Here is a 72,089-nt window from a genome sequence, read left to right on the forward strand (position 1 = left end):
CTTATATCATCTGCAGCGCCTACAAATAGGACCCTCTCGTCAGGGAAAAAAGTACGGAGTGGTTGATAATCATCATCCCTTGGATTTTCCGCCAAATGATCAGCTATAGCTTGTCCCTTGACCGCCTTTTGTGAGGTGAAAACAATGTCGAACTCTGATAGAATTATCTGCCATTTGGTCAATCTTCCAGTCAGCATCGGCTTCTCCAAAAGATACTTCAAAGGATCAGACCGGGAAATAAGATACGTGGTATGACTCAACAGATAGTGTCTCAACTTCTGGGCTGCCCAGGCCAATGCACAGCAGCTTTTCTCAATGAATGAATAATTAGCCTCGTACTGCGTGAACTTCTTGCTTAGATAGTAAATGGCTTGTTCTTTCCTTCCAGAGTCATCGTGCTGACCTAGAACACACCCTACTGCTCCTTCAAGCACGGATAAATACATAATCAAAGGTCGGCCCGGTTTGGGTGGCACTAAGACTGGTGGATGCAACAAATAATCTTTAATCTTGTCAAAAGCCCGTTGGCACTCCTCATTCCAATACAACGGCACGTTCTTCCTCAATAATTTGAACAACGGCTTGCATGTGGCAGTTAGTTGGCCAATGAACCTCCCGATAAAATTGATCTTCCCTAAAAAGCTTTTCACGTCCTTCTGAGTTTTTGGCACTGGCATGTCTCGAATCGCTTTGATCTTTGCTGGATCTATCTCTATGCCTCTCTTACTGACAATAAATCCCAACATCTTACCCGCAGGTGCTCCGAAGGCGCATTTTGCAGGATTTAACTTCAAATTGTACTTCCGTAACCTCTCGAATAATTTCTTCAGATCAACCAAGTGGTCCTCTGCCCTTTTAGACTTGATTATAATATCATCCACGTAGACCTCCATCTCCCGGTGGATCATATCATGAAATAGGGTTGTCATGGTCCTCTGATATGTTGCTCCGGCATTCTTTAAACCGAAAGGCATCACTCGGTAGCAAAATGTGCCCCAAGGGGTAATGAAAGCAGTCTTCTCCCTATCCTCTTCTGCCATCAAGATTTGGTGGTAGCCAGCAAAACAATCGCAAAAGGTTTCAATCTCATGTCCGGCAATATTGTCTAAGAGAATGTGAATATTTGGTAGAGGGAAATCATCTTTAGGACTGGCTTTATTAAGGTCTCTATAGTCAATACAAACTCGCACCTCTCCACTCTTTTTTGGAACAGGGACTGGATTTGAAAGCCAAATTGGGTAATGGGAAACAATGATAATGTTGTTTTGAGTTGTTTTTCAATTTGCTCTTTTATTTTGAGGCTTATATCTGGTTTGAATTTTCTGGGTTTTTGTTTTACGGGTGGAAAAGAAGGGTCTGTGGGTAACCTATGCACCACCACATCAGTTGAAATGCCAGTCATATCATCATAGGACCACGCAAATACATCCTGGAACATGGTCAAGAATTCAAGCATCTCCTTTCTCTGCCTTTCATTCAAATGAATACTAATTTGCACCTCCTTAACCTCATCCTCAGTGCCAATGTTAACCTTTTCTGTTTCTTCCAGGTTCGGTTTTGGTTTTTCCTCATATTGTTCAAGGTCCTTTGCAAAAGAATCGAATACCTCCTCATTATCACTCTCGCTTTGGAGTTCGGATTCACAGACCTCCAAGTCATGAGTGATATAGAGATTGCCATTATCGTATTCCAGAACTGTGATATCCAAAGGGTCAAATAATTTTATTTTTGGCCATCTGAAAGAATTAACGAATGTGGGATAATAAGCAAATAAGCATACAACAAACAAATGAACAAACAATATGAATTTAAACACAACACAACATAACAAGAACAAACTTGTGCATTTTCATAAAGACCTTTGATTTGAAAGCAAATTGAAATGAAAACTTAACAATATTTACATGCGCAAATGTTAGTCAAAAAGTAAAATTATTTTCATTGGCTATTTACAGATGCAAAAGTATTTTCATGAATTCACATGAATGATAAACCCCTTTCATTTTACCGAAACTCCTTTCGAACGGGCAGGGACTCGGCTGTCCAATTGGAAATTGATCCTTCAGGGATGTCAGGAAATTCAGCCTCATCTGGAAAACCATCTTCAAATGTTGCCCCAACGAACAGTTGGGCCAAACTAGCTTCAATTTCATCAACTGGGTTGATTTCTGACATGATCACCTCGGCTGGTCGTGGGAAAGTATAATACAGGGGTGGAATGTCAAGAGCCCTTTGCCTTCCTTCTTTTTCCGCTTTCTTGCGCTCCTTCATTTCTCTGATATCCTTAGCAGTCGGTCGGAAGCCTAAACCAAACGAATCCTTTTTCTCAATAATCTCCACTGGCTTCAAAATTCCTTGCAGATCTCGTCCCAGTCCTTTGTCAAATTCATAGCCTCCACGGATCATTTCCTTAGCCATCATTACACTTGCTTTTGAGAGAGCTTGTTCCTCCGTTGTGATCCAACTTACGGAGACTATATCGGATGTGCTATGAGGGGACATGGTGGCACTTCGACTTCCCTCCTCTTTAGATCCAGAATCGGTGATTACCAGGCAGTCCTCTTCGGCAAAGATAGTGATTAGCTTGTCATTTACTACGAATTTCAGCAATTGATGCAACGAAGATGGCACAGCCCCAGACTTGTGAATCCATGGCCTTCCAAGTAAAATATTGTAAATGCTCGGGAAGTGCATTACTTGGCAAGTTATTTGAAATTGGGCGGGCCCCATCTCGATTACTAAATCTGCCTCTCCTATCGGCTCCCTTTGAGCTCCATCAAACCCTCGAACGATAGTCCCTGAAGGTCTCAGCTTAATGTCTTGCAATCCTAGCTTCTCCAAGGTACTCCAAGGACAGATATTAAGCGCGGACCCGTTGTCAATTAGCACCTTCGGCAGCATTTTCCCGTTGCACCTCACTGTTATGTACAACGCCCTATTATGTCCAATGCCCTCTGTCGGCAATTCATCGTCAGAAAAAGCAATTTGTTTGTTGAATAATACGCTCCCAACCACGTTTGAAAAATTATCAACAGAAATGTCCCTCGGAATTTGAGCTTTAGTTAATACGTCGATCAACGCATCCCTATGCACGTCTGAAGAGAAAAGTAAATCCAACATGGTTATCTGGGCAGGTGACTTGCTTAGCTTTTCGATTATGTTGTATTCACTTCTCTGGAGTCGTTTAAGGAAATCCACGGCTTCTTTCTCGGTGATTGCTGGCTTAATGGGCGGCTCGGAATTAGCTTGAATCGGAATAGTAGTTTCAAATGGACTTACAGTCTTCCCCGATCTGGTAACCACTGACACCTCTTTCTTTGCAGTTGAATTTTCCCCAATCTGTATGGTAGGTTCTTCGTAATTCCACGGTACTTGTTGCAGACTCAAAACGGGCTCCTGCTCAGGGAATTCGATGAATACCGGCTTCAAAGCTTCACTTTCTGCTGGCGTAAGATCCAAGACAAAAGGTTTGTTATCTTCTCCGAATGGTAATTCTATGACGAATGGTTGGTCTGTGACCCCAAATACTTCAGCTTCCCTCGCCAATTTTTTGACTTGTTCTTCGTACTCCGCATCGTCCAGAATGACCCCAACGTGCTCTGGCAAGGGGTTTTGATTTACGTTCGGCCCTTGTGGCTACCTTTTTCTGATCACTATTTCTCCAGATTCGACCATATCCTGAACTTTATGTTTAAGAGCTTTGCAATCCAAGGTTGAATGTCCAGGTGCCCCTGAATGATAAGCGCAAACAGCTTGCGGGTTATACCAGACGGGCATGCCATACGGATAGGTAGGAGGGGGTACTGTGCCAATTTTTCCGGAGGCCCTTAACTGGTCATATAATTGGTCTAAAGGCCTGCCTAAATTGGTAAAAGTACGGCTAGGGGGTCTGTTGTAGGGTTCAGTGGGTTGAGGATAGTTGTAAGCAGGTCTATTTGGAGGAGGAAATCTTGGGTTAAATGGAGGTCGAGGTCGGTTTTGGGGTGGATTTGGTTGAGAAATTTGAAAAGGGGCTGAAGGTGGGTTAGTATAGTTTGGGCGAGGTCGAGGGTGGTGGATGTTGGTAGTATATACATGTAGTAATGGTAAGGTTGCTGGTAGGTTGGGTTGGGTTGGTATCGAGGTCGGGGTGAAGGGTTCTGGTTCCAAACAAAGGTCGCATCTCCTTCTTTCTTTTTGAATTGTGGTTTCTTTTCACTGCTTCCTCGCCCTTGCAAAGCTTCTACTTGCGATTTCAGGGCAGATACATTAACAATTTTCCCAGCTCTCACAAAGTCGTCAAATTCTTCAAGCTTATTCACAATTGCCGCAAATGAACATCCGGTCATACGAAAATTTTTTTCAAAATATGGAGGATCATGGGCTTTTATGAAAGTACGAATGATTTCTTCCTCAGTCATCGGAGGCTCCACCTTGGCAGCTATTTTCCTCCACCTCTTAGCATAAGTCTTGTGATCCTCGGAGGGTTTCCTTTTTGTTCCTTCCAACGTGGTTCTGGTCGGTGCAAGCTCGCAGTTATATTCATATTGTCTGATAAAGGCATTGGACAGATCGAGCCAGGTCTTCAGGTCTTCAAGCTTCAGGTTAGAATACCAGTCCAGCGCATCCCCTTCCAAACTCTCGGGGAACAACCTTAAAGGCAAATTCTCATCGTCCACGGGCTTTCCCAATTTGTTGGCAAATAGTCGGAGATGTGTCTTGGGATTACCCGTCCCATCATATTTGTTAAATTTAGGGGTTTTGAACCCCTCAGGCAACTGCACGTTCGGAAAAAGGCACAATTCATCATAATCCAGGACTCCCTGCTTATGCAACCCCTGGCTCTTCCTTATAAATTCATCGAAACGATCTAAATGTTTGAGCAACTTCATATCAATTGGAGCAGAAGATTCCCCCATTTCAGGCTTATTTTGGAAAGCGTGCTCCGGTATCACGGGTTCTTCGGTGGTTTGATAAAAAGCTGGTGGGTTCTGATGCATGTTTGGGTCGCTTTGAGGCTGAAACCCTTGCCCATAAGGAGGATAGAACGGAGGATTTTGAGTATAAGCATATTGCGGGTTGACAATTCCCTCAAACGTGGTTTGCATTGAAGGAATAACAAATGGTAACGTGGTTTGGCTGGGAGGAATAACAAATGGTTCGGATTGTGGTTGTGTAGCGGGCACAGGCTCAGGTTGCACTCCGCTACTAACGAGTTCGTCGATTAACCTTTTTTGAGCGGCCATTTCGGATGCCATTTCCCCAAATTTTGCGAGTAACTCTGTCAACTGAACCCCAGGACTTGCGGCCTCCGGCTGGGTAGTTGCAACGGCCTTATCGGACGATTCTGGTTGAGTACTCATGTCTACACGATTCCTTTGGGCTTTACTTCGGGATCGCGTAATAATGGGGCTTTTTCGAAAAGCTATTTTGAAATTTACCTGAGAATGCAAAACACTGCTTTAGATAAACCAATCGTTACTGAATTTCTGCAATTTATTCAAAAGAGAAAAAGAAAAAATAAAAAGACATGAGTTAGTAACTATTTGAACAATTCGGATGCATGTCCTATTTGGGGGGCCCTTTTTGTGCCAAGGGTAGGCCTAGCATGATGCAACACCTTTGAAATGGGACCCGTAATACAAACCTGTTTTCGACAATAATCCAAAATGAGAGCAAAAGAAAAATCATTTTCATTGATAAACCTGCCAATATTTACATCATGTCACGAAGACGATTCCGTACAAGATTGCCAAAACTTCTGAACCTATCTAGTACAGAGTCCTTTGTTTCCCTAGCATATGGAATTCTAACACATTCAGTTTGGTCATATAATTCTGCACATTTCCGTTTCAGCTCTTGACGCCTTCCTCGTTCATTTTCATACAATTGCTTGCTTTGCTCGGCCATCCCTTTGTATGCTTCGACAGACTTACTTAACTGCAGAATTTCCTTATCCTTTGCTTCGATAATGGCTTTCAACTTTTTCACCTCCTCAAATGGCTCATCTTGAATTTCTTGCGCAACGGATCCTCCTACCCAGTTTTCGTATTGTGAAGTCGTCAAACCCTTTTGCTTGAGCTCCGGGATGTATCTAAAACTCACGTCATCAGATAGCGTCACCCAGGCGTCAATAATCCGATCTTTCATAGGGATTTGATTTGGGCATGTGACGCCCCGAAAAAAAAAGAGTTTGAGAACCCGTAAAAACCCTAATCTTTTCCGAGGGTTTTATTTCCTTTAATAGCATGTTTTCTGCATTTCCTGGCTTAGGAAATTTTCCTGAGGAATTTTTATGAGTAATTATAGTTTTTAGATGGTTTTTCTAGTATTGGAGAGTTTTTGGAAAATTAAGAGTGTATAATGGACGTGGGACCCACTAGTGCGAAAAGTTCGAAAAAATTCGGCCAATAAGGTTAAGTTTCGGATACTGTGTAAAATTTATCGGGTGTTAAGAGATAAGTAGAGAGTGAGATTTGATTGAGGTGAGAGGAAAAAGAAGTGATAAGATTGCATTAATGAGGTGACAAGTGTCACCCTATTATTAGTTTTACTTTAAGATTTACTATTCCAATTTTTTACTCTTTTTGACCAAAGGTTAAATATCTTAAAAATTGCCCAAAAATCACCATTTCTTACCTTTGGATGGCCGGCCCTCTCTAGCAAGAAGAAAGACAAAACTCTTCAACATCTTGGCAAATTCCTAGCTCAAATCATCCAAACTACTTGCCTAAATTAGTTTTTACTCCATAAAATTCCTTCCTTGGGTGCTAGTAGGTAGTTTAGTGAAGTTTGTTTGAAGAGCTAAGGTGTCCAACATCTCTATCTCTCTTGGTTACTAGGTGAGTGGTGTGTGAATTCCCTCTTGCACTTAATGAAGCTTAAGTTATGCTTATTAGTGATTAAAGTGCTGAAATTTCTGGTTTTCATCTCGGTTTGAAGTGATTTGGTGAAGTTTTTATTTTATTGATGATTTTTCTGGTTTAATTGGATTATGATGGTGTGGTTGTTTATGATGATTGGCAATGGCCTATAATGACACTAATAGGTGTGAATTGTTGATATTTGCAATCAATTTTGGGTTTGGAATGAATTGTGAAAAGTTAGGGTTCATAAACCCCTAATTCTGTCCGGTTTTAGATCATAGGGTTAGAGGCCGAATTGGACTTTGCTCAAAACATGAAAGTTGTAGGTATTGATGAGTTTGAAGTGTCTGCAAAATTTCAGGTTATTTAGATTAGTGTAGAGTGAGATATGTCAATTTTACTATTGCTGATCTGGGTTGCTCAGAATGTGAAACTGCGCTTGTAATTGTTTGTTTTGACTGGAATTGGTTTGGATTTTGTTGTTGGTGTCTTCTGAGGAAATGTATCTGGATGTCTTAGCTAACATATGCCTTTGGAATTTCAGCATTTGGACCTGTATAGACTGAGTTGGACTCATTACAGTATTGTGTGATTTGTGAACCTGTTTTAGTGGTTCTGGTTTGGTATTTTTGGCATATTTAACCTAGTTGTGCTAGGATTTGGATTGAGTAGCCTTCTACATTGTTGTAGCCCTGTTTCATAGCTTCGAAACGGTGGGTCTTACACCCCCATCCGATAATCATAGTGAAATTGACACCATTACCGCAAAATGACGTCAAAACTATTTTTCTGGTTTTGAGCTTGCTTTCATTTCGGTTGTTTCCTAGCTAAGTTTTGTACTTGTACTACTTTGAGCCTAGTGAACGGCTTTTGGGAAACGAGATGACTTTTGTGTGAAATGTTGGGACTGATTTGAGGATATAATGAAGCCTTAATGGCTGGAAAAGTAAGAATTTTAGGGGAGGTGCTGCCCGATTTTAGGGGAAGTGCTATCCGAAGTTTTAAAGGACTTGTTTGCATTGAGTTTGTGATCTAAGACTTGGATTTGAGCAAGGCAATGTTATGTGATGGATGATTTCTGAGCCGTGGAGGTGAGTGACCCCAAACTATTGTTAAAGCTTCTTATGAACCGTTTCTTGCACTATTTACTTGATTGCATATCATGAGTGCTTGCATGTGGCCCATGACATGTTTTGGTTTAAATGAGTGCTTGGAATTCGTGTGCTGAACACCAACGTCTCCACCTCTGTGTACTGTTCATCTGGAGCAAATGGCTTCCCCACTGACTGTTTACTGTTAAATGTTTGTTAGCTATTTCGGTTGGGTTCTGATGGGTCGGTTACTATTCATGGCCGGCTCCGGATTTCATTTCATTTTATCTTGGGTTGTTTTACTATTTTGATTTGTTTACGCGAGTTTGTAATTTCCGGATTGAAGCGGATAGCTCTAATCTGATCCGTAGTCCTGGCGAGAGTTGGGCAGGCAGTCCGCTAACCCCTTTGGTTCGCCTTAGGGGAAAGTGGGGCTGTCACAGGTGGTATCAGAGCTTAGGTTTCAGATCTCTGTAGTGTATCCTAGGCTTGAAGTTTAGGATGCCGGACTGTGGGCTTGGCTTGAAATATTAGTGATTCTTGCGGGATATCTCGACCTGATTAGTACAAGTGGAATGTCGAGGACGACATTCTTTTAAGGAGAGGAGATTGTGACGCCCCGAAAAAAAAAGAGTTTGAGAACCCGTAAAAACCCTAATCTTTTCCGAGGGTTTTATTTCCTTTAATAGCATGTTTTCTGCATTTCCTGGCTTAGGAAATTTTCCTGAGGAATTTTTATGAGTAATTATAGTTTTTAGATGGTTTTTCTAGTATTGGAGAGTTTTTGGAAAATTAAGAGTGTATAATGGACGTGGGACCCACTAGTGCGAAAAGTTCGAAAAAATTCGGCCAATAAGGTTAAGTTTCGGATACTGTGTAAAATTTATCGGGTGTTAAGAGATAAGTAGAGAGTGAGATTTGATTGAGGTGAGAGGAAAAAGAAGTGATAAGATTGCATTAATGAGGTGACAAGTGTCACCCTATTATTAGTTTTACTTTAAGATTTACTATTCCAATTTTTGACTTTTTTTGACCAAAGGTTAAATATCTTAAAAATTGCCCAAAAATCACCATTTCTTACCTTTGGATGGCCGGCCCTCTCTAGCAAGAAGAAAGACAAAACTCTTCAACATCTTGGCAAATTCCTAGCTCAAATCATCCAAACTACTTGCCTAAATTAGTTTTTACTCCATAAAATTCCTTCCTTGGGTGCTAGTAGGTAGTTTAGTGAAGTTTGTTTGAAGAGCTAAGGTGTCCAACATCTCTATCTCTCTTGGTTACTAGGTGAGTGGTGTGTGAATTCCCTCTTGCACTTAATGAAGCTTAAGTTATGCTTATTAGTGATTAAAGTGCTGAAATTTCTGGTTTTCATCTCGGTTTGAAGTGATTTGGTGAAATTTTTATTTTATTGATGATTTTTCTGGTTTAATTGGATTATGATGGTGTGGTTGTTTATGATTATTGGCAATGGCCTATAATGACACTAGTAGGTGTGAATTGTTGATATTTGCAATCAATTTTGGGTTTGGAATGAATTGTGAAAAGTTAGGGTTCATAAACCCCTAATTCTGTCCGGTTTTAGATCATAGGGTTAGAGGCCGAATTGGACTTTGCTCAAAACATGAAAGTTGTAGGTATTGATGAGTTTGAAGTGTCTGCAAAATTTCAGGTTATTTGGATTAGTGTAGAGTGAGATATGTCAATTTTACTATTACTGATCTGGGTTGCTCAGAATGTGAAACTGCGCTTGTAATCGTTTGTTTTGACTGGAATTGGTTTGGATTTTGTTGTTGGTGTCTTCTGAGGAAATGTATCTGGATGTCTTAGCTAACATATGCCTTTGGAATTTCAGCATTTGGACCTGTATAGTCTGAGTTGGACTCATTACAGCATTGTGTGATTTGTGAACCTGTTTTAGTGGTTCTGGTTTGGTATTTTTGGCATATTTAACCTAGTTGTGCTAGGATTTGGATTGAGTGGCCTTCTACATTGTTGTAGCCCTGTTTCATAGCTTCGAAACGGTGGGTCTTACACCCCCATCCGATAATCATAGTGAAATTGACACCATTACCGCAAAATGACGTCAAAACTATTTTTCTGGTTTTGAGCTTAACCTTCATTTCCGGACTTTTTCCTAGCTTGACTTGTACTAGTACTACTTGGAGCTTGCTGAATGGATATTAGATGAACTTAGTTGTGTGACTTTGGGACTGGCTGAAGAAATAATGAAGCCATGATGGCTGGGAAAGTAAGCAAATTTAGGGGAAGTGCTATCCGAAGTTTTAAAAGACTTGTTTGCATTGAGTTTGTGATCTAAGACTTGGATTTGAGCAAGGCAATGTTATGTGATGGATGATTTCTGAGCCGTGGAGGTGAGTGACCCCAAACTATTGTTAAAGCTTCTTATGAACCGTTTCTTGCACTATTTACTTGATTGCATATCATGAGTGCTTGCATGTGGCCCATGACATGTTTTGGCTTAAATGAGTGCTTGGAATTCGTGTGCTGAACACCAACGTCTCCACCTCTGTGTACTGTTCATCTGGAGCAAATGGCTTCCCCACTGACTGTTTACTGTTAAATGTTTGTTAGCTATTTCGGTTGGGTTCTGATGGGTCGGTTACTATTCATGGCCGGCTCCGGATTTCATTTCATTTTATCTTGGGTTGTTTTACTATTTTGATTTGTTTACGCGAGTTTGTAAGTTCCGGATTGAAGCGGATAACTCTAATCTGATCCGTAGTCCTGGCGAGAGCTGGGCAGGCAGTCCGCTAACCCCTTTGGTTCGCCTTAGGGGAAAGTGAGGCTGTCACAGGGCACATTCCCCAGTTAAAAATAATGGTGACTTCGCTCATGTCAAACACGGGTGGTATTTCTTGGGTACGCCCTAATTGTTTGAGAAACCTTTTTGGGGCGTACGCGGTAATCCCTTGAGTACCTAGTAGGAGAATGAATTCGGATGCCTGAGTGCGAAGAACAGGTTTAGTACAATCGGTCCAATCCAACACCCATCTAATATTTTGATCGGTCACGTTCTTCAAGAAATCCACAAACTCAGCTGCATTACGCGGCAAACTGTCTCTGTTAATCCTCTTGTGATGCGTGGTTATCCAGTTGTATGCGAACATTGGTAGACTCGATGAAATAGCCGGTCGCCTCATGAAATGCTCCATTCCCCATATATGTAAGATCAAATTTGAACCACAAAAGAACTTTTTCCCTTTCTGACAAGTAGTGCAGGCTATGAAGATGTCGGCCAAAATGGTAGGAATAACGGAACACGGCCTATCATTAATTCCGAGAAACAAGTCATACAGGATTCTAGTGAGCTTGAAGGCTATATTTTTGTCTTTCCTAGGAAAAAAGTAGGTTCCCGTCATGACTAAACCGTATACCCAGACTCTCTTTCGATCCCACGCTTCCTTGGAAGTAAACGAGAAGTCCCCTCGATGCCTCTCAAAACCATCTCTTAGCGCAAATCGATCAAATAAGAACTTCACCTCTATATTTTGGTCTGCCCCTTGTAGTACTGATTCCTTTAACCCAGTGAAACGGCAAAATTCAGCTTTGTTAGATACTAGCGGCAATACCACGGCAGTTCCTTGAATCGGCAAATTGAGAAATCCGGCGACTTCCTCAATCGTTATGGTCATCTCCCTTTTTCCAACTCTAAAAGCAGAACAAGTGGGGTCCCATAGATGCACCAAAGCTTCTACCAAATATCCATCGGACTTAATGTCCTTGAAATCCCCGATGTGTCCTAATCGATCGGCTATTTGGTTAACCTCATTGGGTGAGAGTAATGTGGGTCATCTTTGTACCTCCGGCGGCACTACTAACATCTGTTGCACTCGGCGAGGGCTTTCCATCTATAAACCAAAACCGGAGTCAAATACCTTACCTACAGGTCCCATTTCTCTGGTTAACAGAAATTTAAACGTGCAAATCCCAAAAATTGGGTTAAATACCCATGGGAATTAGGTTGGCTTGTCCCTAATGTGGGATTCCTTAAGTGGCATTCCCTTTCTAAGGCTTATGCATGATGCCATTTTTATCAAAGCAGGGAAAAATGCAATTTGAAATGAGACATGACCTAAGGAGCCTTTTGTTTGCCAGGGTAAGCCTAAAAAAATGGTATGGCATTAATTTATGAACAAGATATATCACAATTTTCACATGTGCAATAACATATCTACAAGGGTAGGTTTCTAAAAAAAATGTCATGCCAGACCTCTTATTTGCTAGGATTTGTGAATGCAATTGGGACACAAAACCAAGAAAAGTTAGCTCAGTCCGATAAATACACATAACACATTGTAGCAACAAAATCAACACAAGGAAATAAAGCAATAAAAAGAAGAAAGGGGTTGGACCCCTCCCCTCGTGAATAGTGTCCCTAATAGGGTATGGCTGACTCTACCCTAGGCAAGCTAAAATGGATGCATGAGGTTAGGGTTCACTAATGCATCTAGACTCGATAAGCTCAGGTCCCCGAGCCTTCAGACTTGGAAACCAAGGGTCATCACTCCCAAGGTTCCTTGTCGGTGGCTCGAGCGATTCCCCAGACGTTGCTACGCACACGTCGTGTTACGGCTACCCGTCTGGGCGAATCTAAAAAAAAATCTCAACCTTCGACTAAAAACTAATAGGTCATCAACCTAAAGTTTAAAGCGGAAGATCGAGTGACCGACTCGGATCATGCTACGCACACGTCGTGATACGATCACATGTCCAAGTGGTCGCCTAAACTCCTAACAGGGTGGAGTGGCGTGACAAGCCACTAAAAGAAAATAAAAGGGATAAAAGAAGTAAAGCATATGCTCGTATGCTAGTGCTCGTTTGGAGGGGAGGGGTCAAGAACCAACGCGAGGCTCTAGGGTGACCCATACCTCCCAAAATGCAATGCAAGCGCGAGATAACAAGTAAACATTCATTCAAACATACATTCGTGAGTCGAGAGATTGGTTTGATTACGTACATAAGACAAAAGGTCCTAAAAATGCAAAATGCAATCCTAATATCCACATGCCATGCATAGAAAGGGTAGAAAGAGGAAACGAACGGTTAAGTCAAAATGCTTGGACCCACTTAGGAAGTCCCCAGTGGAGTCGCCAACTGTCGCGCCCCATTTTTTGATAAGAAAAAATAAATGGTTTGAGAAAGATGTTTTTAATTCAATTCTGATTGGAAAATGATTTTTGTGAGTTGAAAAGACATGGGTCTCAATGGGACTTGGAAAGCGACGATTTGACCTAAAAAATAGTTTTAAAAAGGGTTTGAAAAGAAAAGTTTGGAGTCGCCACTTGGTAACGATTTAAGGTGTACCAAGTCACCTAAAAATGAGATTTAAAGCCAAGTAGTAATAAACCCTTTTTAAAACGACTCCTAGTCCACGTAAGCCAAAGAAAAAGGTTCGGGAGTCACGTTTGACAAAGGGGAAGGCAAGGATAGAATCCAAGGCACCCCTTTGACCTAGCCAAGGCTAGTTGCGCGACTTAACCTTACCTTTCCTAATTTTCTACCCAATGTATGTATCGCACGTTGGATATGACTATATGAATGCAAAACGGAAAGGAAAATGCAATCCTAAATTCTACGATGTCTCTTGTGAGGCTTTTGGTCCCAAACCACATGAATTGTGGCGGCCAACAAAGGAAAACCTCATAGAGGTCGATTAATGCAAATGAGAGTTCAAATTCAAGTGTGCAAGTGTGAAAGTGTATGAGAGATGCAAGAAATGTAAGTGCAAGTGTGCGAATGTATAAAAAGGTGCATGTGTGAAATTGTATAAAATTCAAGTGTTTTTTGTGTGCAAGTGTGTGAAAATAGAATAATAGATATATAAGGTAAAGTGGAATTTCATTTGTGAGGTGGAAATGAGCACGTGGTAGGAAAAATGTAGTGATAAAGTATGGTTTGAGAAATGTGCAAAATTGTGGTTAAAAGTGTTTGGATGTGATAAAAATGAAAGTATGACCCTAGGGGAATGCAACAAGTCGGGTACGGGGGTTGACTCTTAACTTTTCGACTTCTATTTTCCCTTTGATTAGAAGGCAAAACTAGCGTGCTAAGGCTATCGAGTAGCCACACTCGCTCGTTTTCCTTATCGGAAAGGGACACTCAAGCAAAATGAACCCTATAGCTAGCATGAGATGCAAAACCTAAAGTGAGGGGAAAAGGGGTTCGAGGCTCATGCCAAATGATAAAACTAAGGAAAATGCGTGATATGTGGTGAACAAGCAAATGATGTACTAACAAGGGAAAAACCCTAAGGGTCTAGCGTTGGATTAGCCCATTCTATGAATTCCGACTAGCGTTGGACTAGTGGAAACGATAAAAGAAGCCACAACTAGCGTTGGACTAGTGTGGTGACGTACATTCATCCATTCCATTCATCCACACTATAAAAAGCGGGTAGACATGCGAATCACTTATAAACACGTAGCACATAACACTTAGCATGCTTGACTAGATGCAAAGACCTAATAAAGCGATTAAACACTTAACACGTAGGCATGCGACCAAACTAATGAACCTATTACATTCACTAACTAAAACAAAAGGGGAAAGGGAAAATGGACCAAATTGCTCGCCACAGCCCTATCTATTACAAGCCAAGAGGTGTACACATACCCCATAAAGAATAACTTAAATAAAAAGCAAAAGTAAATGAAATAAATGAAAGTAATGAAAATAAAACTAGGAAAGCGAAATAGACATGCAAATTTCACTTAGCACATTAGTCCACATAGGAGAGAAACAAAAGGGGTAAAAGAGATTATACCTCCCCGTTGGTGATACTAAGGAAGTAAACAAACTCAACTTGGCTAGAGTCACCCAAGAAAAGACTAGCTTAGGCTAAAATCACCAAAAACAAAAGATTAATGCACCAATTTAGTGATAAGATATAAACTAAACAATTTGGATCCACCAAAACATCAAACTTTCCCTCAATTGCAACTCAATGAAGTCAAAACTACTTAAAGACCAAGGCAAAGGCATGATCATCCAATCCCCAAGCATAACATCTACTAAAGACCCAAAAGCAAGCACTACTCAATCATTTGAACCTAATTGAAGCATTTAAAAACTCAAAGGTCCCCAAGTAAAAATAAAGTTCAAGCAAACATCATATCTCAAGAATCCAAGAGTGAGTGAAGGTCCATGAATGGTTTAAACTTGCATTTCTAGGACCCAATAATGACCACTAATCAATCACAATCAACGTCAAAATGAATCATCAAAGAGCTTCAAAGGTCCCCAAAATAATAAAGATCAATTAATGATTCAAATGCAAACATCTTAGGATCTAATTGGAAGGGAGAAGGAACATGAGGAGTCAAGGCATCTCAAATTGACCATTAATTACATGAATTTGATCCATTGAAAACATTTAAGCAATTACACAACTAGTGATTCACAAAATTAGGATTAAATTGAAAGGGAAAAGAAAGATTGAGGGATCACTTTGAGGGATTTTTCAGTATACTTGGGCCATAGTGAGTCAATGGGGAACTTGGAGGGTTAAAAGACAATTTTTCAGAAAAATTTCCATGCAAGCCATGCACGGTTATGAAGCTTAAACTTCTGCAAAAACCATTTCTAAAGTCTTTTGCACTATTCCAGCCATAGCTTGCTTTTCAATTCATTGCCTTAAGTGAAACAACATGTAATCTTCATCCGAACATAGCCCAACATCCCAATCCAACATCAAACAACAAATTCGAGTAAGAAAAACAGAGTTCAACATCCAAAGATAGCAAAAGAAATTCTGCATTTTCAGCATACAACTTCGGTAATTCGATGCAACTTTCAGCAAACAAAGGTTCGCACCAACTGAAGTTAACTTCACACAACTCAACGTTTACTAACAAATGCAATCTTGGAGGCATGTCACGCAAGCTACAAAAATTAACAAGATTCTGCAGCCAGACTTCGGCAATTGATGAAACTCTTGGCAAGACAGTGCAGCAAAATAAACTCAAGGTCTGCTAAACTATGACCTGGGATTTCCAGCAAAACACACCCATTTCATCATACACACAAGTTCATCAAACCAGAAATTATTGTCCCAAATCATGTTCCAAAACATGAAGTTTTGCTTGCAGGATTAAGATGGCAAATCTAAGTTGATGACCGCCCAAGATAAAGAAAAAACAACAAGACAGCATGCCGCAAGAATTTCTGCAAAGCTAGGAAGCTTTCGACAACCCATAATGAATCAGGATTTTTAACCAAGCATCAAAGGCTTTAGATTAAACAACAGCTAGCCAAACCGCAAGCCCAAACAAAGAAACAAAAAAACTCAAGAAAGCTATCACCCAAATTTGGAAAAACAGAAGCTTTGCTGCAGTTTTCAGCCGCGACTTGTGTCCAGAATTTCTAGTTTATCATGCAAACAGATTCAACAAGGAACCAGAATTCTACCTATCCATCATCAACTAACACGCAACTTTGTAGCAAGATCGAAAACAGAAAAATGAAGCTAACCAACAAAACATGAAAGTAAACAGTAAAAACAACGATAGGAAGAAAGAAACAAAGTGCCGCAAGTTTTTCTGCAATTACTTCAATCCCAAACCCAATCTGCTCATGCGAAGATGGAAAAGAAAATCCAGACAAGCTTCACAACAGCCCATCCACAATCATATTGCTTCAAATCCAGAGGACCTAATCATATGGCCAATCACAGAAATGCAGACAAAGAAAGCAGAACTCACGGCAAAACACAACCAGCATCGCAGCAAAGCTTCAACATTTCAGACATGATTTTACAATCTAACGGCAGAAGACAAGCGAAAGGCATTACCTTTATCCTTTTCCAGAGGAAAAAAGAACAGAATCTTGGAGGATGAACAAAGTGTCCTTGCACAGCCCAAGAAGCTGAATCTTCCCAGTTGCCAACGTTCTTCCTCCTCTGGTTCCTTCACCCACACAGCCGAGACTCCTTTGCAGTTTCCTCCAGCCCAAGTCTTTCTCTAATCTCAGCTTTTCACTCAGCCCTCCCCCTTTTACTCTCAATCCTTCTAGCCCCACTCTCAATCCCCACAGGTTTGTTCTTTTGAAATGCCAGCCGACAACTTTACTCTCTTCTCTTCCCAGAATTTTCAGCCGTTCCTTTCTCCCTTTTCAACCTCCTGCGGCTGCTGTCTTCCTTGCCCCTTTTATATGAGCTCCCCAATCCCTTAAACCCTCACCCCAATGGTGAGGATGAAGGCTTACCCTTGCCTTCACATCCAGCCTTCCAAAAGGCATCCGTGGCTGTCCTTTGCACGCTGCAAAAAATTGCAGCGTGCATGCTGCGGTAAAATTTTTTTTTTTTTTTTAACAACTTGATAATTACAGAAATGAAATATAAATAATAATAATAACAAAATTACACAAACCAGGTAATAATAATAATAACAAAACAAAAATAATTTTAAACAAAAAACTAAACAAAAAAGGCCATTTTTTTTAATTTTCCATTTTTCATCATTTTCTTTTTCTCTAAAGTGCCCAAAGATTGAATTTAAAGAAATAAACATATTTTAGTGAACAAATTTTCCTTTTTCTTTCTTTCCATATTTCCAAGCCAACTAAAGCCTATTTTTTGAATTTTTCTTCTTTTTCCTCTTTTTCTTTAATTTTCTCTTTTCTTCTTTTTTTTTTTTACTTTTTTTTTTATTTTCACTTTTCCTTCAAGAAAGCATTGAATAAAAACAAAATGACTAAAACATATTTTTTGATGTTTTCCTTTTCCTTTTTCTAAAAACTCTATGCTAATTTTAAACTTAAAAGCTCAAACTAAAAACTAAAACTAAAAGTAAATAAGAATAAATAGCAAATGAAATAGGTCAACTAAAAGGGCGAAAATGAATAAAACTAAAATATCATAACAACTAATAGTGCAAAACGAACTAAAACGCAAGCGATCTAAAATGAAAATCATGAAATAGATGCTACATAAAATTATTCAAAATTTGGTGTCTACAGAACTTTTACCAATTTAGGTCGGCCCTTGGATCAACTATATGAGCAGCTCAAGGCTGCAGAGAAAATTGGTACAATACCTCCTAAAGCCTATGCTAAAGGATTTCCTCCTGATTATAATCCTCAATCTTTTTGTGCCTATCATTCCGGAGCTCCTGGACATTCTACTGCCAATTGTCGGGTACTTAAACACAAAATCCAAGACATGATTGAGGCCGGAGACATAATTTTGAGGGGGAGAGAAGAACAAGGACCAAGTATAAGTACAAACCCCTTTCCCAGACACAAGGACACCTTTGAGGCATCTACCTCCAATGACGAGATTTGAAAATCCTGAAGGAGCTCTACACAATTTGGATGGCTGATTATCCTCCCTCTCGAAGGAAATTTCGATGAATCTAGGGGTTGTCATTTACTAAAATTCACGAAAACTTTTTCTTGCATATGTAAATAGCTTAACGAAAGCATCTTTTGCAATTGAGTTTTGTCTTGTTTCTGCTTTGATTTGGAGTTTCATGAAATGCATAATTTGTTTATTTGATTATTCTTTGAGATGGCCAAAGATGAAATTATTTGACCTTTTGAATATCATTGTTCTGGAATCCGATGATCCCTTCATCGAAAATTCCTTCATTGAAAAATCCCTTCATTTGAAAAATCTCTTCATCGAGAAATCCCTTCTTTGAGAATTCCTTCATTGAAAAATCCCTTCATTTGGAAAATCTTTTCATCGAGAAATCCCTTCTTTGAGAAAGCCTTCATTGAGAAAACCCTTCATTAAGAACCCCCTCATGGAGAAATCCCTTCTTTGAGAAAGCCTTCATTGAGGAAACCCTTCATTAAGAACCCCCTCATTGAGAAATCATTTCTTTGAGGAAGCCATACGTTGGAAAATACCTCCATTTGAGAAATCCCTTCATTTGAAAAATCCCTTTACTTGAAAATACCTTCATTTGAGAAATTCCTACATTTAAGAAAATCTCTTTCCGTGTAACAGCCCCACTTTCCCCAAAGGCGAACCAAAGGGGTTAGCGGACTGCCTGCCCAGCTCTCGCCAGGACTACGGATCAGTTTACGTCGATCTATTACGTTCCGAAACATGCTAAAGCGCGCCAACAAGTCAAAATCACAAAATAAAAAAACGAAAACCGAAGCCGAAGATGAACAGTAGCGGCCACGTCAGAATCCGGCCGGATTCTCGGCCGGATACAAGGCCGAGAGCAATCTCAAAAATTTCAATTTTCCCTCGCAATCCGGCCGGCAATCCGGCCAAGATTCCGGCCGGATTGTCTGGCCGGATATCAGGCCGAATGCAATTGGCCGGATTTCCAATTTTCCTCAGGCAATCCGGCCTTCAATCCGGCCAGTTTCTGGCCGGATTCCTGGCCGGATTTGGTACTGTTCATTCGCGCCAAAATTTTTTTCCTTTTCCGTTTGAAATGCGTTTTGATCCGAAATCCATCTAAACATCAACCAAGCATATAGATACATTGAAATTCAACTTTTACAACCATAGTGGCATGCCAAAAACCATTTATCATGGATATACATACTCGGTTTGCCAATCAAAGAAAATGAACCCAATACACAATAGGGTTTCATTCAACAAGCTAAACAAAAGCCATTTACACAAGCTCAACTTGGCAATCGACTACCCAAATCAGTCCCAAAAGTAATTATATCCCTGTAAGGAAAACAAATGGAACGGAATGAGCTAAAGCACAGTGAGTTACTACCACATAAGCAACTAAGAGCATATAGCATAACCTTTCATTTCAAGTACACAATTAAGGAATGAAACACATCGATAAAAGGATACGGACGGCTCTCAAGAGCCCATTTCCACGCTTACATTCTTGATCCAACCTCATTGACCCTCCGTCAATGTTGAGGAGTAACCAACCGTAGACTCCACTTCTCTCCCATTCCTTCCAACAAACATCCCCCTACCGGGCCCGCACTCCAAACACTTGCACTGTGGTATTACTCGAGTATACCGGAATCAAGAGTCTCTCATACTACAAGATTCCTTATAACTTTACCCAAGGCTCATTAATTGTCACGACCAAACCCTTGTCGGCTCGATTCAATCAACTACCAATGGGGTTGAGCTCAATGATAACATTTGTAGTCGTTGGATACTTGTCCAATCGATACCAAGTCATGTATTTCATTTCATATAACAGTTCATATAACTTTCCAATAACTTTTCAATAACATGTGAAACAATAAGTGAGAGTGGTAAAGTACACTCTCACATCAATCCATTAACATTCAACATCTCAAATTCAAATATCAAAGCCATATAATAGCACACAAGTGAGTAGTACACTCACCAATCAAGCAAGTGTTGTTTCAAGCACTTCCTTCAAAAGGACGTCGTGAACCACCGTCACGCCCTAGAACACACAACAAGTACAATGAGACTCGATAACGAGTCATAAAGCACAGCCAATCACAACCCCAATAGGGTTTCATATGCATAAATGTGCATAAAAGCAAACCAGAAATTAGAAAATGGCCTTAGTCTTGGCCCCAAATAGAAAACTGTTTTACACTTATTATGCGGTAATGGCGTCAATTTCACTACGGTTATTGGATGGGGGTGTAAGACCCACCGTTTCGAAGCTATGAAACAGGGCTACAATAATGTAGAAGGTCACTCAATCCAGTTCCTAGCTTAACTAGGTCGAAAATGCCAAATACTATACCAGAATTACCAAAACAGGTTTGCAAATCACACAAAACTGTAATTACTATAACTTAGTCTATACAAGTCCAAATGCCCAAATTCCAAAGGAATATGTTAGCTAAGACATCCTGATACATTTCATCAGAAGACACCAACTTCAAAATCCAAACCAAAACCAGTCAAAATGGCCAATTACTATCGCAGTTTTCGCATTCTGTCCAAAGCAGAATAGCTACAGTAATTTCGTCATAACTCATTCTACATTAATCCAAACAACCTGAAATTTTACAGGCACCTCAAACACATCAATACCTACAACTTTCATGTTTTGAGCAAAGTCTAATTCGGCCTCTAACCTTATGATCCAAAACCAGACAGAATTGGGGATTTAAGAACCCTAGCTTTTCAATTTTCACACCAAATCCAAAATTGGTTGCATTTATCCACATTTTACATCCACTAGAGCCATTATAGTCCATTGCCAATCATCACAAATAACCACACCATCATAATCCAATTAAACCAGAAAAATCATCATAAAATGGAAAACTTCACCAAATCAATTCAAACCAAGATAAAAACCAGAAATTTCAGCACTCTTATCACTAATAAGCACAACATAAGCATCATTAGGTGTAGTAGGATGTTTCAAGCTTCACTTACCAAAAACCAAGAGAGAGGAAGATGTTGTGCACCTTAGTCCTTCAAACAAAGTTCACCAAACAACTTACTAGCACTAGAAGGAAGAATTTTATGGAGTGAAAACCAAGTTAAGCAAGTGGTTTAGTTGATTTGAGCTAGAAGTTTGCTAGAATGTTGAAGAGTTTTGTCTTTCTTCTTGCTTAGAGAGGGCCGGCCATAAGGAGGAGAAAAATGGTGAATTTTGTGCAATTTTTGGATATTTAACCTTTGGTCAAAAAAGTCAAAATTGTGAATAGTAATTCTTAAAAGGCATCCAATAAGAAGGTGACACTTGTCACCTTCATAAATGCATTCTTATCTTTCTTTTCTCTCTCACATCAATCACTTCACACACACTACTTATCTCTTAACACCCGATAAATTTTACACAGTATCCGAAACTTAACCTTATTGGCCGAATTTTTCCGAACTTTTCGCACTAGTGGGTCCCACATCCAATATACATTCTTAATTTTCTAAAAATTCACCAATACTAGAAAAATCATCTTAAAACTATAACTGCTCATAAAATCCACTAAGAAAATATTTCTAAGCCAGAAAATGCAGAAAACATGCAATTAAGGGGTAATAAATCCTAGGAAAAATATTAGGGTTTTACGGGTTCTCACACTCTCTCCTCCTTAAAGAAATTTCGCCCTCGAAATTTTCCTTCAAATTTAAAGTAACCAATGGCCTGTACCTTCTCCGTCTTCAGAGTCAGAAGAAACGAGGTTCTTCATTCCAGTCCCTTCTCCACTTGACGGTGCAGGGTCGGTCTGGGTTGGTTGTTGAGTTCTTTTCTTTTTCCGCACTTTAATCGGGCAATATGCAATTCGATGCTCGATGCTCCCACAGCGCAGACATCTCCTCCCCTTTCTCCAACAATCATTCTCAGTGTGATTGGCCTTTCCATAATAGTCACAAGTCAAGTGGAAAGTCATCTTTTTGCTTTTCGGAGAAATCTCCCCCTGTCTGGTTTGGCTTTCATTGACAAATCTTTTATCTACCGCCCCCATTGTCCATGGCGGCCCGAATAACTGGTTCACTTTCTGTACTTTAGAAGGTGTCATTGCTTCGCTAGGTTCCTCACTCACGCTACCCACTGCACCCCTTTTCCGTATTTGGGAAGCTTTCAATTGCACCTTTGCATTCTTGATGCGTTGAGCCTTTTCCAGGGCCTCCTCGGAAATCCCTTCATATTTCCTTTTTAGCTCTAAGTTTTTGTGCAGGAGCTCAATTTTCTCTGTATACTCGTGCTTCCAGCGCCCTTCCCAGTATGCGACTAGGTTCTTTTGGACTTCTATTTCGTCTCGAAGACCCCCGATTTCATTATACATCTCAACCCTACGTGCCATTTTACAGAGTTGCTGGACCTCAGATGGTAGCCTGTCGGCAAAACAATGGGTCATAAGAAAGTCTTGAATACAAGTAGCACTCTTGGTCCATGTTCGGTTCAGGTGTTGTTTCCTCCCTTTCTTCTCTTTGACTCTTGGTCTCGTTTTGTGTCACTGCTATGACCATGTCCGCGGGGTTTCTCTTCTTTTTTTTTTATTTTCTTTTCTTTCCAAAAGGGTACTTTCATGCATGAATGCAATAAATTGACCAACATAACAAAATCTATCATACCAATAACATATCGCATATAACACGCTATATTAAATGACGGATAAGCAAGTAAGCAAATATAGACTTAGTAATATACGGTCGAAAAGTCATCCCAGTACCAGCCCGTCTGGTCTCTCACGTCACTTACTATCCAAACTAGATGTCCATTGATCTCTTGTGCTCATTTTAGTCAGACAAAGCCTGTTCACGTTTCCGAAATACAAGGCTCGTTTCCAAAACACAGGGCTCAAATACCTAGTAGCTTGCATCACCTCAATTCTGGGGTACTCGGGCACGAGAATCCGAAATAAGATAGTTCACATCTCGAGCTGGCCAGTCCCAAGAGTAAACCATCTACAAATCAAAATTCCTGTCCGACATACTTATCTAGGGTCCTTAAATACCATGAGAAAGATTAAAGACCTATAACACTTCAAGGTTCATAGCTTATGCTCAAACAAGCACTTAGACATATTCATGGAATTAGGACCACAACACCACTTGGCCCAGTCTCACTCCGCGCAGAGACCACGCGAAGTGGCTCTGATACCACTTGTAACAGCCCCACTCTCCCCAAAGGCGAACCAAAGGGGTTAGCGCACTGCCTGCCCAGTTCTCGCCAGGACTACGGATCAGTTTACGTCGATCTATTACGTTCCGAAACATGCTAAAGCGCGCCAACAAGTCAAAATCACAAAATAAAAAAAATGAAAACCGAAGCCGAAGATGAACAGTAGCGGCCACGTCAGAATCCGGCCGGAATCTGGCCGGATTTCCGGCCGGATACAAGGCCGAGAGCAATCTCAAAAATTTCAATTTTCCCTCGCAATCCGGCCGGCAATCCGGCCAAGATTCCGGCCGGATTGTCTGGCCGGATATCAGGCCGAATGCAATTGGCCGGATTTCCAATTTTCCTCAGGCAATCCGGCCTTCAATCCGGCCAGTTTCTGGCCGGATTCCTGGCCGGATTTGGTACTGTTCATTCGCGCCAAAATTTTTTTCCTTTTCCGTTTGAAATGCGTTTTGATCCGAAATCCATCTAAACATCAACCAAGCATATAGATACATTGAAATTCAACTTTTACAACCATAGTGGCATGCCAAAAACCATTTATCATGGATATACATACTCGGTTTGCCAATCAAAGAAAATGAACCCAATACACAATAGGGTTTCATTCAACAAGCTAAACAAAAGCCATTTACACAAGCTCAACTTGGCAATCGACTACCCAAATCAGTCCCAAAAGTAATTATATCCCTGTAAGGAAAACAAATGGAACGGAATGAGCTAAAGCACAGTGAGTTACTACCACATAAGCAACTAAGAGCATATAGCATAACCTTTCATTTCAAGTACACAATTAAGGAATGAAACACATCGATAAAAGGATACGGACGGCTCTCAAGAGCCCATTTCCACGCTTACATTCTTGATCCAACCTCATTGACCCTCCGTCAATGTTGAGGAGTAACCAACCGTAGACTCCACTTCTCTCCCATTCCTTCCAACAAACATCCCCCTACCGGGCCCGCACTCCAAACACTTGCACTGTGGTATTACTCGAGTATACCGGAATCAAGAGTCTCTCATACTACAAGATTCCTTATAACTTTACCCAAGGCTCATTAATTGTCACGACCAAACCCTTGTCGGCTCGATTCAATCAACTACCAATGGGGTTGAGCTCAATGATAACATTTGTAGTCGTTGGATACTTGTCCAATCGATACCAAGTCATGTATTTCATTTCATATAACAGTTCATATAACTTTCCAATAACTTTTCAATAACATGTGAAACAATAAGTGAGAGTGGTAAAGTACACTCTCACATCAATCCATTAACATTCAACATCTCAAATTCAAATATCAAAACCATATAATAGCACACAAGTGAGTAGTACACTCACCAATCAAGCAAGTGTTGTTTCAAGCACTTCCTTCAAAAGGACGTCGTGAACCACCGTCACGCCCTAGAACACACAACAAGTACAATGAGACTCGATAACGAGTCATAAAGCACAGCCAATCACAACCCCAATAGGGTTTCATATGCATAAATGTGCATAAAAGCAAACCAGAAATTAGAAAATGGCCTTAGTCTTGGCCCCAAATAGAAAACTGTTTTACACTTATTATGCGGTAATGGCGTCAATTTCACTACGGTTATTGGATGGGGGTGTAAGACCCACCGTTTCGAAGCTATGAAACAGGGCTACAATAATGTAGAAGGTCACTCAATCCAGTTCCTAGATTAACTAGGTCGAAAATGCCAAATACTATACCAGAATTACCAAAACAGGTTTGCAAATCACACAAAACTGTAATTACTATAACTTAGTCTATACAAGTCCAAATGCCGAACTTCCAAAGGCATATGTTATCTAAGACATCCTGCTACATTTCATCAGAAGACACCAACTTCAAAATCCAAACCAAAACCAGTCAAAATGGGCAATTACTATCGCAGTTTTCGCATTCTGTCCAAAGCAGAATAGCTACAGTAATTTCGTCATAACTCATTTTACATTAATCCAAACGACCTGAAATTTTACAGGCACCTCAAACACATAAATACCTACAACTTTTATGTTTTGAGCAAAGTCTAATTCGGCCTCTAACCTTATGATCCAAAACCGGACAGAATTGGGGATTTAAGAACCCTTGCTTTTCAATTTTCACACCAAATCCAAAATTGGTTGCATTTATCCACATTTCACATCCACTAGAGCCATTATAGTCCATTGCCAATCATCACAAACAACCACACCATCATAATCCAATTAAACCAGAAAAATCATCATAAAATGAAAAACTTCACCAAATCAATTCAAACCAAGATAAAAACCAGAAATTTCAGCACTCTTATCACTAATAAGCACAACATAAGCATCATTAGGTGTAGTAGGATGTTTCAAGCTTTACTTACCAAAAACCAAGATAGAGGAAGATGTTGTGCACCTTAGTCCTTCAAACAAAGTTCACCAAACAACTTACTAGCACTAGAAGGAAGAATTTTATGGAGTGAAAACCAAGTTAAGCAAGTGGTTTAGTTGATTTGAGCTAAAAGTTTGCTAGAATGTTGAAGAGTTTTGTCTTTCTTCTTGCTTAGAGAGGGCCGGCCATAAGGAGGAGAAAAATGGTGAATTTTGTGCAATTTTTGGATATTTAACCTTTGGTCAAAAAAGTCAAAATTGTGAATAGTAATTCTTAAAAGGCATCCAATAAGAAGGTGACACTTGTCACCTTCATAAATGCATTCTTATCTTTCTTTTCTCTCTCACATCAATCACTTCACACACACTACTTATCTCTTAACACCCGATAAATTTTACACAGTATCCGAAACTTAACCTTATTGGCCGAATTTTTCCGAACTTTTCGCACTAGTGGGTCCCACATCCAATATACATTCTTAATTTTCTAAAAATTCACCAATACTAGAAAAATCATCTTAAAACTATAACTGCTCATAAAATCCACTAAGAAAATATTTCTAAATCAGAAAATGCAGAAAACATGCAATTAAGGGGTAATAAACCCTAGGAAAAATATTAGGATTTTACGGGTTCTCATATTCCGACCAGGTTGAAAGCTGATTGGTTAAAGCAGTGTCATCAACGATTGATTCTGATTGATGAAAAGTAGTTGAATGCTATGTACCATGACCAATTTTGTCAAAATGCATGGCCCGTGTTCATAATAAAAGGGGCCGCCACCGATCTTCTGAAGAAGGGAACAAAGTGCTAAAGTAATGAAAGATGAAGTCGAAGGCAAATTTGCTTTCAAATTGGCAAAGCTCAGTGGGTGTTCAAGAGGTATTATCTGGAGGGGCATTCATGGGTAGACAGACATTCTCTCAACCTATCAACTCAGACATGTGTAAGAATTCTTTATTTGATTATGCAAATTCCTTCTAGGAAATCATGCAAGAGACGAGGCAAAAGTCAGGCCATCTTCCTTTCCAATCAAAACATTTCATCCCTAGTCGTCCCTTTTGAGCTATCAGAACAATAATTTTTTCGTTTGGCAGCCCCTGAGAATTGCAAACCCCACACTGGGGCAAATTCATTTTGAAAAAAATGATCAGAAAGGAAAAGAGAACCCCACATTGGGGCAAATTTAGTTTTTGAAAGAAAAATGCAAAAAGTGAGAAGAATGCAATAAAAAAAATGCAAAGAAAGAAATATCCAATCAAACTGGGGCAAATTTCCTCGGTTTCGTTCAAAATTGGAGATAATTTCAAAATGATGCAATCTCAGGTTATTTCACACCTCTCATTAAAATTTACTTTCAAGCCTCAACTTTTCTTGAAAACACCCCACCTGACCTCATTACAAAAGCCCAAAGTCCTGGCTTTCGTCACTTGTTGTATTTCTATTGGGAAGTTTGCTAATCAACTGACAAGTGATGTCCATGATGCCTTCTCTTAAGTCTATAAGGGAAGCGCATTTTACTGATGTCAGCAATTTTTTAACTTACACTCCTGAGGCGATTATGGTTGAGCTCTTCCATTGCTTCCTTAGGTGAAAAAAAAAAGAGAAAAACAAAACAAAAACAAAAGGGTGGGGGCAACCTTGGTGAAAACTCGAAAGGGCGCCAAGGTAAGGTTTTTTGCAGTAAGCGAGCACGAGGAGGAACGGCTGGCGACCTGGTTCATGTGGATTTCTCCTCATTTTTGTCATACTTCTGCCAATACAAAATCCCAGAACAAGGATACCCAGAAATTCGAATATGACATCCGTTGGCCAAAGCTGTGTCATTTTGTAAAACATTCTTTTGCAAATACATTCTTAGGAAACTCATTTTTTCCAAATTACTTGCATTCATGGCATTTTTTGTAGAATTTAAGCACAAATAGTTAGGTGTGCATTCTTGTGCATAATCATTTTTACATGACATAAGAATTTTCTTGCATACCTCATTCTTTATCATTGAATTGTGGTGAATGACAATCCCCGTGGTTTATTGCAAAAAGCATGCTTGGATTCAGTCATCTTTTGGGAACAGTTGAAATTCAGCCAAGCCAGCTACACAGACTTCACAATATAGCAAAGCACATACCTGGTCAGTTTGAAAATTGGAAAAGCCTCAGGGTGAGAAATCCAACTCAATCGGCTGCCGCAGCAAAAGTTGATAAAGGCGTTGAAAGACTCATGTTTACACGATTCTCGAAGGAAAACGGATCAAATGGTGGTGGCAATTTCTTTGTTTTTCTTTTTCACAGGAAAAATTGCATGCACAGATGAAAGTAATCACACCTCGCACTGGAATTGGTGTCGGGAAGAGTCCTCCGGTGGACCAAGGCAGATCGAAAATGTCACAAGCAAATTTGATCAAAAGGTGCAGGAACATGGCGATACCGAATCAACTATGGACTCAAATTGCAAAAATTCATCCAATTGGGGCAAATTAATTTTTTGGAAAGATTTTCAAAAGTCAAAAAAAAAATCAAATCAAATCAAAAATCAAAAATCATCATCAGAAAAGTCAAAAATCAAATCAAGTTCATCTCGGCAGGCTCGGGTTTTATCCCACTGACCGCTTTTACTTTCGTTGGGCACGGGTTTTATCCCTCCGACCTCGGCAGGCTCGGGTTTTATCCCACTGACCGCTTTTACTTTCGTTGGGTACGGGTTTTATCCCTCCGACCTCGGCAGACTCGGGTTTTATCCCACTGACCGCTTTTATTCTCGGCAGGCTCGGGTTTTATCCCACTGACCGCTTTTATCCTCGGCAGGCTTGGGTTTTATCCCACTGACCGCTTTTATTTTCGGCAAGCTCGGGTTTTATCCCACTGACCGTTTTTATCCTCGGCAGGCTCGGGTTTTATCCCACTGACCGCTTTTATTTTCGGCAGGCTCGGGTTTTATCCCACTGTCCGATTGTCAAAATATTTTATTTTCATTTGCTATTGGAGCTGGGTTTGTCCCGCCAGTAAGCATTTCATTCTCATTGCTATTGGAGTTGGGTTTGTCCCGCCAGTGAGCATTTCATTTTCATATCTACTGGAGCTGGGTTTGTCCCGCTAGTGAGCATTTCATTTGCATCGCTACTGGAGCATAGGGTTAGTCCCGCCAGTGAGCATTTCATTTTCACAGCCACTGGAGCGTAGGGTTAGTCCCGCCAGTGAGCATTTCATTTTCATAGCCACTGGAGCGTGAGGTTAGTCCCGCCAGTGAGCATTTCATTTCTATGCCACTAGCCGTTGGGTCAGTCCCACTAGTGCGCCTTTCATTGTCCCCCGCCGCTAGCCGTGGGTCAGTCCCACCAGCGAGTGTCCCATGATTTATGTTTATTCGGGTCAGTCCCATGATTTAAAGTTTATTCGGGTCAGTCCCATGATTTTCGTTTTATTCGGGTCAGTCCCATGATTTTCATTTTATTCGGGTCTATCCCGTTTTAAATTTTGTTCAGGTCAGTCCCGTTTAAATTCCAGTTCGGGTCAGTCCCGTTTAAATTTTTGTTCGGGTCAGTCCCGTTTAAATTCTGTTCGGGTCAGTCCCGTTTAAATTTCTGTTCGGGTCAGTCCCGTTTAAATTCTTGTTCGGGTCAGTCCCGTCTAAATTCCTGTTCGGGTCAGTCCCGTTTAAATTTCTGTCTCGAGTCAGTCCCGATTTTAAAATTTCCTGTCAGGGGTCAGTCCCCATCGTTTGAGACGTTCACCGCCGAATAATGCAGGTAAATATTTGGTGTCTATTTCTTTGTCTCAAGTTTTTTCAAAACTCAGACAAAGAGGGGCAAACTGTAGACACCAAATTTTGGTGTAATTTCATTTACTGTTTATTTTTAGTTTTTTATTTGTCGCGTTCATTTTATTCGATTTTTACTTTTTAGTTTCTAGTTTTATTTCTATTTTTAAGTTTTTAGCATAGAATTTCTTGAAAGTGAAAAAAAGAAAAAAAGTGAAAAATGATGAAAAATGAAAAATGAAAGAAAAAGATTGAAAATGGCAATTTTGTTGTTTTAGTTTGTTTATTTTGATGTAAAATTATTGTTTTTTATTACTTAGTTTTTATTATCATTTTTGTTAAATTAATCTCAAAAAAAAAAGAAAAAAAAAAAAGAAAAAGTGCATACGCGACATTGTTGCTGTGTTTTTCGCAGCTTTGCAAGGGAGGGCTCGGTGAGCCCCTTAGCTGCAAATTTTGGAGAGTATGGTTAAGGGTTTAGGAGGAGGATTCCCATATAAATAGAAAAGAGAACAGCAGCCGCAAGGCATAGGAGGATAGGATCGGAAAAAAAGAAAAAAGAGGAGGTTTTGGGAGAATTTTGGCAGCGGCTAAGAGAAAATTAGGAGAGAAGAGTGGGAAGCCGGGAGAAAAGGACAGAAAGGAGGTGCGGCCGTAAGGATTGGGAAAACAGAAAGTGAAAACGAAAAGGGGGGTCGGCTAGATAGAGAAGAGAGGCAAGAACAGAGGTGGAGGAAAAAAGAGAGTAGATTGAGAGATAGTGCGCAAGAGAGAGCAAAGGAAAACAAGGAGTGGATATGCTGTTGAAGAAACCAGAGGAAGAACGTTTGGTAGCCGGAAAGATAAAGCTTTTGGGCTGAGCAAGGACACCCTATTCATCATCCCAGACCCTGATTTTCCCCTTAAAAGGAATAAAGGTAACGCCTTTCATTTGTTTTGCTGTCCATAGATTATAAAAATCATGTTAGAAGGGTTGAAACTTTGTTGTGATGCTTACATCTGTTTGCCTTTCACCATGGAGGTTTTGCTTGTGAATCTGTCGGTGGGGGAAAGGAACTAAAACTATGGTTTTTATATTGTGAATATTCCAAAATCTGCAAGTGAGTTTAATCTGAAGTTGTTTTCAATCATGCGAATATTTCATTCATTATTCATGTCGCGGGTTCGGCACCAGGAAAATTGCAGGTTTTTATTCTAATATGTTATAAGTTTAGATGCTAAGATCCTGTGGGTTTTTGGTTTATATCAAAGTTTTGATTGTTTGGTTGAATTTGTTTCCGTTTGAGATGGTGTTTTGAGGGTAAAATCCATGCTTGAAAAGTGAAGGTTAGCAGCTAGTTTGTTGCAGATTTTGTTTTTAGTAGTTGCCGAGAGTTACTACAGAGATTTCCATCGTAACTTTGCATGAATTAGTTGTAGGAATTTGCAGCAAGCATCTCCATGGATTGTATGATGATTGCCTTGAAAATCCTTGTACAGATGTCTAATTTTTTTGTTGCTTTGTGATTCAGTTTTTTTTAGCATGTTTTTATTGAATGCTCTGGTTTGAAGTTTTGAACAAAGGTTGAGAACCTCTGCTGTTTCTTTCCTAGTTTTCTCGTTTGAGATACTCTCTGTTGGGATCACTATTGATAGATGATTATTGCTTAAAGTTAACGATGTGGGATTCATATGAATTGGGTTGGCAAACAATGAACTTTGTGCATTTTGCTGGTATGAAACACGCATGATTTGAGGCTGCAAAAGCTTGCAGCAGAAATTTGCAAAAGCTTCTTGTTTTGTTTTGTTACATGAGACCTGCATAAAGTACTCCAAGAATCCCATTTGTTGTCAAGTTGTATCCATGTTTGATTGGGAATAGATCAAAAAGTTGCATGAATCTTGCTTGCCGAGATTCGCTTGGGGTTGTGGCAGCTTTTGTTTTGCTTTGTTTGCATGAAAGTTTTCCAGAGTTTGCATGATCTCAGCTACAGTTTGTATGATTGGAATGATGAATGTTGCTGTTGGTTTGGTTTTAGATTAAGACTTTGATGTTTGTTTGAAAAGTTTTTTAGTTCAAAATGGTGTTTTGAAGTTGAAATCCACTTGCGGAAATGGAAATTGCCGGACTGCTTTAGTTGCAAAAAGCTTTTGTTTCAGAAGTTTCCTCGTAGCATGCATGCAAGACTTCCCAGAAATTGCATGTTCCAACCCCAGATTTTCGTTTAATGGTACTTAGGCCCATAAGATTGGAAAATGTTCTCAATTTTATCCCTTTAACATGTTAGTATGCTTTCGTTTGACTCATGGATAAACTTTTTGTGTTTTTTTAGGATGAAATAAGAAAATTCAATAGTCTTGGGAGTTCATAGTTTGATTAAGATCATGACTAATCTTCTCGTTTAATTATAATGAATTAATTTTCCATTTTTTCTTTCGTGATTTTTGCATTTGATTGTGATGGATTCCACCTTAGACCATTTAATTTAGCACTCCATTTTAGATTCCTGAGACTTTTTTTTATTCGAGATCGAGTTTTCCCTGCACATGCATGGTCTATTCCATATTTGAATTTTCGTTTCGTGCTTAATTTCCATTTTTGTGTTTAATGGTTGTTTCATGTGATTATTTGATAATTTAAGTGGTGCCTTGACCCTTTTATTATTTTGGAGGGTAAATTAGTAATTTCACTACGTTAGAGCTCCAACTCAAGGGAGGTATAACTTCTTTTATCTTTTTTGTCTCTCCTATGTGAACCAATGTGCTACGTGAGAAATACATGTCTACTCGCTTTCCATAGCCATGAATGAATGTGATGGATGAATATACGTTTCCGCTAGTCCAACGCTAGTAGGAATTCATAGAATGGGCTAGTCCAACGCTAGACCCTTAGGGATTTCCCCTCATTAGTACATATTTGCGTGTTCATTACATGTCATGCATTTTTCTTAGTTTATCATTTGGCATGCTCCTCGAAACCCTTTTCCCTTCATTTTAGGGCTTTTTGCATCTTATGCTAGTTATAAGGTTCATTTGCTTGAGAGTCCCCTTAAATATGGGATATAGACGAGTGTGGCTTTTTCTAAGCCTTAGCACGCTTGTATTCCCTCTATAAAAGGGCAAATTGAGTCACGATTTAGGTCTCCCCGTACCCAATATGCATGAATTCCCTAGGCTCATGCATTTTTTAAATCCACTCTATCATTTTATACCCCCATCACACTTTCATTTTTTCCTCCCATTTTGCACACGTGCACCTTTATGTTTCTTCACTTGCGCACGAACACTTTTATCATCACTTGCACACATGCACTTCATATTATCATTTCACATACCGTACCTTGCCCACTCACGTGCACATTTTCATATTTATTGTCTTTTATTACTTTTTCAAACTCATGTCCTCACATTGCATACATGCATTCCATTCATTTGCATCCCACTCGCATTATTCGTGACTTCTTCAAAGGATCGTCATTGGGCTTCACAATTAATGTGATTGGCACCACTCAACCTTTGAAGAGAAATTTTCCCCAATACCCCTAGGTCTAGGGTTTGCATTCATGTAGTGCATCCAAATGTAATAAATTCTTTGGTTAAAACAAGAAAATCTTTGATTAAATCATGCAACTAGCCTTGGCTAGGTCAAAGGGGTGCCTTGGATTTTATCCTTGCCTTCCCCTTTGTCAAATGTGACTCCCGAACCTTTTTTTTTGGTTTACGTAGACTAGGAGTCGTTTAAAAAGGGTTTCTCACTACTTTTTCCTATTTTTCTTTAAAAATACATTTTTTAGGTGACTTGGTACACCTTAACTCATTACCAAGTGGCGACTCCGTATTTAGTTTTAAAAACCCTTTTTAAACTATAATTTTGGGTCAAATCGTCGCATTCTCAAACCCCCATTTAGACCCACTTTTTTTTTTAAATCAAAATTCATTTTTCAATCACAAAAATACATTTTTAAACCATTTATTTATTTATTTATCAAAAAATGGGGCGCGACAGACCCTTAATACCCTACACTCGCTCGCGATTCGTATATTTGCGATAAATCGCGTGTGGAGTATTTAGGATTTATAAATATAAAACTTGATTGGGATGAACTAAATGTTATATGTATACCCTGCGCACGTCACACAGTTCCCAACCTAGCTAAGAAGTAACTATATACATTTCAAAAAAATTCTAAAAATGAAAAAAAGAAATGTTCTAAAAAACTACTCATACTTTTCACATAAACTTATAAACTATGTAATAAATTTTTTAATATATCATGCTTTCTGAACTATACTTTAATTTTTGAGAAAATTTTAAAATTTGTGTAACAATAGTGACATATCTTCTATTGATAATTACTACTGATTTCTGCATATGAACATAATAAAGTGATAAGGTTTTAATAAATTTAATTTTGGATACACAAGAAAAAGAATTAAAAGTGATTTAATGTAGTATAATTCTTAAAAATTGTAGTAATTTTACCCATACTTTTAATTTCATTACTTTTAGATATACTCCTACTCTTCACGTATGAATTTTTCTATGTGATTTAATGAATCTCATATTTTCAAATTGAACTTTTAATTGCAATTTTGAGCAAAAAAATTTCGTACAATACAAGTACGTTTTATATTTCATTTTATTCATGCCCTTTTGCTTGCCCGATATCTTAGTAATAATGTTCCCAACAGATCAAAGAAGGTAAAATATAAAACAACACTTTGTATGCTGAGAGGTGTTTCCAAATTTCTTTTTACTCGGGGAAATGTAAGCTAATGTCCATATATGCGTCAAATGAATGTATAACTTTACCGTTTAAGTTTATGGAACTAACTTCTTTGCTCCTTGTTATATATTACTTTTGGTCTGGATGTTTACTGGGTCTGACAAAATCTTGAAAAATTACTGGTTCATTTCACTAGTTCAATTATGATCTATAGACTTGATAACATCTTTTTACCGTTGTAGATCAACATAATATCAAACTTTATATTGATTTTTTAAAATTATCTTTTGTCTAAATACTAATTTTGATGTATAATTTCTTATTTTCTTGCTTACTTTTTTCCCCTTTTTCACATATTCAGGTTTCCTATTGTCGTATTTTAGGCTTGTCTTAAGAAAAAGGAGCTTTTGAATTGTCAATTTTCAAATTAAAGCTTCAGATCTTCTTTGTGTCTTTTAAATTAGACAAATGCTGGTAGTTCCATGAAAGGAAAGAAAGTCTAGTTTTGTTAAATAATTTATAATGCATTCAAGTATAAGAACACATGTCATAGATTTGTAAACCTTAATAAATGCCATGACAGACTAGTAAATTTTGAATAAATTTTCTTGCACAAAATTTCATATTTTTCATAAACGGTAATTTTCAAAAATCTTTAGTGTTTGCTATATAGTTACTCAACACCAGTTATTAGCAAAGGCCTTGAATAACAATGACACTTTTATTATACCTTGATCTTAGAGGGGTAAAAGAATTTAAATTCAAATGTTGAGTCATGAATATGAAACCAATCCATTAAAGATTTATATTCACATAATCTCATTTAGCTTTAGTTATCACTTCATGGCAGGAATGCGACACGTTTAATATGAGAGCAATAAAATTTTTCGAATGCCTATGCCTAGTAAGCCAAATAAATGTTGCAACATTGTGTTTTACCAAAATTACCTCTTTTTTGTTTTCTTGAATATGTAAGGTTAAGCTATGTTTGACATTGTTACACCCCTATTTATATAATCACCTGATTAGCTAATCAACTGTATTTGATAGAGTGTTGTTATTCATATTCTAATGGCAGCAAACAATCTTCCCATTTGTGATGGATCTGTGATTTTTGTGCGATATATGCAATGCTTTTACAATCATGCTGCACATTTAAACATGTTTGCTTTTGATGGTTGCCAGGAATTTATTGCTGCTGGAGAGGCTGGAACACCTGAAGCTCTCATCTGCGGTGCCTGTGGGTGCTATAGAGAGTTCCATCAAATTTTTGAGTTTTAGGTACCAGCACCCCCTCTTCTTCCTCCACCTGAAAACCCAGAGATTCAAATGCCAGCTGAGCCAGTTGTGGAGTTACAATTTGCTGAAGATGCACCTAATAGCCCTCCACCAGTTGAGGAAAGCTCTGAAGAAAAATCAAATGTAGCTGATCTTGAAGAGGGGAGCTTCAATAATTAACAAGATTTGGATTGTTGCATTTGTCAATGATTTTGGTTTAGTTTGTGATTTGAGTCTTAGACTCTCCCCTCTTCCCTTTTCCCCTTGCAGGACTTGGTTCTCCCTTGACCAAAAAAGTGATTAGCTCTAATTTTGTATGATAATACCATCATTGAATATCTTTGACAGTGTCTTTCATTCATATACCAATCTCCTTTTCCCTCATAAAAATTAGAGTCTCCCTTTCGGGGAAAAAAACAGTTCTAAAAATTTGAATCATATATGGCATTGGATAACTTCAAAAGAACTATGCATTAACTTTATTTAGTTGAGCTCTGGATTTACTATACTTCCAGGATCAATTATGTTATTATAGACTTTGTCTTTGAGCGTTTTTTTAATTAATGAAGTACTTGTTATTCAATTTCTAGACAATAAAGCGGAATACGTACTCTTTAGAAATTGTAGTCTTCTTAAATTTTAAATTTTAACCATTGGATAAAATTCATTTTGCACTCTTTAACTATACCCAAACTCTGATTTTGATTCTCAAAATTTAAAAATGGGGCACTTTAGCTTTTGAAATATAAAATCTATCCCATTTTAGTTTCTATAGTATAATATTTGTCCCACTTTAGTCCCAAAATACAAAATTTGTCTCGTCTTTGTCCCTAAAGTATAGACTTTGCCCCACTTCCACCAACAATCAAATTAAGCTCAAGATCTACCCTCATCAACCATCATTTTCTTAATGATCATTGATCTCTACACCTAGGAAATGTTAATGTTAATATGGGATGAGTAGTAAGAAGTTCCAGCACTGGAAGAAAGGAGAATGTTGGTTACTGTTTAATTGGGAAAATGGACACTGAATTACTGAACAGAGCTAAGTACTACGTCTGGAAATGGACGGGAGCCACCTCTAGAGTCCGTATCACTACCGTATCCTTGGATATTAATTGTTGATATTGAATAGTTGAACAGAGTTAAGTGCTACTTCTGAAAATGAACGGGAGTCACCTCTAGAGTCCGCATCAGTACCGTATCCTTTCATATTAAATGTGTTACTTGTTTTAGAATATTAATTGTTGTAATGTGTTTTATTGTTGGGTTGTGAACTTTGTGATGCTGTTCGACTGCTAGATGTACTCGGAACCTAACTGGACATTATCTCAACCCCTTTAGTTGTTTTCCTTATAGGAGTGGAGGACGGGAGTTCGAAGAGGCCGGTAGTATAAGTTGGAGACTTGAATTTGTGCTTAGGTGAATTTTATATTTAACGTTAAACCTTTGCAGTCTTTCTTTTGAGAGATGTACATATTAAATAGTTTAAAACAGTATTTGTTTTTGATGGAGTACGTACTTGAGAGTGAATGATTTATTAATAGTTTGGTCTATATAGATGTTATCTCTCAAGTTAATGTGAGTGAGTCTTGATACGAATTAGGCAAGCGACCCATTAAACCCTAGGGTACGCTGTAGGAGGAGGTGGGGTCGTCACGTTGCTAAATCATTTGTTTGCAATTCCTCATTGGGTAAATTTCAGAAAGTTTCGGATTATTGGGGAGGAATTTTTACAGTCTTAGAAACAGATTCTTTGCGCTTGGAGGCTACTCACATTCATGCTCTCTCTGGTGATACATTAGACAGCATTTTGCTTGATGGTGCGCCAGTCATATGGTAATTCCACTTATGTCATGGATTCAATAGGTAGTGGGATATATTATCTACTCTAGGAAGCTAAAATAAGAAAATATAGATATTTTAACTTTCATGGGGATATATATTATCAAACACCTAAGGATGCTGAGTGCACCAAAAAAATTACTATTGTCATAGATCTATCCGTGAATCCAGAGTAAATGTCCACAAATCTAGGCTACGAATCCATAGCAGATAGCTAACCAAAGAACAAGAACAGAACTCGATCAATCCTTTACATTAACGATGTTGGCATACACAACTGTTAAATAACAACTCACTGGTAGATCACCTGCACCATTTATCACTAACCCCCTCCATTTCCCGCTAATCCTCTTCCTCCCATAAAGAACTATTTCTTTCACCCCCAAATTCTTCCATTTTTTTGTATCTCATCAAAACTAAACAAGAAATGGAGAACTACACAGAACCTATAAAGGATGAAGAAAATCACCAAAATGGACATAGTAGAGTATTTATAGTTGAGTATGTTAGTAATGTAATATGTTGTCGACATATTTAAGTTTGCAAAGGGAGATTTGGGCTATTTTGTATTGATTGTTTTGTTTCCGTAAACTACTAAACATGGTTAGAAATAATCACTGGCGGAGCCTCTAGCGTGCCTCAATGTTGAATATTTGTATTTTTGTGGGATGCACTGCTAAATAGTTTGGCTACGTTTTCCTCTTCAAACACACAAGGCAGTTAAGATGGGGGTTGTAATGAATAAATTCAAGAATATTATTGTCATATATGAGGATAGCAAAATATCTAACTTGAAAATGTGCATATTACTTTGTGATGTAATCTCAAATAGAGGTTTTAGGACAAATATTGACGGGTTTTTATTATACGTACAAGTTAAAAATTCGAAATACACTCATTTCATTGCAAGTATGCATGTCAACTAGTAGTTTAGGGTATATATCGGGTCGATCCCACGAGAAAGATTGAACAATTACCGGCACTACTCAAGCTTCTCTATTATTTAGACTATCAATGAATTATAACAAGTAAAACCTACTGAACTTATACAAGAAAATAGCAAATGAAAGCTTCTTAGGTTATGGTATCCTTAACTACTCATGCAAGTGCTATATTTGGATCATTGAATACTACCATTTAGGCTAGCTATGGTGTAATTTCCTTATGCATATGAATCCTACTTTCGTAGTGAATCAATTATACTCATAACTAATCCATACCTATTCTCATGGTTATGAAATTAGCTACAAGTTCATTTTTTCTGTGAAATTATACGAAATGAATCACTAAAACCACATAGGTGCACCTCTACTCTCGTGAGTGTACTCCCTATGTTTATCACTTCTTGAACCAATGTTAAATCTCAATTTTCATTATAGAAACAACACCTTAGATAATCACAATTAATGATACCAGATCAATCATGATTTAAAGAGCTAAAGTGCTAAATAACTTGCTCAAATAATAGCATCAAATAACCAAATAATAAACACTAATAATCATAGAAAGTTCAATCAAACCCAAGGCATAAACTTTAAAGACACATAATAAACACAAAATCCAGAACTTGCATATTAACCATACTTAAGAATCCAATACAAAAAATAAAGAGTTGGAGAAGAGATAATCCATGTCACTTGAGCTTCAACTTCTCCTTCTTCATCTCCATCTTCATCCTAATCTAGCCAATATATAAGAATGGATGAGTTATACTACTCTATACTAAACTAACCTAACACTAAGAAAATGGAAGAGCTACATTTCTGCAGACTCCAAGCTTCTCTCATATCTCCCTATCTCCCTATCTCCTTATTCTTGCAATTGCCTTGGCTATATAAAGATAAAGGCGGTCAAGAAATAAGGCTTTACACTTTCCCCTTACAACTGGTAGTGGTTGTCACATGTTAAGCATTAGCTGTGACTTTTTGGAGGTGAAAACAAGTTGTCCGCATAGAGAGTAGCCTTTTCTGACCACAATCCGACTAAATTCCGGCCGGATTGCTACAGTGACCTTTATGTGCAATTTCTATTCAAACTTCACTGCTACTTCGATTTTGTCTCAACTTCAACTGAACTTTTCTTAATGATAGAAGCTGAATTAACTCTTGACCAAAACATAAAACTTGTAGCCCTTTGAGTTATCTTTTCAATGCATCAAGAATCACTTCATTTGGATTTGTGTAGGCTAGGAAATGATTGAAATACCCTTGACTGCTCACTGCCTTGTCTCAGCTTCGACCATAGAAAATTAGATACTGTAATTCGGCTTTTTGACCTGGAAAACCTTCAAACTGGATTTCAATGTCTTCACCAAAGTTGTAGATCTATCTCTTATCTTCAAATTGGTTCAAGAATCATCTCAATTTGATCACTGTAGCTCAAGTTATAGTCGAAATACTAAAATGTGTCAAAGCTGTCAAAATGCACAAAATGCAAGTAAAAATGAAAAAAACCCCATTTAATCACTTAAAAATATTTTTCCCCAATTATAGCCAAAATAATCCATTTTCTTCCTACAATATTGCTAAAGTGACTAAACATAGCATAAAATATTATTCAAATATAGCGTAAATTAGTCACTTATCAAATATATTTGATCATTTGGATTCGATTAAGAATGCCATTTAAAAAAAAAAAAAAAAGAAGTCTCTTTTTTAGCATCAATCCATATACTTTAATAGAGGTGAATTTGAAAAAGTTTGTCAAATTTGAAAATTTAATGATGAAAAAAACTTTAGAAATTTATCAGGTTTATTGGTCGGTGACAATAACATAGTACAATTGGATCTATTTATAGACTGAGCATTCTTCAAATCTGAAAACTCTCATATACCCAACTATGCATTAAGCCGTGATGCAGGTCGACAAAGCCATTTGGTTGTTTGAGCATGAAGGGTATTGTGGCAATAGCACTGACATGGGCTTACCCATATAATCACGTGATTCAACATTGAGAACAAAATAGGGTGCTTAGTATTTGTAAAAACGCGCTGATACGAATCTAGTTGGTAAGAAGATTCGCGACCCAAGATCACTTGTTGGATTTGACTTCGAACGCAAGAAACGGTAGCAGCGGAAACCCTACGACCCCTCTAATCCTCGTGACTACGAACTTGTTGATATTATCTCAACCCGTAATCAAACGAATTAGCGAACCTCAAGCAAGTGTAGAAGGCGCCACAATTCAAGTGTGGTTCTTGAATTGATAATTGCCCCTGACCAACCAGTTGGACTAGGCCTTGTTACAAGGTTGGCATTGAGTGCTCAACGCACAAATGAAGAAGAGCAGCGTACCAACATCTTCTATACCCGATGTCTAGTTAATGGGAAAGTGTGTAGCTTGATTATCGACGGAGGAAGTTGTACCAATGTCGCCAGTGCCTTATTTGTCAAGAAGTTACACCTACCTGTCCAAGATCACCCTACACCATATAAGCTTCAATGGTTTAGTGATTGTGGCGAAGTGCGAGTGTCCAAGCAGGTTTCTGTGAAGTTTAACATTGGGAGATATGATGATGAGTTGGTGTGTGACGTGGTTCCTATGCAAGCTGCCCATCTTATTCTTGGAAGACCTTGGCAATTTGATCGCGAGGTTACTTATGAAGGTCATTCCAACAAATACCCGTTCATGCATAAAGGGACAAGGGTCATACTTGTTCCACTCTCACCTACACAAGTTCGAGAGGACCAAAATGTTTTACAGAGGGAATGGGAGTTGGATCGATTAGAAGGCAAGGAAAAGAAAGGGCGAACATTGATCATGCTCGCTAAACCTGAGGACAACATCGGGCACTGGGAGCTGGATTGTTCCACCTTTGTGGTGTTTAACGTGTTTTCATTTGTGCAGGTTGTTCGTGGTCAGATATCCTTTATCTTGCAGTGTGCAATACCCGCAACCATAGAGATCTGCGAAGAGAGTGCTGGACAATTAATTCCAACCAACACTAGTCAAGTTACATTGGCCTTTGACGCAGTTTTTGCACGTCTTGATGCGTACAACTCGTAGCCCAACCAAACCTTGGTTCACCGGGCGTCCGCTCACGATCCACCCATAGGATTGAGACGTCGCTTGTGTGGCCATTTTCATGGAAATCTTGCTGTCCGCAACATGTATCTACCACCACCACGAGTTGTCCTTGTTCTACACAAGGATGTCATGATCATTCTTCGCTTAAGAAGGCGACATGCAGGCTGCTTGGTGACTATACACATGCTCTCATCACTTTTGTTTTGTAAGAGAGTCATGATTTGGGGACAAATCGCCTTTAAGAGGAGGGGAATGATGAGAATATAAAGACCAAGACCCATTCAAGCACATGGGGAATTGAAAGATTCAAGTGAAGACTAGTTGATTGCACGAATACTTGAGTTTAGTAGGATTATTTGATTTTCCTTGTTGATTTTGGTTATTTCTCGCTTTAGAAAGTCTAGGTAATTAAGCTAGTTTAATTGCGGCCCATTTGTTAGTAAGTGAGGCCCAAAATCTTCCTTAAAGTATGTAGGGTAGTTTGGTCAACTTTTGGATTAGGGTTAATGCTTGTAAGGGCTATAAATAGCCCCACTTCCTCTTTGTTTCAGATCAATTTTTGACTATTAAATACAATTAGTGAGTTTTCACTTTCTCTTTGGCAAGAGAGTTTCCTTTGAATACTTAGAATCTTCTCAAGTTATTCACCTGAACTTATCAATCGAGTATCTCCTTGATTGTGGCGTTCTACTACCTCCAATTTGGTTCGTTAATTCGAGTAGTGACGGGTTGAGATAATATCAAAATTGTTCGTGACTTCTAGGGATTAGTTGGGTCAAATTTGCGCTGCCTAAGCCATGGTGTTTTGGTTGTCTAGATCGGGGGTTCATATCACGCACAAATGCGAAGGTTCACTAATTGGTATAGATTTTAATGTTGCAGCTAACAAGGTTAAATTCAAACTAGTAGTGTTGCCTATTTCTAGGTCTTCATAAACCTTATGCATGTCCTGACTAGTCCACAAAATTGTTTCGCCGGTAACCAGCTCATACTCCTACTGTTTGAGTTTCCTCAACGTTTAGGGAAACAAATAGGAAAAAATTGATGCCTAAGTTAATTTGACTATAACAAGATGAAAGGATTACTTGAGTAAAGTATGCAAAAATTGATTGCTGACACCACTTAATTAGTTACCTGAGCAATTTGTGCACATCATTTCAAGTCTTCTTTAGCTAGCTCATTAGACAAAGGGAAAATGTTGAAAACTTGATAAACTAGAACTACCATTAACTCCATTTCCAACTGCATTACATTTTCTGCCATCAAAGAAAAAGAATGAAGCAGTTCAAGATGTTGAACTAAGTCAGATAATGTGTAAAAGCTCCAATTGACTATATATCTATATGTTGTCATTTGTTGAAAATTCAATGCACATCTTTCTTTTTTTTTTTTTAAATTCTAGTATTTTAAAAACTTAATTCTACCAATTTGGGCAACTAGAAAACCTTAGATTTTTTTTACCACCCACCAACAACTACTAGCTAGGGGCATGTTAAGAAAAAAATTTCAATCTTTCAAGAATATTTTGGAGGACTATAACAGAGTCATAGCTTGCTATGTCAATAATAAATATTTTAAGTGATTAAGATATACAAGAACATTTGTTAAAGAATTGAAGAACGCCATAATTCCAGCAAGTTAAGGAAGGAGTACATCCATAAAGAGTTAATATAGCCATTTGGAAGTTTTTCCTCCTAACATTTCCTAAAACAACTATAAAACTAGAAAAAAAATGGCTATGAAGTACCACTTTCATGACTTGATCAGGATTTCCCATCTCTTCTGTTAAGTGTTAATTGAAATCCTTGGCTTGTGCCTTAGACAACATCAGAGAAAATATTAACCAATAATTCTATAGCGAGAATTGAAAAGATTTCTTTAATCACATTTTGCTTCTTATGTGCAACACATCAAACAAAATTTCATTTGCGAACTGAAAATCTTTTTTGCTACATCGGTGAACATGGTCAGTAGACTAAGTGATCTACAGAAACTACAAGGATACCCTAAATGCTTCAATCTCAAAATGTGAAGCATCACTTTCCACTCTCAGTTTGGACAAACTCTCGGTCCTTTGGTAAAAGAATTCAGCATTTTCATTCATGCTAGGCAATTCGAGAATCCCTTGTGTTGTAATGACTCTGAGCTTTCTCCAATATTGCATTCAAAGAGGCAAATCTACGCTTGTATTCAGCAATGTTTAGAGTTTCACTTTTCTTATATTCGTCAATCAGAAAGCGGATGATAATTACGTGTGTGAAGAATCTTTTTTTCCCTTTCCAATAATCTGTTTTGAGTTAATATGGTTTATTGGGCAACTAGATCAAATTTAACTTTTTAACCATCCATCAACACCTAAAAAACTTCTACCATTTCCAGAAAAAAAGCAATCAACACCTGAAAAAATTTTAAAACTGCACAAGGTTGTGATTTGAGAAGTTTCAACCTAACAAGATAATCTTAAAGGCCTATTAGAGAGCCATAGCTCTTTGAATCAATGATAGATGCGTATATTCAATTAAAATTTGCAAGGTACCTATAGAAGCAAGTTATTTTCCTAATTGTGGACATTATGCAAAAGTGATGAACACAATTAGTTAGTATATTCTCTATGTTGTTAATAAGGTAGTTCATGTGTTTTATTCAAGTAGTGAAAAGGTGCCTTTAGTGAATTAAATTATCTCTCTTATTGAATATATTGAAGACTGATTTGTGCGAGGTATACATATACAATTTGCTCATTGCACAATCAAGTTTTACATTTATAAATCCTAAATACCCCACACGCGATTTATCGCATGTATACGAATCGTGAGCGAGTATAGGGTATTAAGGGTTGATCCCACAGGGAAGATTGTAATTACCGGTGTTTTTCGAACTCCTTTATTATCTAGATTACAATAAATATAAAAGTAATGAAAATTAGTATTAGAAAGCTCGTAGAGATAAGAAATTCCTTATTACTCTTGTAAATGAGATTACTGATTAAGTAAATGCTATTATCTTGGCTAGTTATGGTATAATTTTCTAATGTATGTGAAACCTACTCTCGTAGTGAATCAACTATACTTGTAGTTAAACCATACCTACTTTTGTGGTTATGAAATTAACTACAAGCTCATTTCTTCTAGGAAATTACATGAACAAGTCACTAGAGCCACGTAGATGCACCTCTACTCTCGTGAGTATACTCCCTAGATTTATCACTTCCTTGAACTAGTGTTAAATTTCAATTCTTATTGCAAACTTAACACTTTTAGATAATCATAACTAATGGCTGGTTAATTATGATTAAAAAAACAAAAGTAATAAATAATTTACTCAAAATAATATCATTAAATAACCAAGTAAACATCACTAACAAGATGTAGAAAGTTCATCCATAACTCTAGGCATTAACTTTAACTAAACATGAAAACAAAATCCAAAACTTGCATATTAACCATATTTAAGAATCCAATACAAAAGATAAAGAGATAACCCTTGTCACATGAGTTTCAACCTCTCCTTCTTCATCTCCATCTTCATCCTAATCTAGCCAAAATACAAGAGTAGATAAACTAGCCTAACTAAACTATACTACCTTAACTAATGAACTAAGGAAACTCTAGTGAAAACTATATTTTTGGTGAGTTTCTCTAGCCTTCCAAAGTTTTCAAAATGTCCTCCAAAGGCTTCTATATATAGAGGATTCAAAAGCCAAATAAGTTGTTTCTAGTTGTTATTTTTGACTATTGAAACTCTCTAAGTTTGCTTCTCAAAATTTCCATGTATCATCTGATCATTTCCAGCCTGAATCTTTGCAGAAAAATTGGTTAAAAAAGTTGTATGAAAAGAGCACAAGTTACAGAGCAAGTTATAGCCAAAATCCACTAAAACGCGGGTAGAAAACGTGGCCTGTGCCCTTGTTTTGACCCTCCTTTTACTCTTTGCAGGTTTGCACTTTTCTGGACAGAATTCATCCTTGCTTTGTTTTTTTGTCCAATTTCAACTGATATTTTCTCAATGTTAGAGGCTGAACTAACTCTTGTGTAAAACATTAAAGTTGTAACCCTTTGAGTTATATTTCCAATGCATCAAGAATCATCCAATTTGGAGCTCTGTGGACCATGAAATGACCAAAAAATCCTTGACTGGTCAGAACCTTGTTTTAGCTTTCGACCCTAAAATTGCACTTCTGTATTTCGCCTTTTTGGCTGAGAAAACGACTGAACTGGACTTTGATGTCTTGATACCAAATGTAGATCTATCTCTTAGATTCAAAATGGTATAAAATTCACCTCAATCCAATGCTTGTAACTCAAGATATAACCAAAATACCACAAGGTGTAATAGCTGTGAAACTTTTCTTCTTTTGTTCTTGATTGCATTTCCTCTTTTGCACTTCATGTCTTCTTTAAACTACTTGAAATCATCAATATTCAATCAAATATATTCTCAATTCACTCCCTTTGATGATTGAATTATTGAATTTACAAAAACATGAAGTTTTCACCATTAAAATCTATAGAAATGCAATTTTCACACTTTAAACCACAAAATGCATACTTTCACTATATTCCTAATTAATTAGCTATAAAAGTAGTTAAAACACACCAAAACTAACTAATAAAATACACTTAAAACACGTAAAATATATACTTGTCAAAGACATGGAGAAAAAGGTAGCTCTTTATTTTGTAAATTAGCTAAATATTTATTGATCATCAAGAAGAGTACTCAAGAGAAGGGCCCTTACAAATTTAGAAAATCATACTTTTTAAATAAAAAGTATAACTAGGAAAACCAAAAGCCAATTACCTTTAAAAAATACAAGTATAACTTAGAAACTAAGGTGTAGTTTACAACTAAGTTTGTCACATTCTTTCAACCAACAACAATGCCTCTCAAATCCTTTAAAATCTAATCACATATCACATCAAGAGTAAACAAGAGCTACTCTAAGTTTTTTTTATTCTCCAAACATAACAAATGGAGGCAACAAAACTAACTCTACAAAATCATAATAACAATTGAATGCCATGAAGAATGTGTAAGACTTGCTTCTTTTGAGGCAATTATAACCCAAATTATTGATTCTAAAGTGATTGATATCATAATTAATTGATTGACATTTTGTCAATAATTAATTAGCATCTCCCATTAGATAATGATTGGTGATTAATATTCTGACTAATTGATTGACATTTGTCAATAATTAATTAGTATCTCTCATTTGTTAATGATTGATTGATATCTTTGTTAATTGATATCTTATTCAATCAATTAATCAATCAAATCAATCAATTAGTCAGAAGATATTATCTTCAGTTATGAATGACAAGATTTCCTTGATGGAAAAAAATCCTAGAGAAATTTGTATTTTCTAATAAGGGTCCCTAGCCAAACCTATAAATAGTCTGTAGTATTCTATCAATTATACACTTTTGGGGTTAGGCATAGGTTAGAAGATCCTTACTCTAAATTCTCTTTCTACTTTTCCTTCTTCTACACATTTTGATTTTGTTAGAATAGACAAGAAGGAGTCAAAGACACAAGAAGAGATCAACTTGTACTTGGCAACAATGGTTAGAGGTAAGTGTATTTAGATTTCCGTTGCGTAGTACATTCACATGTACATAGTTAGTCTAACATGTGGTATCAGAGCCAAGTTCTAACCATGTTGTTCAGTTTATAATTTCATAATCTGATAAAAGTTTTAGAGATTTGTATCAAGTTTGAACGAATCGAATTTAATTTGCCATGTGATCTATGGTCCATTTTCTCAATAATTGAGATTTATTGACTAATCCTATGTATATGTATCATTTATATTTTGAAAAAAGTAATAGAGGTTGTATTAATTAGATTGCTGGATATCGTCCATCACCAACTGTTTAACAAAAGCCGGGGGGGGGGGGAAGAGTTCTAGAGAGAGTCAAGTAGGTTGGATGATCTAGCGAACTGTGCTAAACTGTGTGCAACCCTATTTGCTTCTCTAGGAGTTCAGACTACATTCAAAATGTGTAGGTCAAGCAAGGAAAGACGAATGTCCTCTATAATAGTGCCGAGGTCAGAGAGGACCTCGTCTGAGCTACAAATCTGCTTAACAACTAAGGACGCGTCCCCTTCAAGTATGAAGCTTCGGATCATCAAAGTTCCAGCCAACGATACCGCTTCCCTTGCAGCAAGAGCCTCTGCCAGGTCTACACTAGTTGGATTGGGATTTTCTTGGATAAGCCGGCAATGAACTGGCCATCACAATCACGAATAACCACACCAATCCCAACAACACAGTGAATTGTTGATATAGAGGCATCAAAGTTGATTTTGAAGTGGGGAGCGAGCGGTGGAGACCAAAATGAAGAAGGCCTTGGTGACGGGATAGGTGTAGGTTGGAGGTTAGCCTCTCAAAAGGCTGTCTGACTATTAAGAGCATAGCTAAACAAAGTTAAGGGGTCCCGAATCATACCATTAAAGAAAGCATTGTTTCTGTTGCCCCAGATTTCATAACTGAGAACAGCAAAATCCTCGTAATCTTTAGGTGGTAAGGTCCCAAGAATCTCATTTACCTAAGCAGCTGCAAAGGATTGACAACATGCTCGGATTTTCCTCGCCAGTAAGCTAAGCGCCATATTTGAACCAAGATTGGACATTCGAAAAGAAGATGGGATAAGTCAGTAGATGGTCCATTGCACACCGAACAATTGTTCTCCACAGGTGTCCTTCGTTTTTGGAGATTGTCTGGTGTAGGTAGAGGATTGTGACAAATACGCCAAAGGAAGTGCTTCTTCTTGTTTGGGACATCAAGTGATCAGATCTTCTTCCAAACTGCATTGTTACCAGAACTAGAGGACGCTTGCGCCGTCTGACCAACATCAAGGATGTCTAAATCCTTTATTGCATGATAAACACTTCGAACCGAGAACTTTCCATCCTTTGTATAGTGCCAAAGCCATCTGTCTTTCGTCAAATATTTGGAAAGAGGCAAGCTCTTAATCAAAGAAGCTTCCTCTTTCCAGAATATTTCATCGATCAAGGCTATGTTCCAGCTGCGGAGATCTTGCTGGATAAGGTCTGCAACACAAGCGTGATAACCCAACACTCGAGGTAGAGAGTAGATACGAAAAGATTTAGGATGGGGTAGCCAACGATCATGCCAAATACGAATAGAGCTTCCTGAACCAACTTGTAGTCTGCAACCAATGTTTAGGGCTTTCCGACCTTCAAGAATTCCTTTCCATGTGAATGAAGGATGGTATCCCAACCTCGCGTAGAGAAAATCTGTCGTGGGAAAATATTTAGCTTTGAGTACACGATGAAGAAGGGATGTTGGTGTAGTAAGAATCCTCCAAGCTTGTTTCCCCAGCATAGCATAGTCGAAAGTTTTCATGTTCCGAAAGCCTAATCCACCTTAATTCTTGGGAATACATAATCTATTCCAGTTGACCCAATGTGTTTTGTGCGTCTCCGTTTGACCACCCCACCAAAAGTCGGTAGCCATGGATTGGATGTCTCTTAGGATGTTGTCAGGGAGGAGAAAACATGACATAGTATACATAGGAATGGCTTGGATGACAGCTTTGAGCAGTACTTCCTTACCCGCCCAAGAACAGCACTTCCAGCCCTGGAAACGCTGCCAGACACGATCCTTTATAGATGCAAAAACTTGAGATTTGGACCTCCCAATCACTGATAGGAGTCCCAAATATTTCTCGTGCGATTCAATTATTGGCACATGTAGGAGTTGGGAAATTGTAGTTCTAATATCCTGTACTGCATTGGGACTAAAAGTAATTGTAGATTTGTCAAAGTTGACACACTGCCCAGAAGCTCTTTCGTATAGTTGGATGACCTGATGGAAGGTGGCAGCTTCCTCCAAAGAGGCTCTTCCAAAAAGAGGGGTATCGTCAGCAAACAAGACGTGCGATATTGACAGAGGTTGTGCTTTGATTGCGATTCCTTTCAACTTTCCACATCTTGAGAATTCCTACAGGAGACAAGAAAAGGCCTCTCCACATATAATAAATAGATAAGGTGAAAGAGAATCACCTTGCCTGAGTCCCCTTTGTGGGAGTAAAGACCCAACCTGGACCCCATTGAAAATGAATGAAAAGAAGACTGAAGAAATGCATTTATGGATCTGAGAGACAAATCGGGCATCAAAGCCTAGAGCATGCATTACTCGAATAAGGAATTTCCATTCGACTCTGTCAAAAGCCTTACTCATGTCTAACTTGATAGACATCAAGCCGTCTCCCCCTCTATACTTAGATTTAATGAAGTGATGCAATTCATATGAAACTAAAACATTATCAGTAATTAACCGTCCTAGGATGAAAGTAGTCTGGGATGCAGAAATAATGTTCGATAAAAAAGACTTAATCCTATTTGCAAGCACTTTAGAGAAAAGTTTGTATATAACATTGCCAAGACTAATTGGCCTGAATTGGGAGATATGGCTAGGATTTTTGCATTTTAGAATTAATACGATGTGCGTAAAATTAATCAGTCTATCAAAGACCCCATTATTCAAAAACATTAAGACAAAATGAGTAATATCAGGACTAATAATATTCCAAAATTTCTGAAAAAAGATAGGGCTAAAGCCGTCAGGACCAGGGGATTTGTAAGGATGCATTTGGGAGAGTGCTTTTGTTACCTCTTTTGTCGTGAAAGTCTCAATAAGGTGTCTATTCATCTCTGGTGTTACCTTGGCTCGGATACGTTCCAAGACAATTTGTAAATCCCTCTCTGACTGATTTGAATGGGCAAAAGGTTTGCCAAAATGATCAAGGATTATAAAGACCTTTAATTGCGTTAGTATCACGTCTTTTGGATGCATAGGCATGGAAGAAGGAGGTGTTCCTGTCCCCAGATTTATACCAATGCTGCTTAGCCCGCTACTTCCATTTCATGTCCTCTATATCCAGAGGCTCATTAAGCTTTTGCATAAGATTCCCTGCTTCAACTTTTGAAGCATCCGATATAGGACCTTGTTGAAAGATATCGATTTGCTCCTTGAGCTACTTCATCTCCATTTTGACATTACCAAATGAAGCTTTGCTTCAGTGCATCAAGCCCAGCTTGCAGTCATTAAGATTTTGGGGAACATCCTTGCTAGAATTCCATTAACGTTGGATAACACGAGCACAATCATCAGATTTTAGCCACATGACTTCGAAGCGAAAAGGACGTCTTCTTCTTGTAGAAAAATCAGAGGGTCGATCTTTTGCTGCTACCATGATAGGGCTATGGTCAGACACATGGGAAAACAAGTGTTGCATAAAAGACCATGGGAACATTAAGCACCAAGCAGGGTTGGCACAAGCACGATCAAGGCGGGCTTTAGCTGCAAGGTGGGAACTAGCGTTTTGAAACCAGGTATATCTATAGCCATCAAAACCAAGATCGGAGAGGTCACAATAAGCGAGTGCATCTCGAAATTGATCAATTTGCCATTGTGGCCGAGGGCCGCTTCCTTCGAACTCATCTGGATCCAATATTTCATTGAAGTCCACTAAACAAAGCTAGGGCAGCCGTGAACAATGTTTTAAGGTCCTAAACTTAGCCCATGCCTCGCGCCTAAGAGATGTGTTTGCCTCACCATATACACCAGTTATTCGCCAAGGTTGCATGTCGGGATTAACTCGGACAACTGCATCAATATATCGATGGAAAAAACTTAGAATTGAGATATCGATATTTTTAGCCCAAAGAAGGGCAAGCCCACCAGAGCGACCATCAGCATCAACGGAGATACCAAAGAAGTTAATTTTTGACTTTAGCCTTTCAACCACTCTACTTGTACATTTAGTTTCACAAAGAAACAAAATTTTGGGAACTTTTTGTCTGGCTATGTCACAGACTTCATGAACTGTCCGAGGGTTCCCAAGCCCTCGGCAGTTCTAGCTGATAATAGTCATTGGCCTTGACGGGACTGGCTAGAGGAGCAAGTCTTCGCCGTTATAGTGTTGTCAATGCAAATCAGCTCTTCGGAAGTGGCCATGGAATCAGCTTCATCCAGCAGCTTGTGTTTCTTTGAAAGCGAATTGGAAGCTATCAGCAAAAGTGATGTCCTTTTCCTAGGGTTGCTAGTCTTAGACTTAGAAGGGGTTACCCGAGGAGCAGAAGCTTGCCTTCACTTCCAGGTTCGACGTTGTGAGTTGTTGACTTGCAGGGGAACCAAAACAAGGAACTGGCTACTCAAGTGGGCATCTAAGGAGGCCACGGCTGGACAATGCAGAAGAGAGCCTTGGTCAGGTCCATCATCAATGAGCACAGTGCTTGAAATATCCTCCAACATTTCCCGAATAAGGCTATGTCCCTTCTTGCATACGGTGTTAGAATTAAAGATTGTGTCCTTGTCTGCAACAATGACAATAGTTGTTGCATTCTCAACATGATTAGGAGTTGATTGCAGAGACTTGTTTAAAGTCAGGTCCTTATCCCCGCTCGTAATGTTTGGTTCCTGATTCACCAGCGAGGATAATGTTGCATTCTCGTCACAAGAATTGTGCGCATCTTGGTCATTCTTTCCTCGATCCTGTTGGACATCTCCTCCCGCTGTGCTAGCTCTTACTTTACTGGACAGCTTCTCCGTCGTTTTCACACGAGTGGACGAAAGGGCACCACTGTTGAATTTTGCCCAAGCTTTGAATGGAAGGTCCCTCTTATCAGCAGCCGGGTTTGAAAGGCAGTACTCGCACTCTCGATCGCCATGGCCAAAGCGACCACAATAGAAACAGATGTTTAGGATCCTTTCATATTGCAGCAGCAGTCTAAGCTCTTCCCCTCCATGCGAGATCAGCATCATTCGTCGCAGCAGCTGAGTAATATCTAGAGAGACACGGATGCGAATATATTTACCCCATGGCAAACCGTCGGCATCTGTATCAACATCAACGAAGGAGCCCAGGCATTCACCAATGACTTTTACAGATTCAATGGACATCAAATCCAGTGGGACATTAAAAACCTGGACCCAAAAGCAACAATGGGAGAAGGGAATTTTGCTAGGAGGGACGTCTCCTTGATAGTCAGGAAGGATGAGCAACTTCTGGTCAAACGACCATGGTGAGCCAAGTAACACACGGGTTTTGTCTGCTCGGTGAAAGAAACGAAAAAGGGCAATATTATCACCAATTATGGTATGGGACATACCATGCGGAGGCCTCCAAACTCCTTTTACCGTAATTGCCAAGGCTTCCATGTTAACGGGTCTCATGGAGATAATACCAAGAAGGTATAGAGAGCTATTAAGTTGCATGGCAGATTGTGATAAGAGAGGGAGCACAACTCGGCTAGATTCACCTTCCTGAATAGACAAGGACACGCACAGTTTTTCCAAGTCTTTAGCCATCGTGGAATTATGAAATGCGGAAACGCATTGAGCCAAGGGAAAGCAGAGATAAAACCACACACTAACTACGAGACTACACTGCAAAAGCAAAGGAAAAATTAGTAAAGAGATAAAAAAGCTGAAAGGAATAGAAATAGAGACTCAGAGCAAAAAAGAGGGAGACAAGCCATGAAGAAGAAGTATGGCGGCGGCCTAGGGGTCTGGGATTGAGAAAAGAAAATGGAAGACAGAGACTAAACTTTCACTAGGTTTCGAGGGGCTCAAAAACCTAGGAAAGACTAAGACTTGCAAGACGCAAGAAAAAATCCACAGAGAGAACTCATGGGACTTCAGTTAGCTAAATGTATCATTTATATGATATCTTATTTGGTTATGCAATTCATCCAGATTTCCTCCAATAATCTGGTATGATTGCAAGTAATTTGAATGTTTCTTGGACTTAGATATTTGTGATTGTAAGGGTTATATGTATTGATTGTTGTTATCAATGCAATATAACAATTCGAGAAACACATAAAGAGTTGTTATATTCAACAATCAAAGGATTAATATCATATTAATCTATGCAAGATAATTGGTTGACTTTATATGAATGGATTTGCAGGTTTATTGAATCTCTGCTATCTTATTATGAGATAAATATCTAAAGGCATAATTTCAATATGAGCTTGCCTCTACGTTCCTGTTGTTATTTGGAATTATGTAGTATTTTGTGCACTACACTTATGTTCATTTATCTCATATTATAATGTCAACATTAATGTGGTTGATTACATTTAAATTTCAGAGAATTTACTTTATGAAGTGTGTCTTGCATCTCAATTATTTGATCCATGAAGAATTTTAATCATATAAAGGCTGGTGGTTAAAAAAAAAGGAAATTATGAAATTCTTTGTCAAAATACATATTTTTGACTACTTTAATATCCTTATAAAGTCTAGCACACTTTATGTTTTTGAGTAGTCATAGCATCTGAAACATTGGTGTACTATAATTTTGATCACATATAGTTTAGTGATTAAAATCAAGGATTTCTAGTCAACAAGTTGACTACTTATTTTCTATGAATTTTCATTAGAAATTTTCTTGCATCGTATATTTGGAAGTAGCCATAACATCACAAATATACGGTGTAAATAACTTTAATCACATAAGATTAAGTGATTATAAAGTACAGGAAAATTCAATGAAATTCAATCAACATAAAGTTTTTTTGACTGTTGACAAAAAACAAGATGTCATGCTAAGAATTTCACTTTTACATTATATATTTGGGAGTAGCCACAGCATCCCAAATATTTGATGAGAAAAGTTTTTCATCACATACAGTTTGGTGATTGAAGTTATGAATGTTTAGTCAACATATTGACTAGTTGATAATTTTTCTTATAATGCTATATACTTAGGAGTAGCCATAACATCTTAAGTATATTAGTGTTTGGAGAAATTTTGTATTTCTTTTTCACATATTGCTGAGTGATTAAAGAAATTAAAACAATGACATCTATATCTAGTTGCAATTAATTCATTGAGATAGTTATCTGGCCCCACAGGGAGGTAATTATTTTAATGAGATTAATTGACATAAGATGGTAAATTAGACAGTCAATTAAGAGATATTTCTATGCCCATAGGTATGAATTATTTCTTTAATTCATTGTTCTAGATTACTAGTCTTATGATTAAGTAAAGTAAATTCTATGCATGTTTGCAACCTTTGTCCACAGAAAGGTTTGAATTCACTATTTGAATTGATGTAAGATTGATTCAAAATCAAGGTACAAATTTCATTGCTTTTTTATGATATAGTTCTTGATTGTTAATTTAGTGTTTTATTCCAATGATTTTAGGGTTCTTATTAGCTTGATTTTTAAATTCATTCTCTTTTGTTTTTGGTGCAAGTTTTAAATTAGCACTTTTATGAGAATGAATAAACCATTCTCATAATATGGATATATTTGCTAATATAGAGGTTGAGTATGAGAATAGGGAGTTTTTTTTAGCACAAACATAAGTATTTTATTTATTTTAAGAAAATTTTGACAGAATTTCCCCTTATAAATCGACGAATCTCCCTGCCAACAAACCCAAATTCAAGAAAAATATCACATGCTATCAAGTAACTAGTACGAGTGCACCATCTCCCGTCCATGCGAATTTCCCCTCGCATCTATCTTAGAATTGCCCTTTCCTGATTATTCTACTACAATAAACGGAGCCTAGGCCAATTACGCAGAAGGTTTTTTAAGAAATCGGAGAGAGGGAAGACCTAATTTATCCAACCTGACTGCCCCTGTTGCCAGCTGTGGTAGGCGACTTGGTTGATCATAAACCCTAATTGGGTCAAGTGGGTGCAATAGACCTTCATTAGCGAGTATGTCTGCCACCGTGTTTGCTTCTCTAAAGTAGTGAGAAAATTGTCCTGGACCCTCAGCCAGTTGCCATATTTGAAATACTTCCCTACGAATCTGTCACGGACATTGAAATCTGCGTTGTAATATGCCTACTAACACCAACGAGTCGGACTGTACTCGAACCTGTGTAAAGCCTTTCTGACCGCAAAATCGGAGATCCGCTAACAGAGCCAATACCTCAGCACGCAAACTCGTACCGACCCCCAGGAAAACTGAATATCCTACCAAAGCTTGACCATCTGAGGCCCGGAATACACCACCCCCGCCACTCGTTCCTGGGTTACCCTTAGAACACCCGTCGATATTAAGTGTCACTATCCCCGTACCTGCTGCCTGCCATCGGACAAGCCTACACTGAAGCGGGGATGAGGGTTGGGAAAGATTTTCAAAAAACTGACCAAAAGTCGGTGGGAAACTTCCCTTGTTAAACTTGTCCGCAACCGCCATAGCGACATCCTGGAAAATGCCATGACAAATATCTCCAGACGACAATCTGATCCCTTCCTAAAGCACTTTATTTCTCACCTTCCATATGTGCCAACAGATGAAACTCGGGAGAATAGAGACCACAAGCTATTTTTGGACCTCCGACTGCTTGGACAACCACCAAGCCATCGCTCTGTCACGCAACTGACCCCTAGGCAAACCTATTCCACAAACGGCTCCAAAGAAACCCCAAATCTCCCTTGCAAGTTGTCTCGATGCAAAAATATGCTCAATAGATTCCACCGTTGCCATACGGCAGCAGAAGCATTTTGATGGCGATTGAATCCCAAACTTGCCCAAGATATCATCGAGCGGGAGTCTCTGCAGTAGTAGGCGGAGCATAAAGAAACATACTTTTAATGGGATCTGGGGATGCCAAATGTGAGAAAAAAGCCATGAGGCGTTCCGAGATTGCCTGACCTCCTGGAAGGCGGAAGATAACGAGAACTGCCCGGATGTCGACGGCATCCACACCATCTCGTCCGGCCGATCAGCCTTTGGGGGTGGCTACTGTAATATCAGAGCCGTGATGTCCCTTGGGAAGTATTGGGCAAGAAGCATTGAATTCCACCTTCCATGTACAAGGAAATCCTTGAGTGTCAAGGTCCCGTGAACCTGAACTTTATGGAAAAGAGCCCCATTACCTAACCAGTTGTCATACCAAAAATCACAAGCTCCCGCATTCACCAACCACCGCATGAAAAGCTCTGCTTGACGGCTCACATTAACCAGTCGTTTCCAGGTAGCCGATGCCTCCACATTGTACTCCACCTGACATAGGTGATAGGAACGACAATATTTTGCTAGCAGAAATTTGGCCCAGAGAGAAGTCCCCACCATAACTTGAAGGAGAAGGCCGTATACACGTCCCGGAGGAGGCGAAATCCTACTCCTCTCTCCTCCATCGGGAAGCATAACTGATCCCATCAAATCCAATGATATCGGGGCCTCCCCTTGTTCGATCCCCACAAGAAATTAGAACAAACTTTCTCAATAACGGTGAAGATTGTAGCCGGTAGGACCGCGGCCAATAATAAGTGCAAGGGAATAGATGATAGGGCGTGCTTTATGAGAACGAGCTTGGCCCCCTGAGACAAGAACTTGGACTTCCACGAAAGGATTCTCCCAAGTATAGCCTGGCTTACTTACCTTTTCCAAGATGAAGCGGGAACCTTAAGTACCGGATCGGTGGTTGCTGCCGAGGAAAGCCAGTGATTCGCTCAATTACCCTCCGCCGCGCTAAGAAGGTGGTAGGATGAACCACATAGCCACTCTTTTGCCCATTCACTAGCTGACCTGAAGATTTTTGATACAAATCCAGCACCCAAACAATATTCTGTAAGGCTCGAGCAGATCCGTTAGCAAAGATCAGCACATCATCGGTGAAGGCCGGGTGCGTAACTGGAGGGCACCCAAGCGGAACATTGAATCCCTGAAAACCCACTTGTGAAGCAAGGATGTTTAATGCCCTAGAAAGAACCTCTGCCCCAAGCACAAATAGCGCGGGTGATAACGGATCCCCCTATCGTAACCCTCTCCTCGATTTAAAGTAACCATATGAGACTCCATTGATAATGACAGAAAACCACACATTAGAAATCAGCCTTCACACCATATCGATAAATCTTTCCCCGAACCCGATACGCCACAGGACATTTACCAAAAAAAGCCAAGAGGCTCTATCATAAGCTTTGCTCACATCCAACTTTAAAGCAACATTTCCTCCCCTCGATGACTTGCGTATCCTAGACATTATTTCTTGTGCCAGAAGATAGTTCTCAGTAATGTTCCGTCCCTTAACAAAGCCGGTTTATTGAGGTGACACCAGGCTCGACAAGAAGGAGGCCAATCTATCCGCTAAGATCTTGACAACACTTTATTAAAGAAAGTGCACAGGCTAATTGGTCTAAATTTCGAGAAATCATAAGGGTTCGGACCCTTTGGGATCAATATAATAGAAGTAGAAGTAAGGAATCGAGGAATCTCAGACCCGCAAAAGAAGCTCAAAATTGCATTATAGACATCTAGACCAATTACCTCCCATGCAAAAGAAAAGAAACTACCCTTGAAACCATCCGGTCCCGCTGCACTCTCGCTATCCATTGTAAAAATGACCCTCTTCACCTCTTTCATAGACGGGTCGGCCTCCAAGCGAGCATTCTCCTGTACTGGGACACAGGCTGGGATCACATGCAACAAGTCCGTCGCATTGCTCGTGGGTTCAGAGAATAACTTTGAAAAATACCGTACCGCTTCATTAGATATACCCTCATCGGATTCCACCCAAGCTCCATTTACATCACTTTTGCTCATTTTGTCTCATATTCATATACATTAGGGTTCAAACCCTAATCATTTATAGTTAAATCTTGCATGAAAGCCATAAAGAAATTGTTGCAAGTTTTAACTAGCACCATTAGAAGGCTTTCTTTTGTGACACTTAAATATTGAAGTGTATATTAGCTTATTTCTTAGATTTGAGAATTTTGCTATATCATCAATTAAAATCCCATCAAATTGAGATTGAGTTATTTCTATAGCATTTCATTCCTGATTCTTTGATGCAGCATTTCTTAACCATTCAAACCTTTATAATACATATAAAGATATATGGTTAATTACTTGTTTTAACCATGTGTATTAAGAAAGGATAAAGAGGTTAAGAAATAAGAGAAACTTAACCTTCATGAAAGAAAAAATGGAAAGAAAGGTAATTTTGTTCTCATTAAATCAAACAGCGATAAATACCAACATTGTCTGTAAGAGAATGATATTTTATACTCTACTTTGAGAGAAAGTAACTCAAAAGAAAATCTCAATTGTTGAGTGTTATAAATTGTGATATATTTGGTGAATTGACTAAAGCTGTCAATTTATGCTGCCAGTATAATAAGTTTATGATTATATGAAAAGTGAACAAAAGTTTCTTTATAGAAACTAAAAAATGTTTAGATAAAGATAAGTGATGTATTATTGCTCATTTTAAGAAAATTTGTTATTTTTCTAAAACATTATTTTCTTGTTACTTTAGAATTTCTATTTTCAAATTAATTACTATTGGGTATGATTATGAACCTCATTATTTAGTAGTAGATTTTGAAAATAGTGAAGTTATTAATTCTAAAGTTTTCATTACCATCCTTTGAATTGAGCAATATACTGCACTTGACCGCAATAATTATATTGACAGCAAGTATGTTTATCACTGGGAAAATTTCTTAAATTTTGGCATAAGAGATTGAGATATATCTCTATAAGAAAATAAAGAGTTGATAAATCATAAATCTTTAAAAATTTTAGATTTATCGACTATAATATTTCAGGTAGACTGCATAAGTGAAGCAGACTAGTCAACCATTATGGATGCCATAAGAGTTTCATTATAACACTAAAATTTTGTGAATTATTTTCTATCCTTTTTGATTGGTGAGAGATGTTTATCTCATTATTAGGTAACCATTCATCAAATATAAAGTTCCTTTCTTATTTAATAAAAGATCAATATTTGATACCTTTGTAAGTGTTCAAAAGAGAGGTAACCATTCATCAAATATAAAATTCCTTTCTCATTTGATAAAGGATCAATATTTGATACCTTTGTAAGTGTTCAAACGAGAAAGGAAATTTGAAATTTGAGGGATAGAAAATAAAATAAACGCACACAAAATTAGGGGACTATCCTATATGTGCTCATTTTATAAATTCCTTAATTATGAAGCATTGCTAATAAGTAAAAGCAATGCTTGATTAGTTACATTCAAAAAATGTACCTTAAGAAAATAATGAGATAGTTGTGGATGTAGCATTTTGATAATCTTTATATCTTGTGAGTAATGCCTTGAAATTGAAGTATATGCTTAAACAATTTCCTCCAATGTTATTTAAACACCACTTTGATTATGGTATGGATGGAAATCAAGTTTAAACTATTGATAAGTGCATATTTTGAGTGTTTTAAGCGTGTTTTATTATTTAGTTTTGGTGTGTTTTAACAACTTTTATAGCTAATTAATTAGGATTCTAGTGAAAATATGCATTTTGTGGTTTAAGTGATAGAAATTGCATTTTTAAGGATTTTTATGGTAAAACCTTCATGTTTTTGTAGGTTTAAGGATTCAATCATCAAATGGCATAAATTGAGAAGATATTTGGATGATTGATGATGGTTTGAAGTGGTTTAAAAGAAGATATGAAGTGCAAGAGAGGAAATGCAATCAAGAACAAAAGAAGAAAAGTTTTCAACCTTTGATACCTTATGGTATTTTGATTATATCCTGAGTTACAGGTATCAGATTGAGGTGATTTTTGAACCATTTTGAAGCTAAGAAATATATCTACATTTGATATGAAGACATCTAAATCCAGTTCGGTCATTTTCATAGTCAAAAAGTTGAAATACAGAAGTACAACTCTGATGTCGAAAGCTAAAATAGAACCCTGACAGTCGAGGGTATTTTAGTCATTTCTCAGTCCACAGATCTCTAAATTGGATGATTATTGCATTGAAAAGATAACTCAAAAAGCTACAACTTTGATGTTTTACACAAGTGTTAGTTTAGCCTTTATCATCAGGAAAATATCAGTTAATTTTGGACAAAAAACAGAGCAAGTAAATCCGAGTTGGGATGTGTGCTAAACCCGACCTCGGATAAACTTCTTCAGTCAGAGGCTACATCCGAGGCGAGGATCCGAGCTCGGATCCCCATGTTAAAGGCCTCGGATCCTAATGAGCAGTGAAGATAAAAACGAAGAAAAATGAGATCCAAGGGGTATTTTGAGCGATTCGACCTCGGATCTTGCCCTCAGATCACCAATTTCGGCTCTGCAACTTGTGCTCTGTTCACACAAGCTTTTTGACCAATTTATCTGCAAGAAATCCAGCTAGAACTGAGCAAGCAAGTATAAAGAATTCAAGATGCATCTTTTGGTGATTCCAAGGAGCAATTTACATCAACTTTAACAACTCACCTTGAGCTTGAATTCTTCTATAAATAGTAGCTTTTGGAGAACATTTTAAAAACTTTTGGAAGGCCAGAGAAACTCACCAAAAATATAGTTTTCACTAAAATTTCCTTAGTTTATTAGTTAGGATAGTATAGTATAGTTAGTGTAGGTTATCCTTCTTGTATTTGTAGTTAGATTTGGATGAAGATTGAGGAATAAAGATGGAGAGTTTGAAACTCATGTGACAAGGGTGACTTCTCTTTTATCACTTTCTCTTTTGTACTTGATTTCATGTTTATCTATAATATAAGTTTGGATTTGTATTTTTATCATGTTTAGTTAAAGTTTATGCCTAGAATTAATGGATGAACTTTATATATCTTGTTACTAATGTTTACATGGTTACTTGATGATGTTATTTTGAGTAAGTTATTTATCACTTTTGCTTTTCTAATCATGATTAAGCGGCCATTAGTTGTGATTATCTAAAGGTGTTAAGTTTACAATAAGAATTGGAATTTAGCACTAGTTCAAGGAAGTGATAAACTTAGGAAGTACACTCACGAGAGTAGAGGTGCTCGTATGTGGCTTAAGTGACTTATTTCATATAATTTCATAGAAGGAATGAGTTTGTAGTTAATTTCATAACTGCGAGAGTAGGTATGGTTTAGCTACAAGTATAGTTGATTCACTACGAGAGTAGGTTTCACATACATTAGAAAATTACGCCATAATTAACCAAGATAATAGCATTCACTTAACCGGTAATCTCATTTGCAAGAGTAGTAAGGAATTTCATATCTCTAGGAGCTTTCTAGTGTTATTTTCATTACCTTTATGTTTATGGTAGTCTAGATAATCAAGAAGTTCGAAAAACATCGGTAATTGTCACTCTTCCCTGTGGGATCGACCCTTAATACCCTATATTCGTTCACGATTCGTATATTTACGATAATCACGTGTGGGTATTTAGGAATTATAAATGTAAAACTTGATTGTGGATGAACTTATTGTATATATATACCCCGCGCACGTCAAGTTTTTGGTGCCGTTTGCCGAGGAAGATTTGTCAATATCGGTGCTAAGAACAACTTTATTAGTTTAGACATTTTTACTTATTTTTCTTGTTTTTGTTGTGTCTTGTATGTTTGTTGAGTCTTTAATTGTATGTTTTCATTTGTGTCGAGTCATCTACTCTTCTTGACTAAACTTGTTTTTTTAAGTTACTTTAAAAGCATATTTAGGGATTCAAGGAGAGTAGAAAACATGAGGGGACACTGCTTGAGAAATGGAAGATCGGCAATGGATGGTTATTACGTGCAAAGCTCCTTGAACAGAGGTAACCAAGAAATTATCGAAGGTATGTTATTTGAAAATAGTTTGAGGTGCTTAGAGGCTAAACTTGATGTTGTAACGTTACAAATTCAAATGGAAACTTTTATACATGAAATTGAGCAAATGAGTAATGTTAATAGTTTTAATTCTAATCATATGATTTGTGACTTGTGTGGAGGTAATCATGCTACTTGTATACGTAGGCAAGCATAAAATGAACGTTATTATGATGAATTGGGGCATTACAAGCCTTATTTTGATCAAAATGTACCTAATTGGAGTAATTCTTATACTTATGGTTGGGATAATCAATATACATATAGTGGTTTTCATGTTTTTATGATTACCAACCCGAATATGTCCAATATGAATCTAAGCCATCTTGGGAATTGGCAATAGAAAGGTTAGTTAATGCATCTTTACTTTGGGAACTAGAAAGTGAACTATTAGCTAATGATTCTAATGCATCTTGGGAGCTAGCCATAGAAAAATGTTCTAATCAATTTGATTTGGCCATAGACAAGCTAGCTAATGCGACCTCTGATCATTTTGCTAGGATTGTGAAAAAGTTAGATGAATTAGCTTCTTATGCTGGTAGAATACAAGACCAATTGCATGATTTGTGTGAATTTATTTATTCTAATGATATGCACTATGACCCTAGCATGAATGGTGAGCATGTTGCAAGTGAAAGTGGATTGCATTTCGATGAAAATGATGAATCCAATTTGAGTTTCAATGAGGAAATGTCTATTTCACAAGATAATATCTTTGGAACTAACATTGAACCTCAAGAGATGAGTATTAGTGCCTCATTTTTCACCCCTCTTGAGAAATGTGTTGGAAGTATAGGTTTTAAAGGTATTATTTGTCCAAGAAGGTCACATGGACATTCCTTTGGTAAGAACTCAAGTGACACACATTCAACGTAATCTTTATGAATCACTTGAGATAGGTAAGCTACTTTCATCTCTCACATCATTAGAATACGTGGCTTTTGCTATTGAGCCACCATTTAATGATCCACCACGTCCAAAAATGGTGGATTATTCTTTAACAAAACCTCGAAAAAAATGAGGTGATATAGTCAAGTTAATGACTATAAAGAAGCGCTTGTTGGGAGGCAACCCAATGGTTTCTAGTTTTTTTTAGTAGGTTTTAGTTATTTGATTAGTATTTTTTTGTGTGTTTTGTAGGTAGTAATGACAAGAAGTCATGTGAATTATTTCAAGTGCAAAAGAGCTTATAACAAGTGGAGAGCGACGTGAAAAAAGGAAGCTTAACCTTTATTTTTGAGTTTACAATGCTTAATTTCTTGATATGAGGTTAAGTTAGTTATTTGCATGAAGTTCAAGTGAATTAAAGTGTTTAAATGTGTTTATGACCTATTTGCACTCTTTTGACCATTTGAGCACCACCGTGTGCATTGAAAGTGTCGAGGGGACTATTTGATCGAAGAACCTCAACCCTCAATTTGGATTCTACATGTTTTTTATTTGTTTTGAAGTGTTGAGATTCATGTTTAAGTTACTTTCCGTGTGTGTGAAGTGTTGAATTGCTAAACATTTCGTTGTAGAGCACAAATTGGAGAGTGTGTTCGAATTGAGGTCAAATTGAAAATTGCAGAAAATTTTGCAATAACTACAGATTTAACAGATCCAAAACCTCGGATCTACTTCTGCAATCAGAGAATGAATTCAAGCTTTTTGATCCGAGTTCAATCATCATGATCCGACCTCAGATTCCTTCACAAATAAGTCAAATACGAAGACTCGATTCACTTTTTCTCATTCTTCCCTCTTTCCCTCCTTCAACCCCACTCACACACTAACACCTCAAACACACACCATTCACTAAAACACCATTTTTCACCATTTAATCTTCAAAAACAACCTTCACCAAATCACTTTCTCCCATCCTCTAGAGCGGATTTCATAGTTCACATTCTTTCAAAAACAACTCTAAAGTGGTTTCAAGCTTAATTACCGTTAGTTAAGGTTGCACCTTCTCAAATCACTCAATTGAAGCCAAATTGGAGTAAGTTTCTTGGGGGTTTTCGCATCATTTTAATCTGTAATCATCACCACACCATTTTGAGGTAACAACTCTTCACCTAACTTTGTCATTTGAATTTTGCCATGGTTGAATATTTTCTATTTTTAGGCAATTTTTAATATGTGAAGTTTGATGTATTTATTTGAGCTTGTTGTTGCTATTGGTGATTGTTAGTGATAAATAAATCTTGAGGGTGTGTTTATTGTATTCATTTGGTGAATTTTAGCTAATTTTATGCTTAATGTGGCTTGGTAATAAAGTTGCATTTTAAGTGGCCTATGTAGCATTTTAATTGGCTTTGTGAGAGTTTATGATATTCGTGTGAGTAGTCTAGATCACCTAATGAATGAAAAAGTGCTTCGTTGAATGATTTCTTGAATTCTTAGGTAATTCTAAAGAACATGTGAATTGAAGATGGCCTTAGTTGATGAAATTCATAAATGAACTTATAATCTTTGTGGTTCAATATTTTTTTTAAATATTTCATGAGTTCTCAGGAACGTCATTTATATTTTGGTTTGGTGTGTTTGTCTCCATTTTGAGATTACTTTTGTACTTGAGAGGACTTGATTATTGATGAGAAAATGTATAAATGGAACTTACTTTGTTCATGATGATGGGTTTATTTTGTGAAATTAGCTTCCCTTTGCTTTGGATACTAATGCATATACTTGATTAGTGAAGATTAGCTCATTTCATGTTTTTATCCCTTGAACATTGTATGGTTCCACATGCTTGATCACTTTCCCCCTTTTCCTTGATTTGCATGCTTACTTCTCGATCGTTTCAAGTTTATACTCAGTTGTTTTATTTTGATTTTGCCATTTGAAATGGTGCATTAATTGAATTCTCCTTTCTTTGCACATAAGGCTGAAAATTCATCACTTGGTCATGGATTTGGATAGAGCAAGTTCAATAGGGGAGTACTACTTTCTCTTACTCTCATTATTTTTCTTTTCTCACATTGAGGACAATGTGAAGTTTATGTGTGGGGGAGGAAATATTTGAACTTGCATTCTAGTGCCATGTGATGATATTTTTTGGATTTAAATGCTTTAGAAATGTTGAAATTGTGCTTGGAAATATTGCCATGTTGAACTTTTCTTGAAAAATTGGTTTGTTGGCAGGGAGTTTCGTCCAGTTATAAGGGGAAACTCTGTCAAAATTTTTCTAAAATCTTTTCCAATATTTCACTATGACCCAAAACGTTTTGCAAATTTTGTCTTTGTTTTAAAAAGAGCCAATTTGTTCTAACTTTAAGTGCTTTAATTCTTCCACTTGTTGAAACTTTAACTGTACTTCGGAAGATTTAGCCCTCATTTTACTTGGAAATGGTTATTATGCAATTAGGATTTTTGCATTTTAAAAAGTGTATCCTATAAAGTGAGGAGAATTATGCCTATATTTTGCATGTTTAATTAATGCATCTTGGGAGCTAGCTGTAGAAAATATCTCTAATCAATTTGGGTTAGCAATAGAAAAGCTAGCAAATGCAACTTCCGACCATTTTGACAGAATTGAGGAAAGAATAGATGAATTAGCTTCTCACTTTGGTAGAATACATGAGCAATTGAATGCATTGTGTGAAGTTATTTCCTTTAATAATTTGCAAAAGATCCTAGCATGAATAGTGGAAATGTTGTATGTGAAAATGGGTTGTATTTTGATCAAAATGATGATCTAACTTGTGTTTCAATGAGGAATGTCCATTTCACATAATAATATCTTTGGAGCTAACTTTGAATCTCAAGAGGTGAGTTTTAATGGCTCATTTTTCACCCCTCTTGAGGAGTGTATAAAAAGTACAGGTTTTAAAGGTATTCCTGCCCAAGATCCTCTCATGGCATTTCCTTTGGTAAGTTCTCAAGTGGTGCATATTCAAGCTAATATCTATGAAACACTTGGAATATGTAAGTCACTTCCATCTCTCACATCATTAGATCATATGGTTTTTTCTATTAAGTCATCTTACAATGATCCACCACGGCCTAAAATGGCGGATTATTCGTTAACTAAACCTTCTTGAAAAACGAGGTGATATAGTCAAGCTAATGACTATAAAGAAGCGCTTGTTGGAAGGCAACCCAACGATTTCTTGTTTTTAGTAGCTTTTAAGTTGTTTAAACTAGTGTTTTTGTGTGTTTTATAGGTGGCAATGGCAAAGGTTCATGCAAATTATTTCAAGTGCAAAAGAGTTTATAAGGAGTGGAAACCGATGTGAAAAAGGGAAGCTTAACCTTCATTTTTGAGTTTACAATGCTTAATTTCATGTTATGAGGTTAAGTTAATTATTTGCATAAAGTTGAAGTGCATCCAAGTGTTTAATTGTGTTAATGACCTATTTGCACTCTTTTGAACCATTTGAGCACCATCATATGCATTGGAAGTGTCGAGGGGACTATTTGATCCAAGAACCTCAACCCTCAATTTCCATTCTACATGTTTTTTATTTGTTTTGAGGTGTTGAGATTCATGTTTAAGTCACTTTCCATGTGTGTGAAGTGTTGAATTGTTAAAAATTTCATTGTAGAGCACGAATTGGAGAGTGTGTTTCGTATTTGGGTCAAACTGAAAATTGCAGAAACTTGTGCAATAAGTGTAGATTCAATGGATCCGAGGCCTCAGATCCACTTCTGCAATCAGAAAATTTTTTGCAACAAAATCGGCTAGAAATTAGGCCAAGTTTTGGCCGGATTTACGGCCAGATTGACAGGGGACTTCACAAAAAAAAAAATATATATATATATATATTATTTTGCTCATTGGCCAGAATCCGGCCGGATATCCGGCCAGAATTTGGCAGCTCTTCAGATTCAAGAGGAATCCGTTCACTTACACACACACACTCACACCTAAAACACACACTACTCACTAAACTCACTCTTTTCACCATCTAATCTTCAAACCAACTATACCAAAACACTCCCCTTTCACTTGAGAGATGATTTCATAGCTAAAACTTCTTCAAAAACAAGTTTTAATTCAGAATTGAGCTTGAGAAGAACAAGAGTTTTACATCTTTGAACTCTTCATTTGAGGCAGAATTGGAGTGAAATTTTTGGGGTTTTCTTCACCATTTGCATCATTAATCATCTACCAACAAGTTTGAGGTAACAAATCTTCACCAAATGTTGTCATTTGAATTTTGCCAATTTTTTTTTCTATTTTTGGGCAATTTCGAATTTCTTTTTCATTTTGTGAAGTTTAGTGCTTTACATTGTGCTTATTGATGATTATTGGTGATGTTTAACTCATGAGTTTGTGATTATTTTGTGAATTTTTGCTAATTTTATGCTTAATTTGGTTTGGTGACAAAGTTGCATATTAAGTGGCCAATGTAGCATTTTAATTAGCTTTGTGGGAGTTTATGATATTAATGTGAGTAATTTAGATTACCTAATGAATGAAAAGGGGTTTGGTTGGATGATTTCTTGAATTCTTAGGTAATTCTAAAAGAAGAGGTGAATTGAAGATGACCTTAATTGATGAAATTCATAAATGCACTTATAATTCTTGTGGTTCAATGGTTTTTAGTATTTCATGAATTCTCAAGAAGGTCATTTATATTTTGGCTTGGTGTGTTTGCCTCCATTTTGAGATTACTTTTGTACTTGAGGGAACTTGATCATTGATGACAAAATGTATAAATAGAACTTACTTTGTTCATAATGGTGGGCTTATTTTGTGAAATTAGCATTCCTTTGCATTGGATACTAATGCATATATTTGATTAGCAAGGATTAGCTCATTTCATGTTTTTATCCCTTGAACATTATATGGTTCCACATGCTTGATCATCTTTCCTTTTTCCTTGACTTGCATGTTTTCTTCTTGTTGATTGCAACCTTTTATTTTTGAGAAATTTATTTGTTTTGATTTTGTCTTTTTTAGGGTGCAATAAGTGAACTCTCCATTCTTTCTCAAATACGGTTGAAAATTCATCACATTGCCATGGATTTGGATCGCGCAAGTCATAACGGGAGTATTTTCTTTTACTCTTTATTTATTTTTCTTTTCTCACATTGAGGACAATGTGAAACTTAAGTGTGGGGGAGGAAATATTTGAACTTGCATGATATTTTGTGGACTTAAATGCTTAGAAACGTTGGAATTGTGTTTGAATTATTTGCCATGTGGATAATTTGCCTGAAATTGGGTTTGTTGGCAGGGAGTTTTCGTCAATTTATAAGGAGAAACTCTATAAAAATTTTTCTAAAATCTTTTCCAATATTTCACTATGGCCCAAAAGGTCTTCAAATTTTTGCATTTTCATTCAAAAAAGGCCAATTTGTTCCAACTTTAAATGTTTAAATTCTTCCAATTGTTGAAACTTTATGTGTATTTTGGAAGGTTTAGTCCTCATTTAACTTGGAAATAATTATTATGCAATTAGAAATTTTGCATTTTAGAAAGTATATTTGGTAAAGTAAGGAAAATCATGTCTATAAATTTTACATGTTTAATGAGATTTCTTTTCTTTACTTAATTTTACAAGTAAGTGATTGATATAGTCGATAAAGGTTATACTCCTCCTTTGATTATTTTTATATAATTTTCTATGAGGGAAAAATCTATTTATTGTCTTATAAAAAAAAGAAAAAAAATGAAAAGAAAGTAAAAATTATTCTACTCCAATGATTTTTGTACCGAGTAACTGGGGGTTGGCATCTACAAATGTCGATTTTCGTATAAAAAGATACTCAAATTATGAGTATGCATAGCAATTTAAATAAGTGAAATGTTGAGTAACCGGAGATCTTCACCTAAAAGTGTCAATTTTCGTGTAAAAAGGCATTTTCACTATTTAAGTAAAATTAGTATGAATAAATCCCTCTTAGTTGTAAAATTTTGAGAAAAAAATAATTATAGGAGGAGGAAGGCTATAAATCGACTATGTGATTTGCATATTTGTGAAATTAGGTTAGGATGAGAGATTAAGTTTAACTTGTTGAAATTAAGGTATAATTATCTTTCCTTTACTTGATATTATAAGTATTTAGTATAAATTGAACAATTGTATAATGATTATTTGCCAAGTTATGAGGAATTAAGTTTGAAAAAGTGCATATATTGTTTCACCTCTTGAATCATTATAGTTGATTTTGTGTGGATTGCTTGAGGACAAGCAATGATTTAAGTGTGGGGGAGTTTGATAAGTGACTAATTTACGTAATAATTGTATGACATTTTATATTATTTTTAATCACTTTGGTTATATTACTGGAAGACAATGAATCATTTTGCCTATAATTGGTGAAAAATGCTTTTAAGTGGTTAAATGAGGTTTTTATCACTTTTTACTTGGATTTTGTGTATTTTGACAGTTTTGACACATTTTCGTATTTTGGCTATAACTTGAGTTACAATGATCGGATTGAGATGATCCTTAAACTAATTTGAAGATAAGAGATAGGTTTACAACTTTGGTGAAGACATCTGAATCCAGTTTGAAGGTTTTTCAGGTCAAAAAATCGAATTACAGTAACTAATTTCCATTGGTCGAAGCTGAAACAGGGCAGTGAGCAGTCAAGGGTATGTTGGTTATTTCTCAGCCTACACAGATCCAAATGAGGTGATTCTTGATGCATTGGAAAGCTAAGTCAAAGGGCTACAAGTTTTATGTTTTGGTCAAGAGCTAAATCAGCTTTTATTATCAAGAAAAGTTCAGATGAAATTGATGCAAAATCAGAGCAGAGCTGGAAATTGAACAAAAGTGCACCAAAACGTCACTGTAGCAATCCGGCCGGAACTTGGCCGGATTTCTGGACAAATTGTGGTCAGAGAAGTTTTCTCTTTACGCGAAAAACTCAATTTCACCTCCACTAAGTCACATGTGATGCTAGACATGTGAGAAACATTTCCAACTGTAAAAAGGAGGTGTAAACCTCACTTCTTGACCAACTTTCACCTTTATATAGCCAAAGCTTGCAAGATTGAAGGGAGAAGAGAGACATATGGGAGAAGCTTGGAGTGCAGAAATATAGTTCCTACATCTTGTGAGTATTAGATTAGTTTTAGTGTAGAAAAGTGTAGCTCTTTCATTCTTGTATATTAGCTAGATTAGGATGAAAATGGAGATGAAGAAAGAGGAGTTAAAGTTCATGTGACAAGGGTTATCTCTTTTCCAACTCTTTATCTTTTGTATTGGATTCTAAGTTTAGTTGATTATGCAAGTTCTGGATTTTGTGTTCCATATGTGTCTCTAAAGTTTATGCCTTGGGTTTGGTTGAACTTTCTATAACTGTTAGTGTTTATTATTTGGTTATTTGATTGCTATGATTTGAGCAAGTTATTTAGCACTTTGCCTCTTTAAATCATGATTAATCTAGTACCATTGATTGTGATTATCTAAGGTGTTGTTTCTGCAATGAAAATTGAGTTTAACACTAGTTCGAGAAGTGCTAAACATAGGGAGTACACTCACGAAAGTAGAGGTGCACCTATGTGGTTTTTAGTGATTCATTTCATGTAATTTCACTGAAAAAATGAACTTGTAGCTAATTTCATAACCATGAGAATAGGTATGGATTAGTTATAAGTATAATTGATTCACTACGAAAGTAGGATTCAAATGCATAAGGAAATTACACCATAACTAGCCTAGATGTAGTACTCAATGATCCAAATATAGCACTTGCATGAGTAGTTAGGGATATCACAACCTAAGGAACTTTTATTTGTTATTTTGTATAATTTCAATTGGTTAAATTTGTTATAATTCATTGATAGTCTAAATAATAGAGAAGCTTTAGTAATACCGGTAATTGTTCATTCTTCCCTGTGGGATTGACCCGATATATACCCTAAACTACTAGTTGATCTGTATACTTGCAGTGAACGGGTGTAATTCAGTTTTTTTTAACTTGTACGTATATTAAAATCCCGTCAATGTGAATATAAATCTTTAGTGGATAGGTTTCATATTCATGACTCCGCATTTGAATTTATATTTCTTTTACCCTCTAAGATCAAGGTATAATAAAAGTGTCATTGTTATTCAAGGCCTTTGCTAATAATTGGTATTGGGTAACTATACAGCAAACACTAAAATTATTTTTTAAAATTACTGCTTTTAAAAAATCTAAAATTTTGTGCAAGAAAAGTTATTCAAAATTTACTAGTCCGTCATGGCATTTATTAAGGTTTACAAATATATGACACGTGTTCTTATACTTGAATGCATTATAAATTATTTAACAAAACTAATCTTTCTTTCCTTTCATGGAACTACCAGCATTTGTCTAATTTAAAAGATAAAAAGACAGATCTAAAGCTTTAGTTTGAAAATTGACAATTCAAAAGCGCCTTTTTCTTAAGACAAGCCTAAAATACGACAATAGTAAAACCTGAATATGTGAAAAAGGGGGAAAAAAGTAAGCAAGAAAATAAGAAATTGTAAATCAAAATTAGTACCTAGACAAAAGATAACCAAAAGGAAATCAATATAAAGTCTGATATTATGTTGATCTACAACATTAAAAAGATATTATCAAGTCTATAGATTCTAATTGAAATAGTGAAATGAACAAGTAAAGTTTCACAATTTTGTCAGACATTGTAAACATGCAAACCAAAAGTAATTTATAACAAGTTGCAAAGAAGTTAGTTCCATAAACTTAAACGGTGAAGTTAGACGTTCATTTGACGCATCTGTGGACATTAGCTTACATTTTCCTGAGTAAAAAGAAATTTGGAAACGCCTCTCAGCATACAAAGTGCTGTTTTATATTTTACCTTCTTTGATTTGTTGGGAACATAGTTACTAAGATATCGGCCATGTATAAGGGCATGCATAAAATGAAATATAATACGTACTTGTATCGTACAAAATTTTTTTGTTCAAAAGTGCAATGTAAAAATATGAGTTCGGTAAAATCACATATATAAATTCATACGTGAAGAGTAGGAGTATATCTAAAAGTTATGAAAGTAAAAGTATGGGTAAAATTACTACAATTTTTAAGAATTATATTACATTGAACCACTTTTAATTCTTATTCTTGTGTATCAGTAATTAAATTTATTAAAACTTTATCACTTTATTATGTTCATATGTAGAAATCTATAGTAATTATC

General features: G+C 37.4%; 1 protein-coding gene across 1 annotated transcript; it reads right to left on the bottom strand.

The window, feature by feature from the left end:
* Nucleotides 1–50,547: 50,547 nt before the first annotated feature.
* Nucleotides 50,548–55,640, bottom strand: LOC140035723 (uncharacterized). Its single transcript, XM_072077068.1, has 4 exons — nucleotides 55,317–55,640; nucleotides 51,616–52,856; nucleotides 51,024–51,217; nucleotides 50,548–50,909 (listed from the first exon to the last, which is right to left on the bottom strand). The coding sequence occupies exons 1-4, from the start codon at nucleotides 55,638–55,640 to the stop codon at nucleotides 50,548–50,550; spliced, it is 2,121 nt and encodes a 706-aa protein (XP_071933169.1).
* Between the last annotated feature and the right edge of the window lie 16,449 nt (nucleotides 55,641–72,089).

This window comes from Coffea arabica, chromosome 2c (genome assembly GCF_036785885.1).
Source record: "Coffea arabica cultivar ET-39 chromosome 2c, Coffea Arabica ET-39 HiFi, whole genome shotgun sequence".
In the NCBI taxonomy this organism is placed as follows: domain Eukaryota; kingdom Viridiplantae; phylum Streptophyta; class Magnoliopsida; order Gentianales; family Rubiaceae; genus Coffea; species Coffea arabica.

Bases quoted from the DNA above. Each gene is read 5' to 3' on its own strand.
- LOC140035723 (XM_072077068.1), bottom strand. From the start codon at position 55,640: ATGGCGGTTGCGGACAAGTTTAACAAGGGAAGTTTCCCACCGACTTTT. The intron at 52,857-55,316 runs GTTCGAGTACAG...TTGCTTTTGCAG, and splicing joins GTCAGAAAGGCTTTACACAG to TGTAGTCTCGTAGTTAGTGT. The intron at 50,910-51,023 runs GTGAGGCAAACA...TATTGGATCCAG, and splicing joins GCGAATAACTGGTGTATATG to ATGAGTTCGAAGGAAGCGGC.